The sequence below is a fragment of the Zea mays genome, chromosome 3, assembly GCF_902167145.1.
Source record: "Zea mays cultivar B73 chromosome 3, Zm-B73-REFERENCE-NAM-5.0, whole genome shotgun sequence".
Classification (NCBI taxonomy): Eukaryota; Viridiplantae; Streptophyta; class Magnoliopsida; order Poales; family Poaceae; genus Zea; species Zea mays.
In genome coordinates this window covers 227,286,668-227,357,457 of record NC_050098.1, presented here as the reverse complement: position 1 = coordinate 227,357,457, position 70,790 = coordinate 227,286,668, and the positions used below count along the sequence as shown (strand labels likewise).

Sequence of the window (70,790 nt, the reverse complement as noted above, 5' to 3'; positions counted from 1 at the left end):
ACAACTCGAAGTGATGGCTCGAAGAAGATCCCAAAAGAACAAGAAGACCAAGGAGAACAAGGAGGTAACTCTTGAGATATTACTTTCCGATTGTTCTAATTATGATTCATGGGCTACTAGGGTGCTAAATGCTTTTAGAACTGTAGATCCACGATTAGAACAAATCTTATACAAGAGTATTATACCTCCTAGTTATAATAAGAAAAATACTTCCGAGGAAGATCAAAGATGTATACGCTTAAACTATCTAGCATATGACATCTTAAGTAATTCTCTTAGCAATGAAGATTATCGTGCCTTCATATCGAATTATAATGAATATATTCATGATGCGCATGATATTTGGACTAGAATTAAAATCAAATTTGATGAGTCCAAACATGATAGTTCATTTTGTGCTTCTACTTCCTTTGGTATTTGTGAAACTAACCCTTTGAAGGAAGAAGAAGAAAATGAACGATGGAGACCAAACGATGAATCCACCTCTCCAAAAGGTTTGTCTTCCCATTTCGATTCCCACATATGTTGTGTGGCTTATGAAAATGATAGCTGAAGCACAAATGAGGACGAGGAGGATGAACAAAGCTTCATGCAACTCTACGCTCATCTAAGCCTAGAAGATAAGGTGGTCATGCTCAAACTTCTAAAAAGAGCGAGAGAGCAAAGCGAAGCTCATCAAATGCTAGAATATGTTCTCTCCATGAAAATGCTACGCTTTGACGAGTTGACTAAAGAACATGAGGAGCTAAAGTGCTCTCATGTTGATTTGGTCCAAAGGTATGAAACTATTTCAATTGAGCAAGATAACTCTTTACATTGTACTGCTCAATTAGTAAATAGGAATGCCTTGCTTAAGGACCAAATGGAAAAGCTAAAAAATGAAAATCTAGCTTTTCAAGAAAAATATGATATGCTTCTATATTCTAATGAAATTCTTATGGATGATCATATCATATTAAACATTGCTCATGAGGTTGTAATAGAAAACTTAAAATCCCAACAACCTCACTCATGCACATGTATTCAAATTGAAACTATATTACCATGTGCTAAAGATCTTCCTTTGAGCTAGAATTTGCAGGACAAAAGATGATACATATCAAAAGCTCAAAGAAGAGAATGAGAGGCTAAAGATGAGCTTGACACAACTTAAAGGGAAGTGCATTGCTCAACCTTCTCAAGATAACCGTGATCACATGGTGAAGAAGCTTGAGATGGAGACAACCGTGGCATGCACTAAATCCCTTGAAGAAAATGTCAAGGACTTGAGGATTGCCAAGAGGAGGGAACAAAAGAAGAAAATCAATACCTCTTCTAAAAGCCTCAACCATGCCTCCATACAAGGTAACATCCAAGGTAATGATCAAGCCACACTTCACACTAAGAGAAGTAAAAAGTGTAGTGAATGCTTTGAAAAGGGACACTCGATTAGGTCATGTCCTCATATTAAAAATGGCTTGATTATTAACAAGGATGATAAACTTTGTTTTAAATGCTCAAAGAAGGGACACTTAATTAAGTCTTGTCCCTATTTAAAACAAAAAGGCATAATGTTAGAAAAGAAATTATTAACTAACCATGTAGCAGCAAGAAACAAGGAAAGAAGAAATCTTCAAGACTTGAAGATTGCCTTTGCTACATATGCTGAAAGAAGGGACATCAATGCAAGGATTGTCCCATGGGTAACTATCCCACCTCTAGCTTGTCAATTATTTCTCATGTAACTAGGCAATCCAAAATTGCAACTTGTGCTAGAAAGGTAATGAGTTTACCAAATGCTAACACAAAGGACTCTTGGGTTCCTAGATCTTTGTTGACTAACCTTAATGGACCCATCAAGCGATGGGTACCAAAATATGCTTGACAAGCTTTGCAGGAAAAGGAGATGGTATGAAGCTTTGGGGTGCTTGAGAGAGTTAATTCAATTTTTATTGACTTAAGCTATCAATCTTCAATGATCTATATCCAAGATTGACCCAAAGTTATTTTGAATTGTTATATCTAAAACTCATATCATCTCGGGGAAGATATTGATGTTGTAGGAAATAAAGAATTAATCCTATGCCGAAAAGTCAAGGCCTACAACATGGAGGAAAGCCAAAGGATGATAGCAATTATGCTTTTAAGTGCAAGTATCTTAAATTATCATTTCTTATGTGTCTTGTGTAGTCACATAGAAAAAGAAAGCACTTCAAATGTTTTTAAATTATGTCACCATTCTTTGAAGAAATTCCTCTCATATGGTAGATTGTATATTCATCATTTCTATACCATGGCAATCTACATGCTTTAAATTGTTGTAAGTATCTCATGGCATGCTTTACACTAATCATCCTATTATTACCATGTTCTAGATATAGAGAGATATTCCATGTTCTTAAAAGAATAAAGTGTCACGTAAGGAATTCAATTCCTTAGGACACTTATAAAGGGAATCTCTCTTTATATCTGGAAATCGTGGGACTAATGTTTTTGTCTAAATAACCTAAGTAGTCTCACATGTAGAGAATAAGTTTCTCTTTGGAGATGCGCAATCTAACATGAAAAGAAAAGTCAATCCAATGATTTATGTTGTTTTGCCTCTTGCTTAAGTTGGATATGGTCCTTCTATATTTATCGGTCTCCATGTTATGAATTAGATTTATTCCCATAATCTTAAAGAATTATCTATGCTTGTTTTATAAGCAAAATTAAGCATACATCATGGAAGAACCTAGTTCATATTATAAAGTTTCCATGCTTTAGTAATCTATTTTCCATTCTTTATCAAAATGATTACACAAAGGGAAACTAGTGCTTGTGTTACTAATGAGTAATGACATATCTCTTGAGCTTACTTATGAAAATCTACAAGAGAGTAAGTGCAAGCCGCAAGCCTAAAGGGTTACTCTTCACCCAAAGGAAGAAAGGTAAAAGCAAAGGTATGGGAAATCATCTTCTTAATCAAATATAGTTCCTATCAATGGTTATTTACTCTAAATTCTACCTATGTGAAGAATAGATTCTTTATTAGACTTAAGTCAAGCCAGATGTGCATTCAATTTCATAAAATGCACTTGTTCATTAGAATCTAATTCATGCTTTTGCTATATTTGTTCTTATATTGATATGCTTTTAAGTCATGATAATAAATTCAATATGGAGAAGTAAAATTCCTATGGTTGATCAAGATATTTAAAAGGTGCTTATTCCTCTTTTCTAATAATGTGCACTAATGTTAAGGATTTTACTTCATGTCTGTGTGACTTGTGAATGATGAATTGTTTATATTCCTTATCTAAAAGAAATCATTCTTCATCTTATACTCCCTTGTGCTATTAACATCTCTCTTGAGTATTTTCAATAAGTTTAGAAGGAAAAGGAGTCAACTATAAGGGGAGGACACTCAAATGAAAAAGGAAGACATCAAGAGCAACAACACCTACTTGGATAATGAGATCTTCAAAACATCAATGGTGTGGTTGTGAGCATTCTAAATCTTTTTTATTGTGAGAATACTAGGCATAAATTGCTTATTGCAAATTTTATAAGCATTGATCAAGATAAGTAATGCTTCTCCCTATTTGTCTTTAAAAGTGAGTGCATCTATCCAATTCATTCAATTTCTTGATGCATATCTTTAGGGGGGGCCTATTTCTATATATTGACTATATTGAGACTAACACTTTATCTTAGTAATCTCATATAGTCTCAAGTATGAGAGTAAAGTTTCTCATGAAGTATGCTACTACATATCAATCCATCTTGGTAAAGTAATGTCACCTTTATCAAGGATTGTAGCTTTCATGGTTAAAGTAGCATATTTACTGGATTCTCCTGTTTTAAGCTTGATTGATGATCTAATGCCTATGTTGTTCTTTTGATCGCATCTGTTGTTTGTTTGATCATTGAATAACTTCAGATAACACTTATGTCTCTTAGTGCCTCATATAATTCCAATCAATATCTCTCTTGATATGCACTAAGTTAAAAGGAGAATTCATGATATATTTATGCAATTTGTGATCTACTTGATATATAATAACATGACCTAGAAAAGGATCACTAGTTGTAGAACTCTCTCGTGTGCAAAATATTTCCATACATTGTCTTTATAGGTCTTAAGTAACTAAGACTAAGGTCAAAGCACAATGAAGAGAGCGTCTCTATGTGAAGGTACAAAAGGGTAAAACTACTTCCTCTCATTTATACATGTGCCTAAATCTTCCTTTTCTATATACTTCTTGCATATCTTGTATAAAAGGAAGAGAAAGCATGTCTATGCATATCCCTACTTCATACCTAGTTTAACCTCTCAAAAATTTCATTCTTGCATTAATGCATTTTTGTTAAAACTAGGTGAAGTGATTTTATTGTCAAAGAGCTTAAAACTTAACCTTGTAACGAGGATAAGCTACCTTTGTTTCAAAGGTGGAGGATCCTTAAGTCTCTTTGAAATCCTTAAGGGTAATTGCTTAAAATAATTCCAACATGCTTTCATAAGTGCATAAGTCTGTATGAGCATCACACTTTTTATGACACATTGCACTTCACAGTTTCTATGATGATGATATGTTCTCATTATGTGCACTTGGTATTTAAGGCCAAAATTTGTACTCCTCTCAAGGCACATATTTAGGGGGAGCAATCTACATTATATAGAACTGTTTAAGCTTAATTGAAATATCCTTTTAATCATGTCTCTTTCCTTTGGTACATTTGCATATTTCCAATCTCTATTGTGCCAAGGCTAAGACTAATATGTTTCCATGAGCATCTTGTGTATTAAGTCTTAGATTGAAAGGGAAATGGAGTATTCGGCAAAGACATCGCTTTCACTCTACATCTTCGGCATTATCCTTCCTTGTCGGTACTCCGCCAGCTCTCCAATTTGGTATAATATTCACTCATATATTGTTTGCCAAAGGGGGAGAGAAAGTAATAAGGGCTTATATTTCACTCCCAAGTATCTGTTTTTGGCGATTCATGCCAAAGGGGGAGAAAGTATTAGCCCAAAGCAAAAGGAACGCACCACCACCAATTTCAAAAATGTAGTCTTTCAAATTTGTATTAAAAGAAGATTTTTCAATTGATATCTTATTTTTGATATAATTTCTAATTGGTATAACCTCTTCAAAATTAATATCTAAAACCCTCTTGAAAACTAAGAGGAGAATTTCATTGAGGGGGAGTTTTGTTTAGTCAAAGGAAAAGCATTTGAAACAGGGGGAGAAAATTTCAAATCTTGAAAATGCTTCTTTCAATCTTATTCATTTACCTTTGACTATTTGCAAAAAGACTTTGAAAAGAATTTGCAAAAACAAAACTTGTGGTGCAAGCGTGGTCCAAAATTTTTAAATAAGAAGAAAGCAATTCATGCATATCCTATGAATGTAAATTGGTTTCATTCCAAGCAACCTTTGCACTTGCCTTATGCAAACTAGTTCAATTACGCACTTATATATTTGCTTTGGTTTGTGTTGGCATCAATCACCAAAAAGGGGGAGATTGAAAGGGAAATAGGGTCACACCTTTTCCCAAATGATTTTGGTGGTTGAATTGCCCAACATAAATAATTGTACTAACTAGTTTACTCTAGATCATACATTCTACAGGTGCCAAAGGTTCAACACAAACCAATAAAAAGAACAAGTTAGGCTTCAAAATAAAGGAGCAAAAAGGAAACCGAAGTGTTCCCTGGTCTGGCGCACCGGACTGTCCGGTGTGCCACCGGACAGTGTCCGGTGCACCAGGGTGAATCAACTCCAACTCCGCAGCTTCGGGTTTCCCAGGCGCAGCTCCGCTATAATTCACCGGACTGTCTGGTGTGCCACCGGACTGTCCGGTGCACCAGCGGAGCAACGGCTATCTGCGCGCAACGGTCGACTCTGACGGATGAACAGCGCAGCACAGTGTCACGGTAGAAGTCAGAGCAGCAGGTCAGAGGGGCACCGGACTGTCCGGTGCCACATGAGGATAGAGCCTCCAACGGTCGACCAGCTCCAAGCCCTAACGACAAGATGACGTGGCGGCGCACCGGACACTGTCCGGTGGCGCACTGGACACTGTCCGGTGGTGCACTGGACTGTCTGGTGTGCCCATCGCTAGCAGCCTTCTCCAACGGCTACAATTTGGTTGGTGGCTATAAATACCACCCCAACCGGCCACTTCAAGGTGTGGGAGCCCAAGCAACATTCCAAGTCATATAGTTGACATATCCAAGCCCTCCCAACCACCTCTATTCATTGATCCATCCTATACACAAGATTTAGACCACTATAAACCACACAAGTGCCACAAAAGAGAGAGCAAGCAAAAGAAAGCCTCTTGTGAGAGTTTAGCTCTAGTGCCTTGTGAGATTCATTGAGAGAAAGTGTGTGCTACATCTTGCGTTCATTTGTGCGTAGAGTTTTGACTCCCATTGAACTTCCTCCAAAGTTTTGGAGGCTTGTTGTCGGCGTTTCGAGACCGGGGGGTCCCTAAGCCGACGAGTGAATGTCGCCGCGTGCCCCAGCCCAGATGGGTCGACGCGAGGCCGAGCACGAAGGGGGGAAGTGAGGTGGCCGGAGAGAGGCGTGAGAGAGGTGGAAATCCCGCGGCCTTCGTGTTTGTCCCGCGCCCAGGTTGGGTGCGCTTGCAGTAGGGGGTTACAAGCGTCCACGCGGGAGAGGGAGCGAGCGGCTTCAAGCGAGCGCCTGTCTCGTCCTCGTCCCCGCGCGGCCAACCCTCTCTAAGAGGGCCCTGGTCCTTCCTTTTATAGGCGTAAGGAGAGGATCCAGGTGTACAATGGGGGGTATAGCAGAGTGCTACGTGTCTAGCGGAGGAGAGCTAGCGCCCTAAGTACATGCCGTCGTGGCAGCCGGAGAGATTTTGGCACCCAGCTGGTGTGATGTCGTGGCCGTCGGAGGAGTGCTAGAGCCTGCCGGAGGGACAGCTGTCGGAGCTGTTGAGTCCTTGCTGACGTCCTCTTGCTTCCGTAAGGGGGCTGAGAGCAGCCGTCGTCACAGAGTATGCGGGGCGCCATCATTGCCTATATGGCGGAGCGAGCCAGATGGGACGCCGGTCTTGTTCCCCATGGCCCGAGTCAGTTCGGGGTAGGGTGATGATGGCGCCTCCTGTCGACGTGGCTGGTCTGCGCCCTAGGTTGGGCGATGTGGAAGTTCCTCCGAAGCCGAGGTCGAATCTGTCTTCCGTGGCCGAGGTCGAGTCCGAGCCCCTGGTTCGGGCGAGGCGGAGACCGTCGGCTGAGGCCAGGGCGGAGTCCGAGCCCTGGGGTCGGGCGAAGCGGAGTTCGTCGTCTTCTGGGGCTGAGCCCGAGTCCGAGCCCTGGGTCGGGCGGAGCGGAGTTCGTCGTCTTCCGGGTCTTAGCCCGAGTCCGAGCCCTAGGTCGGGCGGAGCGGAGTTCGTCGTCTTCTGGGGCTGAGCCCGAGTCCGAGCCCTGGGTCGGGCGGAGCGGAGTTCGTCGTCTTCCGGAGCTTAGCCCGAGTCCGAGCCCTGGGTCGGGCGGAGCGGAGTTCGCCGTCTTCCGGGACTTAGCCCGAGTCCGAGCCCTGGGTCGCGCGGAGCGGAGTTCGTCGTCTTCTGGGGCTGAGCCCGAGTCCGAGCCCTGGGTCGGGCGGAGCGGAGTTCGTCGTCTTCCGGGGCTTAGCCCGAGTCCGAGCCCTGGGTCGGGCGGAGCGGAGTTCGCCGTCTTCCGGGGCTTAGCCCGAGTCCAAGCCCTGGGTCGGGCGGAGCGGAGTTCGTCGTCTTCCGGGGCTTAGCCCGAGTCCGAGCCCTGGGTCGGGCGGAGCGGAGTTTCCTATGGTGCCTGCGGCCGGGCCTGACTGCCTGTCAGCCTCACTCTGTCAAGTGGCACCGTAGTCGGAGCGGCGCAGGCGGCGCTGGCTTTCTGTCAGGCCGGTCAGTGGAGCGGCGGAGTGACGGCGGTCACTTCGGCTCTGCCGGCTGGGGGGCGCGCGTTAGGATAAAGGTGTCAGACCACCTTTGCATTAAATGCTCCTGCGATTTGGTCGGTCGGTGCGGCGATTTGGTCAGGGTTGCTTCTTGGCGAAGACAGGGCCTCGGGCGAGCCGGAAATATGTTCGCCGCTGGAGGGGGGCCTCGGGCGAGACGGAAATCCTCCGGGGTCGGCTGCCCTTGTCCGAGGCTAGGCTCGGGCGAGGCGTGATCGAGTCCCTCGAATGGACCGATCCCTGACCTAATCGCACCCATCAGGCCTTTGCAGCTTTATGCTGATGGGGGTTACCAGCTGAGAATTAGGAGCCTTGAGGGTACCCCTAATTATGGTCCCCGACACTTGTAAAGCTAGCAAGATACACCTAAGTGTGTGGTGATCCTTGCGGGGTCTTAAGTGATCCTTGAGAAGAAGAAGAGCTCGCCGATCCTTGGGATCGGTAGAGAGAGGGAAAGGGTTGAAAGAGACCCGTCCTTAGTGGACTCCTCAACGGGGACTAGGCCTTCGAGGACCGAACCTTGGTAAAACAAATCACTCGTGTCTCGTGTGTTTATTGCTTGTGATTTGTTTGTTCTCTCCCTTTCTAAGTTCTCTTGCGCTACTCTTTGCTAACATTATTTTGCGTTGCTTCAAGTTAAATTCTCATTTAGAGAAGCAACTCCTTGCAAGAAAGAACTTGTGTTCATCTTCTTCTTAACTAAGCCCTCTTGCATTATTCTCCACTAACATTTCTAATATTATTGTTATTGATTAAATTCCGCACTCTTTGAAAACAATACTCATTACAAGCAAAGATTTTAGTTTTATACTCCGATAATTGTGAATCTTGTTCTAACCACTAATCAAGGGATCTAGTTTGTATTTAGAGCTATAATTTTCAGGTTTCGCCTATCCACCCCCCCCCCCCCTCTAGGCGACTTTCAGAAAGTCATAATGACTGCAGTCCATGCAGCATTGATAGGCAGTAACCGTACGAGTAATGGTGAGTCATTGCTCTCAATATGGTAACGTGTGAGTAACTGCACGGCCCACGTATCGCGGACTGGGCACGCCGCCTGTCAGTGGAATGGACAGGCGCACGTCCTATCTGTAATGAATGCGAAGGCGCGCGTAGCCCAGAGGCGTCATGCTAGGTTTCGCCCGTTGGCTTATGCCGCGCGCAGTATGCCACGTGGTTGCATCAGGTCTCCGCCTGAGCGGGGAGCAGGAGTGTACGCGGATAGGTCCGGACACGTGTCGGCTCTGGACGCCTACCTGGGCCCTAATTAAGGCCCGGGTGTGTTCTGTCTTGGACCCTTGGGACCCTTTTGTGGGTGGCCTGGACCCCCTACGGGGGGGGTCGGATCCCATTCCAGGTGTCCGGTCCATACACGTGGGGGTCCTGAACCAAACTTGGAGGTCCGGACTGTATATCCAAGGGTCTGGCACTTTCCCATGGGGGTCCAGACTTAGACTAGCTCCAACAAGGAGCTCTAAAGGGTCCTGTACCCTATAATTAGAGGACGAGGACGTCCTCTACTCACTCCAGCAACGTCCTCTAAACGGTCCTCTAAATTTAGAGAACGCTGCTGGTTCCTCTATATGTAGAGTTTTTTTAAACAGTTTTCTGTCTATTTGAATACTTTAAACAACCGATTTAATAAAACTAAAATATGTACAATATATTTGAGAGTATGACAAATACGTATGTACAAAAATTAAAAAATTAAAAATGTCTTTAATATAGGTATTTACATATAGAGAACGTGATTTAAAGGACGTTGTTGGAGAGAAAGCAGATATAGGAGATGAAATCTTTTACAGAAGACTGTAAAGGACGTATATAGAGGATGTATATAGAGGACGTCGCTGGAGACAGTCTTACTGTTGATGTCTTGGTGTATATCACTTTCTCTGGACACGTGACGGCCCTGGACCCGCCTATGTGGTGGGGTCAGGCGTTGTTGCTGGCCAAGAGTAGTCGCCCGAGGTTGGAGCTAGTCATGGCCTGGTCCCACATACAGCTCTTTTACCACGCGACTAAAGATAGTCGCATGGGTACTGCGTCTTTATACAGTAGTAAGGGGTACCCTAGTTTCAGGGTACCGACAGTGGCCCCCGGGCCCACCTCAGTGGAGGATGCGAACCTGCAGGTGGGGCCAAAGCTTGTACTTTGCCTCAACATGGCCTGATTGATGATTGGCGCGCCGTTTCAGCGCGTCTGCTGACGCACCCACCGTCAATCCACCTTCGGTCACGTCAACTGCCATATCTGTCCCCGCGGCTAACTGACCCATGGGCCCCCACGCCTAGTGGTTTCGCCGGGCCATGCGCGGGGCACCTCGTTGCTGCTGCATTGGTTTAAAAATTACCTTTTGTCTTCTGCAGTGGCCCCAAGGAGGCGCACTACAGGCTCACACGGCGGTTCGCTCTTTCCGCACCCAAAGTCCAGCGCACAACCCGTATGACTTGTGGACCCAGGCCCCCGTGTCATAGACTGGGTTTGTCTTTTGCAGCGGCCCCAAGGCAAGGCGATGCGCTATCGCGTGCGGTGGTTCGCTCTTTCCGCACCTGAAATCCAGCGCACAGCCTGTATGACTTGTGGACCCAGGCCCCCGTGTTAGAGACTGGGCTGCTTGGGCGGCGATTCAGAGGTGCGCGGAAGGGTTTCCCTGAACAAGGACTCAGGTTTCCTTGAAAAAGGATTCACCCCGCGTGCAGCAGTTACCCTTTCGCATTCTCTCCCAATCGCTTGCGCCCCTTTGCCTTTTGCTCTTCTGCTCCACGCCCGCGCCGCCGCACACGCCATGGCTTTGCTTGGTAACCCTGACCGCTTTCAGTCTAAGGAAGCGCTTAACCTGGTGTGCGGCCTGCTTGGGTGGAGCGCGTCGGGGCTTGCCGGAAGAATCCATGCTGGTGCTACCCCCCTCGGCGATCTCGCTGTCGGGGAGTTCGTGTTGTTCACCTCCTACATCTCCTGTGGGTTGGTGCTACCGATCTCGCCCTTCTTCTTGCTGCTGCTGGAGGAGTTCGGGCTTCAGGTTCAACACCTCATGCCCCACTCCATCCTCCAGGCAGCCATCTTCGTCCACCTCTGCGAGATGTTTGTAGGTGTCGCTCCTTGTACTTCCCTCTTCCGCTACTTCTTCGTGCTGGTCAAGTCCGGGAAGACTAGGGACCACATCGGTGCCTACTATTTCTAGACGAGGCCAGATCCAGCCGTCGTCTACATCCCACCTTTGGTGGCACGAGGTGGGAAAACTGGCGCAGCGACTGGGTGATTGCCAGCGCCGAGGCCAACGACCGCCTCGTCCTGCCGAGCGATGGGCCAGCGCTCGATCGCAAGCAGTGGAGGTCCAAGCCGTCCCTTTCGCTAGAGTTCCTGCCCGTATTGGACAGGATGAAGGGCTTGGCTATGGGCGGCCTGACGTCGATGCACGTGGTCGGCGACCTCCTGAAGCACCGGATCACGCCGCTGCAGAGGAGACCGCGCCTGTGCTGCTGGTTCACCGGCCCGAACGACATCGGCAGGATCCAGCGTGCGCCGGGCACCAACCTATCCTGGGACGAGCTGGCAGTCCTGGTGGGAAAGATTACTAGGGAAACTTTCGTCCCTGAGTCCCTGATCTTCCCCCAGAACATCTCTGCGCTCTGTGATGACCCAGGCCTGAGGACGGCGATCTTGGCCACGCTGCCGACCCTCGACGAGAGCGGCGTGGCGGTTCGCCAGACCCCCACCGCGGGATCTGGATCTTAGATGCACTGGCTGGAGGTCCCCAGCCCGCCAATGTGGCTCCCAGCGCCAACCCCGCTGTGGCCCCCAGCCCCTTGGACAAGGGTAAAGGGGCTGCGAGCAGTGCCTCCACCCCAGGTGGCTCCAGGGTGTCGAAGGAGGAGAGGCGATGCAGGCTGCGTCGCGCTGACGGGTCACTCGTTTCGGAGCCCCCCAGAAGCGCCAGAGGACTGCAGGCGGGGCCGAGGAGGCCAGCTCCCGGGCCCACGGCGCGCAGAGGCGCGTCAGTCCTCCGGTCCTGCCACCATCACCATCATCTAGGGGTGATCACCCCTAGGGGCACCAGCAGCAGCAACAGCAACAGCAGCCCGCAACAGCAGCAGGATCAGCGATTGCCTCGCTTCCAGGGCCACTGGAAGGTTCAGGGCCCCAAGTAAGTGTAGTCCCTTTTTCTTTGAACCTAATCATCATGCCGAGAGGTCTTAACCCATCATCTGTTTGCCAGGGCTTATTCTCCTCTACTCCCAAGGCCACACCTCCTCCGCCAGATACTAGGCCCACCGACAGGTCTGGCTCTCAGCAGTAGGCATCTGCTGGGAGTGGTGCCAGCGATCCGCCCTTGGCTGCTACCAAAACAGCACCAGCGGCTTCCCATGCTCCAGTCGGGGATCCGGCGGCAGCAGCGCCGGCGTCGGGCGGCGTCGCAGCGGTGGAGGAGGTCCCAGCTGGGGGATCTGCTCCCACTCCCAACACTGGGGGTGACGCAGGGGCGCGTCCAGTTCCATCCCCCCGCCTGCTCCGGAGGAGATGGAGGTGGTGTTTGGGCGGCGCCTTCGGTCAGGTGCCGAGCAAGAAGCGGCGCCAGTCCCCCTCCCTCGCATGTTGTCCCGTGCCCGCCAGGTCCTTAGTGACACTAGGGCAGCAATCTTGTGGGAGTGGGAGACGCTTGAGGCTGAGCTCCAGCGCCTCAGCGACTGGCGCACCCAACTGGAGGAGCGCACCAAGTCGGCGTCCCGACAGTTCCTCTCCGAGCGGTCCCAACTCGAGCGGGACCGCAAGGAGTATAAGGGAGACCTCCAGAAGGTGTGCGCCAGGGAGCTGGAGGCCGCCCGGAGGGAAAAGAAGGTGACCAGGAGGGAGGAGGCCATGTCCCAGCAGGAGGCCCTCACAACAGAGTACCAGGCCAAGCTGAGCGCCCTGGACCAGACTCTGGAAGCCCAGCGGGCCCATCAGGTCAAGGCTGTGGAGAGGCTGCAAAAGTGGCAGCAAGAGCTCGAGGGCAAGGTCAGCGATGCCACCCTCGCCGAGGAGAACCTCAAGGCGAAGGAGCAGTCCTTGGACAGGCGGGAGATGGACCTCGCCAGGAGAGAGACGAATCTCGTCTTCAGGGAAGAAATGCTCACCCGGTGGGGCGAGTTGCTGGCTAAGCATGAGCTCGAGGCAGAGGAGAAAGAGAGGAAGCTGGAGGAGCAGATCTGCCAGTTCAATGCAGCGCAGGCGGCGTCGGGTCCCTAGGCGATGGAGGCCACCAGAAAGGCACTTGAAGATCTCCAAGCGAAGCACTGCGCCGGGGTCCAGCGTATTGCCGCGTGGGCCGTCGAGGCAAGCACGACACTGGTGCCGCTAGGGATGAGCCCCATCCTAGTGTTGGAGCTGCCAGCGTCGATCTTCGATGCGCTCCCGGTGCTGGACTCTGCCGCCGACCGCCTCCGGCACCTGGACCAGATCCTCGAGGCCCGCCTGGAGGCAGAGGGCGGCAAGCTCTGTCGGGCGGTGGTTGAATATGTCTTGACGTGTTTCCGGAGTCATGACCTGGCCATATCCTTGGCGCCGGTGATCACTGGACCGGTAGCCGCCATAGAAGACGCCGCCCGGGAGAGTGTACAAGACGTCGTGGAGCTGGTGGCCGAGCGCTTCTAGCGTGATCCTGCTGACGACCTGTAGAGTCAAAGCGAGGGTTCCGATGGGAAGCGGCTGTAATAACTTTTGATTTTGTAAGATATTCTAAGAACCGCTAATGAGGTAGCATTGGAAGTTAAACTTATTTGTATGTTATTTGTCCTTGCTGTGTGTAGCGTCATCAACTTCCCCTTGGTACTTGGCCCCCTGGGAGGTAGGCTCAACGTGTCGAGGCTGGATACCAGTATACCAAAGATAAAATTGGTGGTCCGACCCCTAGGAGGTAGCCTCTACAGTTTGATACTACCTACTACTGGACGGGGACCTGGACCTGCACACAGCTTCGGCTTTGAAGTGTTAGTAGCACACCAATAGGACCCATCGTCTGGTCTCTGCCATCCTTTGATTCATGCAATAGGACCTGCAGGATTTAGCCTAGGAAGCCAAGCCGTATGCCCGGACCTAGAGGATCACAGTTCCAAATACTAGGGTACCCGTCGCAGAGTGATGAAGTGTGCAGGCTTAGGGTACGGAACCAGGCTAAGCAGCTACACATCTCCGGACCACTCCAGGAGACGAGTGCCCATTCTCTAGAACTGGCCCCGAGGTTGCCAGATCCCCTGTAGCAGTAGAGGGGTCCTGAACTGCAAGCCTAGCTACTCAATTCGGATGTCATCATACCAGCAAGGGTGGGAAACTGTATGGGTGGGTTAGATAAAAAATAATTCTTGTAAATTGAAGTAGAATAAAACCATCACAAAAGCACATCTGGGGGGTAAATCTTTTCCTTATAACTTGATATACATGGGTGTACACCAACAGGTCGGGCTTACGAGGGTGGACCTCACCGGATTGACGTACACATATGCGCAACCTAGTTACAAAGGAAGAAAACTCAACCCTCCTGTTTTGCTTCTATGGGTAGAACTTACGGAGATGCTCTATATTCCAGGGATTGGGAAGAGGCACTCCTTCTGTTGTGGCAAGGCGGACACACTCGGTCGGCATATTTCCGTCACCTTGAAGGGTCCTTCCCAGCTGGGGGAGAGTTTATGGAGCCCTTCTCGGTTCAGTACTCGCCTTAGGACTAGGTCCCCGACCTTGAGCTCCCTACTATGCACAAACCGTTGGTGGTAGCGCCTGAGCGCCTGGTTGTACCGTGCATTTCAGATCGCCGCTTGCCATCTGCGTTCGTCGATGAAGTCCACATCCTCACCCCGTAGCTATTCCTGCATAGACTCATCGAAAGACTGGACTCATGGGGAGCCCATAATGATTTCCGGGGGAAGGCAGGCTTCGGCCCCGTACACCAGGAAGAACGGGGTCTCCCCGGTAGCTCGGCTGGGTGTGGTCCGGTTCCCCCATAGCACGGAAGGAAGCTTGTTGACCCAATTTGCACCGCGCTTCTTTAAGCAGTCATAGGTGCGTGTCTTGAGTCCTCTAAGGAATTCTGCGTTTGCCCTCTCAGCCTGGTCGTTGCTCCTGGGATGAGCCACAGACGCAAAGCAGAGCTGGGTGCCGATGCCCTCGCAATACTCTTGGAAGAGCCGACTTTTGAACTGGGTCCCGTTGTCCGTAATGATACGACTTGGGACCCCAAATCTGCAGACAATCGACTTGAGGAAGGCAACAAAAGCACCTTGGGTGATACTGACCACAGGGGTGGTCTCTGGCCACTTTTTGAATTTGTCGATGGCGACGAAGAGGAAACAGTACCCGCCGACAGCCCTAGGAAATGGTCCTAGGATATCCACCCCCCATACGGCGAATGGCCAGGAGGGTGGAATCATTTGCAGAGCTTGAGTCGGTGTGTGTATCTGCTTTGCATGGAACTGACATGCTTCACAGGACTTTATCAACTCAGCTGCATCCTGGAGAGTAGTTGGCCAGTAGAAGCCATACCGGAAGGCCTTACCAACCAGTGTGCGGGATGATGAATGACTTCCGCACTCTCCTCTATGGATCTTCGCGAGTAGCTCATGGCCCTCCTCCTGGGTGATGCACCGCATGAGAATGTCGTTGGCGCCACGGCGGTATAGATCCCCTTCTACCACCGTGTATCGCTTAGCCAACCGCACTATGCGCTCTGCGGTCACATGGTCTTCAGGAAGGATATTTTCTTTCAGGTAGTCTCAGATCTCAGAGATCCATGCATCAGGACCACTCTGAGCCACTGGCTGTGGCACTTAGAGGTTGGCAGGACCCTCTGTAGCACACATAATCCTTGGTGGGTTCTGCGGATGGAACACCACCGGGACCGCTAGCTTCGAGGTGCTAGTCTCACCCCCTTCACCCAGTTCGGCAGGCTGGGCGGTAGGTCTCAGTAGCCGTCTTTCGAAGAGGCCCTCGGGCACGGTTGCTCAAGTTGATGCCCTCGTGGAGAGTTCATCTGCCGCTGAGTTGTTAGCCCGAGGAACATGTTGCAGTTCCAGGGCAATGAAATCCTTCTCCAGCTTCCTTACATGGAGGAGGTAAGCTACGAGCCTGGGCTCATTGTAGCTACATTCTCCGCGGACCTGCTTGATAATCAGCTGGGAGTCCCCCTTCACGAGGAGCTGGTGGATCCCTAGGGATAGGGCCGCAGACAAGCCGAACATCAGTGCTTCATACTCTGCCATGTTGTTGGTGGCCTTGAATTCAAGGTGCACCATGTACTTCACTTGATCTCCGCTTGGGTCGATGAAGACCAACCAGCGCCGCCACCCTGCTGGCGGGCGGACCCGTCGAAGAAGAGCGTCCAGTGGGGCTCGGTGAAGACCGGAACCCTGGGCTCCGCAGGTGTGGGATCCGAATCGGGACGCGGACCCCTAGGAACGCTCGGGGATGGGGTCCATTCCACGATGAAGTCAGCCAGGACCTGGCTCTTGATTGCGTGGCGAGGCTGTAAGTCCAGTTGGAACTCAGCGAGCTCCGCGGCCCACTTGGCGATGTTGCCTTTGGCGTTAGAGTTGTGGAGGATGGCCCTTAACGGATAGGAGGTCACCACCACGACTCTGTGCGCTTGAAAATAGTGGCGCAATTTCCTGGACGCGACAAATATAGCATAGATAAGCTTGTGCATCTCAAGGTACCTGGCCTTTGCCTCATGGAGGACCTCACTGACGTAGTAGACTGGCTTCTGGATGGTTCGGACCCCTGCGGTTGGTCCTGAGTCCTCAGACTCTTGTCCTTCCGTCAACATCGTGGTGGTTGGACCACCACCTTCTCCTAGGGGAACTTTCTGACTCCCCTGAGGATGTTGTGTCGTCCTTTCGGCGACCAGCACCATGCTCACCACCTCTATAGCCACTGCAATATATAAGTACAACGGCTCCCCTGGCTCCGGAGCTACCAGTATTGGTAGGGACACAAGGTGCTGCTTCAACTCTTGAAAGGCTCATTCTGCCTCTTCGGTCCAAGAAAATGGCCTGGACTTCTGCAATAGCTTGAAGAAGGGTAGCGCCCTCTCAGCCAGTCTTGAGATGAAGCGGCTAAGGGCAGCCAGTGACCCCGTAAGCTTCTGTACGTCCTTGACACGGGCCAGAGGCCTCATTGTCTCAATCGCCTTGATCTTCTCTGGGTTTGCTTCAATGCCCTGGTGTGAAACCAGGAATCCCAGCAACTTCCCTGTAGAGACACCAAAGACGCACTTGTCCGGGTTCAGCTTCGTGTGTGTCGCCCACAGCTTGTCAAAGACCAGGGTTAAGTCTTCCACCAGGGTCGACCCTCTCCTAGTCTTGACCACGATGTCATCAACGTATTCCTCTACCCTGTCCCTAATCAGGTCCCCGAAGTCTTACTCATCGCCCTCACAAATGTTGGCAAGGCATTTTTAGACCGTAAGGCATTACAACATAACAGTAAAGCCCATCCACGATTACAAAAGCGGTATGCTTCCTATCTTGCCTAGACATCTGGATCTAATGGAAACCAGAGTAAGCACCTAGGAAGGACAAGAGGTCGCACCCGGAGGTAGAATCTACGATTTGATCTATTTGTGGGAGTGGATATGGGTCCTTGGGACAAGCCTTATTGAGGCTAGTGTAGTCGATGCACATCTGAAGCTTCCCGTTAGCCTTGGGGATGATGACTGGATTGACCAGCCATACTGGGTGATGGACCTCTTCGATTAAGCCAGCGTCTAGTAGCTACCGGACCTCCTTACGGATGAAGTCCTGCCGCTCAACGGACTGTCTCCGAGGCTTCTGACTCACCGGTTTAGTGTCAGGGTGGATCTTCAGATGGTGCTCGATCACCTCCCTGGGGATCCCAGGCATCTGCGACGGTTCCCATGCAAATACGTCGGCATTTGCCTGGAGGAAGGCGATGAGCGTGATTTCCTATTTTTCCTCCAGATCACCTGCGATGCGAGTGGTCTGGGAGGAATCCGCGCTGAGCCGGATGGTCTTGACAGGGACGCCGTATTCTCCAGCTGGTTGCACCTTAGGCACCTTAGCAGACGTCTTGGTACAGGAAGTTGAGGGGTCCTTCCCCCCGTCATCCGGGTGAGCGGCTTCTGCCGCCAGAGCGTGCAACTTTTTGACAGCTGCAAGCGCAGCGGGACGATTGCCCCACACGATGAGGACCCCTGCAGGGGACGGCATCTTGAGGACCAAATACCCATAATGGGCAATGGCCATGAACTGGTACAGGGCCGGTCTGCCAATGATGGCATTGAAAGGGAGGTTAACCTCCGCCACGTCGAACTGGACGTTCTCAGTGCGGAAGTTTTCCTCGGTACCGAATGTAACCGGGAGTGCGATGCTCCCAAGGGGATACACCGGTTGAGGGCCCACTCCGGAGAACAGACATGAGCGTGCTAGTCGGGATCCTGGGATCTGTAGCTGCTTGAACGCAGCGTGGCTGATGACGTTGAGCCCAGCCCCACCATCAATCAGCACATGATGCAGCTTCATGTTGGCGATGACAGGGGCAGTGATGAGTGGTTTTATACCAGCCCCTGCCATGTTTTCGGGGCAGTCGGATGCCCCGAAGGAGATAGTGGTGCTCCGCCACCGCTAATGTGGGGCTGCCTTCGGGACCCCTGGAGTCGTCGAAAGGACCTCGCGGCGTAGGGACTTCACGTTCCTACGGGAGGTCAGCTCCCAGCTTCCACCATACATAACGTATAGCTTCTTGCGGCGGTCGTTGTCATCACCGGAGTCGGAGTCTCCAGTGAGAATTTCCTTGAGAACTTGCTTAGGGGCCTGATACCTGAGGTCTCGTTCTCCCGTGGTCAGGTCGCCTTCGTCGACCTTCTCCTTGCCAGGCCGACGGCAAGGCGGCGAGCCATCCTTGGAGGCCTGATCACGCCGCTCGCTGATGCGTTTTGCGAGCTTCAGGATCTCCCGGCATTCCGAGGCGCTATGGTGACTGTTGGGGTGGACAGGGCATGACCCACTATCACTTCCCTGTTGTCGTGGGCGCTTACTGCGCTCGTCCCGGTCCCCAGCCGTAGCTGCGGCGACTGGAACACCAGACTGCGGCTTTTCGTAGCCGCGGTTCTTATTCTTCTTCTTGCCACCGCCCTGGGTGGCACCAACTGAGCCACCCATCTGGGTAACCCTGGTCTGCGGTGCCGAGTGCCATGCACGGCCCTCGGCCGCTCTAGCACATTTGTCGGTCAGCATAAAGAGCGTCGTGACGGTTTCCACGTCATGCGTCGCCAATTTATCCAACATCTTATCACGCATCCCCTATCGGAAAGCAGTGATAATGGAGGCATCAGAGATGCGAGGTATAATCCCCCGTACCTTGGTGAAACGGGAGATGGAAGCCTGGAGAGTCTACCCGGGTTCCTGCCTCACTGCATGGAGATGAGCCTCCACGCCATGCTGCTGATAAGCACTAGCGAAGTTTATTGTAAACTGCTGTTGGGGACTTGTTCTCAAATGCTATGAGTTAAGAACAAGGCAACATAGAAAATGTTAATCGTTAAAGTCCTTCGTCCTTCGAAGCATTATTTCCCTTAGGATATAATGGTTTTTTGGACGAAGGTTATGAAGGGCGTACCTTCATAAATTCATTATACAGTGACGAAGGATAAAATGTAGGGAATACAAAAGACAACATAAACAATTATATATTATCATGTATAAACAGAAATATCGTTGAATTATAAATGTACCTTCAACTTGAAAGAGATGACAGTACAAGCGTGACGCAAAAAGCGAATGCCAAGTCAGCCCCCACAGTACGGGGGTACTGTTCATCTATTTATAGGCACGGGACACAACCCATACAAAATTACATTCATGCCCTTTACACTTGATAATAATTCTATAGTAATCTATCGGGGTCTAGATAGCCTTTTCATCTTTAAGTCGGTTTCACTTTTTGCTGCCACGCCGAAGCTTTCCTGCTCACACCTTCGGCGCTGTATCAACCTTCGTATTATTCTGGTCTACTATGATGCCGACTTGAGTCCGAAGATACCTGTTCACACATTATACTCCAGAAATACTGTTAAATCCTGTTTTTGAGGACCTTCGGAAGCCGAAGGTCCCCAACAGTAGCCCCTCGCAATATTAATTTGTTTAAAATAATAAATTTAGATTGCGACATGGACGAAGGTTTTACGCCGAAGGTCCGAAAAAACACCTTCCCTTTGCTAGAATAGCAACATTCCCTGACAAGCGGGGTCTTTCAATTTTCAACGCACTTGGCGTATAAATACGGTCATACCGCAAGCTCATTTGACACGCTCTCTGGCCAACTGCTCCCGCTCACTCAATTTTTAGCTCTTGTGCACTAAGATTTGCTAAGCTTTTAGTTTTGAAGCTTCGGCTTTGAAAATAGTTTTTTAGCGTCTCCGAAGATGTCTGAAGATAAGAAGACTGCTGCTGAGATGAAGCTGAGCCTCGACGAAGAGAAAAACTTGGGGTTTCTTATAGCGATGTCAAAAACCAATACAGAAAAAATCACCAAGGAAATTCTGGAAGGTTTGTCTGAAGATACTGGTGACAGTGACAGTTATGATGTGGACAGTGGTGGTGAAGACTCTGAAGATCGTCCCTGGCGACCAAGCCATTCAGTTTATGGTAAATCAACTATCAAAGAGAATCATCTTGTGAACATGAGAGGAAGGTATTTCCGGGATTTGTCCATTGTGAGGGCCGACGAAGGGGAAAAAACTTGTCCACACCCTGAAGAAAATGAAGTCGTAGTGTACCGAAGCTTTTTGAAAGCTGGACTGCGATTTCCCTTGAGCAGCTTCGTTGTGGAGGTGCTGAAAATCTTCGAAGTCTATCTTCACCAACTTACCCCCGAGGCAATCATAAGGCTGAATATCTTCGTGTGGGCCGTAAGAAGCCAAGGTCTGAAGCCTGATGCAAAAAGCTTCTGCAATATACACGAATTATCATACGAAACAAAACCTTGGGGTAAGGAACAATATCATAATAATTTTGGCTGCTAAAGTTTCGTTTCTCGGTCCGGGTCAAGCTGTCCCGTGCCAACCTTTCGGAAGAGATGGCCCGGAGACTGGATGACAGAATGGTTTTATGTGAAGAATGACCTGTCAGTACGAGAAGATATCAAAGGTGTAATTATGCGCCCTATTTGGCAAAGCTTCGGCCTTCGGAGGCCGAAGGTTGAAATGAATGAAGCTGCCGAAGAATGCCAGAGGGCCTTCGGCGTTATCTGTTCTTTTATTGGAACAAGAGATTTAGTACAAGAGCATATTGCCTTCAGGGTATGGCCGCTCGCGGAGAAATGGGAAATGCCACAAGAAACCATAAAGGAGGCCGACAAAGGTGGACTTATCAGGCTGAAGTACACTTTTAAGTTCGGAGATAAATTCGTTGAGCCAGATGATGACTGGTTAAAAAGTATTGAAAATTTGAGTGATGAACTGCTTGGGGCTTATTCGAAGGCCGAAGATACTGCAATGTCAGCAGCCTTCGGAGGCCGAAAAAAGAAGAGGCTGAATCGGGTATTTGATGCAATTGGGTTCGTCTACCCTGACTATTGCTATCCCATTCGAAGGCAGAAGAGAAAAAACACAACCTCTGCAAAAGAAGAAGCTGCAACTGCTCCTAGCGAGCCAGAACCAAAAAGAAAGAAGATTAAGGTCCTCACACATCGGCCGCGCTATATTGAACCAGCTTCGGTGCCTGAGTTTACCGGAGAAACTTCTTCGGCCACCGAGGCTAAAAAGCCAACCAAACCAACCTTGCTGCCAGAAGTTGCAGAAATGGCCGAAACGCCAAAGAGGATAGAATTGGAAGAACCGAAGATTTCGCTAGTAGAAACCGAAGAAATGGCCGAAGCGCCATCCACAGAAAAAATGGAGAAAGTGAAAGAACCAACTGAAGAAAAAACATCAGAAGTTGTGAGTCCTGCAGCGAATGTTGAGACAGTAAAAAATCAAAAAGTGCCAGTAGTGACTCCGAAAAGAAAGAGAATGGCTAATGTGCTAGATGTACTGGAAACAATCAAATCTTCAAGCACACCTCCGAAGAAGGCTGCTGTCATTCCTGAAACAACAACTAAAATTTCTGATACTAAAACTCCAGAGCAAGAACCTGAAGCCGAAGCTGGGTCCTCAGAGCCCGCAAAGATAAAATCCTTGGAAAGTGAGGCAGAAAAAATAACAAAGCCAACTTTTGTTGAAGAAATCGGTGTCATTGCCCCCGAAGCATCCCCCAAGGTTCGCGATTATATTGTTCGTCATGCTTCGGGGAAAAACTATCAGAAAAAGAAGAGCAAGAGGCCCAGCGCTACGCCCAAAAACTGAAGTATCCAAAGGGGGCGTTAATATTCAATGGCAGCGGAGAAGAAGACTTTTTGTATTGTCTCCCTGACAGCAAAGAAATTTCTGTCTGCCGGGAGATGAGCAAGAGCTTCGGATTCCCAACACTGGAAGACGGGCTCTCAGTGTTATCGAAAAATGATTTGGTCGACAGCCTAGCATATAATAGCTTAAAGGTACAACAAATGGAATCTTTGTAATTTCTTGCTGGGACCAAAATTTTTCCTCTAGTTAAATCTATTGACACACACATATTTCTCTTTGCAGGGCTTGATACTTAGCAATGCCCTCAGGGCACAGAAAGATGCTGAAGACGAAGGGTGTACTATAGCCCTGAGCAACCTTCGTTCCGAAGTAATTGAACTGAGGAACGAAGGTCTCGAAAAAGATAAGATATTACATTCATTGATAAATAAAATAAAAGAAGACGAAGCTGCTTTTAAAAGTCAAGCTGAAGCTCAGAAGCGCGAAATTGAAGATCTTCGGAAACAACTGGCCAGAGCCAAGGAAGAACGCATACTTGAAGAAACAAAGCGAGAACTCAGCGATCAATGGGCAGATCACTTAGAAGGAACTGTTGAAGAGCTTCGGTCGTCCAAGAAGAGATGCTATAACAAATCTATAGAGTGTGTTAAGAAGCTAAAGGCTAGCTTCGCCAGGGTCGGCGCCTTCTCAAGCGAAGAAAACTTTACAAGAGGCAATCCCGAAGGTCCCATCGAATGGATCGACCACGAAGCTGAGGCCTTCGAAGAAATTTTAAATAGCCATGGAGACATATGTGCTTTCTCTGGTGCTAGAGGAATTGCCACCATTTTAGAGAAGAAGGGCTGCGAACATGTAAAAATTTTAGCACAATCCGAAGCTGCTTTGTCCTTTGAAGATGCAAGAGATCCTTCGGTCGAAGCTAGCATGATCGGTGGAAAAATTTTCACCGATATCTGGGATAATGGTGGCCGAGAAATGGCCGGAGAAATTATTCAAAAAAGTGAAAAGGGCATTCACGATGCTAGAGAAGTGGCTGAGGCTGCTGAAAAGAGCGCAGAGCCCGAAGGTCAATTAGGTATTAACTAATAGTTTTTATTGTGTTGTAATTTTAGGTTTTAAAATTCGTTTGCAATTTGTAATAGCAATGTAGCCGTATCCTATCCTACTTCAGATTCTGCTAAAGCGTCTTCGGGCCCTCAGCCGAAAGGAGATGATGAAATAAAAAAGATGGCTAAAGCTATTATGGACGAAGTCGTCAATCGGCTCCTGAACGAGGCTGCAGAAGTCGTTTTGAGAGAGGATTAAGTATTATTGTAAAAACTTCTGAAATGTAATATATTGTAACATTTTGTAACCCTGAATGTAATATACCTGTTTTTATTGCACAATTCTTTACGATGCATGAAACTTTATACGTACCGCTTTTGAGTCTTTGACGAAAAAACACCTTCCCTTCTTTTCATGCTTCGTGAAGAAGAATTTTTCTTTGTCACAACAATGTCCAGTGTTCTGATGAATAATATCCAGGCTTCGTGAAGATATTTCCCGAAGCTACACCTCTGAAGATCAATAATGTATCTCTTTGTGACATTATGATTTTTCCCTTTTTTCAAAACGTTTCCCCTTTCTTCAAAACGTTCTTCTGTAGATTAATATTGTGTCCACCTCTTGTGCCATATGCAACATGATGTATGATGCTTATGCTATGCGAAATGATGCGATGATGTTATGTTATGTGAGGTGATGTTTATTCCGAAGATGTACACGCATCCCTGCAATAAAACACAATCTTTTATAAGCCTCCCTTAGGAGCTTCTTCGCCTTTTACTTCAGCGGAATCAGCGTTTATTTTTCGCTGTAAGCCTCCCTTAGGAGCTTCTTCGCCTTTTACTTTCAGCGGTATTCGCGTTGACTTTTCGCGCTTCGCCTTTTACTTAGGCGGTATCAGCGTTGACTTTTCGTTGTATGCTCTGCATTCCCTTTGGAACGACTTTGGAGCAGAAAACTTACACTGCGCTCCCTTTGGAGCGACTTTTTGTGACTTCGGCAAACTTACTCTGCGTTCCTTAGAACGACTTTTTGTTGCTTCGAAGAATTTTCGATAATCCGAAGGTCCTCTTTGTTATCATAAACCTTTAAACTTCAACAACTTAGGCCTGTGAAGAGAATATATTTTCCTTTTGGCAAACAACGAAACTATATTCATGAAATCTAAACAATGTCCTTTATTACACAGAAAAGAAGACTGAATACGAAAGACTGCTATTTAGGTAGGATATTTGTCAATATATGTGCTTTGACTCTGGCACAGTGCTGTTGACTGTACGAGCTTCGGACTGCTCTCTGAAGTCCCTTTGGTGTGGAGCATACTGACTCCCTTCTGGCTGCTGGCCTTGTTGCAGCGGAGGTGGAGGCGGAGGCTATTGCCAGGAAGCTTGAGGTTGACTCGCCGAAGCAACAGAAACTGCAGGGTGGTTGCCCACATATTCTGGGATGTAAGGTGAATGATACGAAGCAGTATGCATGACCTGCTTCGGTTGAGCTTGCTGTGCTGCGGCTTCGGCTATTTCCTTTTGCTTCTGGATGGTAACATGGCACATCCTGGTGGTATGGCCTTTGTTCTCACCGCAAAACAAGCAAAAAATTCTTCTTAGTTGATCCCCGAATCTTCCGCCGAAGCCCCTGGCGCCTCTGCCTCTTGGGGCTGGTGGTCGGAAGGGCCCTTGCTGTTGCCCCGAAGCCTGTGAGGAACACTGTGGCCTTTGCTGTTGGCTCCCTCGATCATCATTTTGGGCAGAGTTGTGGATTGATCTAACATGCCTCGGATAAAACCTTCCTCCGAAGCCCCTGGTCATCTCAGAAAACCTAAAAGCCTCCTCCCTTCTTTGGCGAAAATCATTATCGGCCCGAATGTACTCGTCCATCTTCTGGAGCAGCTTCTCCAAAGTTTGAGGGGGCTTCCTAGCGAAGTACTGAGCTGACGGTCCTGGCCGAAGCCCCTTGATCATGGCCTCAATGACAATTTCATTGGGCACCGTTGGCGCCTGTGCCCTCAAACGCAAGAACCTCCGGACGTACGCCTGAAGGTATTCTTCGTTATCCTGGGTGCACTGGAAAAGAGCTTGAGCAGTGACCGGCTTCGTCTGAAATCCTTGAAAGCTAGTTAACAGCAAGTCCTTCAGCTTCTGCCATGAAGTGATCGTTCCTGGTCGAAGGGAGGAATACCAGGTTTGAGCAACACTCCTGACAGCCATAACAAAAGATTTGGCCATGACTGCAGCATTGCCACCATACGAAGACACTGTTGCTTCGTAGCTCATCAGAAACTGCTTCGGGTCTGAATGGCCGTCGAATACGGGAAGCTGAGGCGGTTTGTAGGACGAGGGCCAAGGTGTAGCCTGCAGCTCAGCAGACAGAGGAGAAGCATCATCGAAAACAAAATTCCCATGATGGAAATTATCATACCAGTCATCTTCATTGGGGAAACCCTCCTGATGAAGGTCTTGGTGCTGAGGCCTTCGGTGCTGCTCATCCTGAGCAAGATGACGAACTTCTTCAGAGGCTTCGTCTATCTGCCTTTGCAGCTCAGCTAGCCTAGCCATCTTTTCTTTCTTCCTCTGCACTTGTTGATGAAGCATCTCCATGTCTCTGATTTCTTGATCTATCTCGTCCTCTGGCGGTGTCGGGCTGACAGCCTTCCTTTTCTGGCTTCGGGCCTCCCGAAGAGAGACAGTCTCCTGATTGTGGTCCAGCGGTTGAAGGGCTGCAGTGCCAGTTGCTGAAGCTTTCTTCGGCGCCATAACGAAGGTTTATGATCGCCGAAGGAATTCAGAAAACTCAGACTGTGGAAGTGAGTTCACCGGAGGTGGGCGCCAATGTTGGGGACTTGTTCTCAAATGCTATGAGTTAAGAACAAGGCAACATAGAAAATGTTAATCGTTAAAGTCATTCGTCCTTCGAAGCATTATTTCCCTTAGGATATAATGGTTTTTTGGACGAAGGTTATGAAGGGCGTACCTTCATAAATTCATTATACAGTGACGAAGGATAAAATGTAGGGAATACAAAAGACAACATAAACAATTATATATTATCATGTATAAACAGAAATATCGTTGAATTATAAATGTACCTTCAACTTGAAAGAGATGACAGTACAAGCGTGACGCAAAAAGCGAATGCCAAGTCAGCCCCCACAGTACGGGGGTACTGTTCATCTATTTGTAGGCACGGGACACAACCCATACAAAATTACATTCATGCCCTTTACACTTGATAATAATTCTATAGTAATCTATCGGGGTCTAGATAGCCTTTTCATCTTTAAGTCGGTTTCACTTTTTGCTGCCACGCCGAAGCTTTCCTGCTCACACCTTCGGCGCTGTATCAACCTTCGTATTATTCTGGTCTACTATGATGCCGACTTGAGTCCGAAGATACCTGTTCACACATTATACTCCAGAAATACTGTTAAATCCTGTTTTTGAGGACCTTCGGAAGCCGAAGGTCCCCAACAACTGCGCACAGAGCTCTTCCCAGGAGTAGACCAACCCTAGGGTAAGGTTCATGAGCCAGGTCCGGGCCGGTCCGGTCAAGGCTACATGGAAGTAGCTTGCCATTACGGCTGTGTTTCCACCAGTTGTCGTAATGGCGGTGACGTAGACCTGTAAGAATTCCGACGGGTTTGTCGTACCGTCGTACTTCTCCGGCAGGTGTGGCCGGAATTTGGGTGGCCAGGTTTCCGCACGGAGATGATCCGCTAGTGCGGCACAGCCCACACCGACCAACGGGACACCCGCCTAGATTCGAGTGCTCCTTGGGGTGAAGTCTTGGTCGAGGTTGCGACCCTGGAAGTTTTGCTGGCGCTCACGCACTCTCTCCAGAGAGATTCGAGCATCCTCGCCCGCACGCCTGCGGTTGAGTTCTGCCCGCAGATCGTCGGTCTGTGCACCCCTCACTGAGGGTGAGCGCACAGACGCCTACGCCTCGCGTTGACGCCGAAACGATCGTGGCCTAGACCTGGCCGAGCCAGGATGGGTGAAAGGGAAATGTGCCCTTGGGCCATTTCTAAGTATTTTGGTGATTGAGTGTCAACACAAGTGCTTAAATGTGAATCAATGCCCATGGATGAACAAAGTGCAAATCTTCAACAAAGGTATGTTTCTAAGTCTTAGTACATTGGTTTTGTGTACTAATATATTTGTCTAAGTATTAGAAACAGATAGAAGAAGAGAAGAGAAGACTTGGCTGTGTACAGCCAAGGGGCTGTTTCGGTCTGGGGCACCGGACTGTCCGGTGGTGCACCGGACAGTGTCCGGTGCGCCAGGCTCCCTCGGCCGAAGAGCCCGCTCTCGGGAAATTGCTGACGGCGTACGGCTAAAATTCACCGGACTGTCCGGTGTGCACCGAACTGTCCGGTGAGCCAACGGTCGGCCAGGGCCAACGGTCGGCCGCGCGATCAGCGCGGGACACGTGGCCGAGCCAACGGTCGGAAGGGGGCACCGGACTGTCCGGTGTGCACCGGACATGTCCGGTGCGCCAACGGCTCCCGCATCTGCAACGGTCGGCTTCGACAAATAAGGAAAGGAATCGGGCACCGGACACTGTCCGGTGTGCACCGGACTGTCCGGTGCGCCCGACGACAGAAGGCAGAGATGGCCTTCCAGATTTGTTTTAAACGGCTCCTAGCTGCCTTGGGACTATAAAAGGGACCCCTAGGCGCATGGAGGAGAACACCAAGCAACTCTTGAGCATTGTTGATCATCCACACTAAGTTCTTGCGCATTCGTTTGTGTTTCTAAGTGATTCGAGCTCCGTTCTTGTGAGAAACTGTGAGATAGTCTTTGAGCTCGAATCTTGGCCGTGTGTGTGCGCGTTTCGCTGTGGATTTGTGTGTGTTGCTTCCCTCCCTTACTCCGTGCTTCTTTGTGAATCTTAAGTGTAAGGGCGAGAGACTCCAATTTGTGGAGATTCCTCGCAAGTGGGATAAAGATAAGCAAGGCAAAAACACCGTGGTATTCAAGTGGGTCTTTGGACCACTTGAGAGGGGTTGATTGCAACCCTCGTCCATTGGGACGCCACAACGTGGAAGTAGGCAAGTTTTGTACTTGGCCGAACCACGGGATAAATCTCTGTGTCTTCTCTGTGATTGTCATATTGTGCAAGATCTCCTCCTTAGCCACTTGGCAATTATTGTACTAACTCTTAACAAGTTTTTGTGGCTATAAGTTAAGTTTTTACAGGATCACCTATTCACCCCCCCCCCTCTAGGTGCTCTCAATGGGCCATGCCGAGGAGGCGATCGACATCTTCACGCCACTGCCTCAGTGCCCCGGGCGAGGCCATGGAACTTGGTGGGTTACGCAGCAACTCCCTGGCTGCAGACAACGCCCCACCATGTGCAGCCCTCGACGGAGCCCTGGACGTCTGCGTGGGCGTGTGCTGCTGCGCAGCGTGCATAGCATCAGTACCAGGCGCAGGGTGGTGAGAGCCCCGTGGCATGGAAGATGTTGCCCCTTCCTCCATCAGGAAGTCCTCGGGAGACAAGTCACGGTGCTCGATGATCTGAACCATCGTGTCGAACAAGGAAACAAGCAAAAAAACTAAAGCCAAAGCCCCTACCTGGCGCGCCAAATGTCGGAGGGAAAATCCTCCGGACGGGTGGCGGAATGCACCCGCCCTAATCCTAAGATGAGGAGGGGGTCTAAGCGGTTGCCTGTTTGGAGAATTCGGGATGAACACAAGAGGACACGAGGGATTATAGTGGTTCAGGCCGCCGGAGCGTAATACCCTACCTCCACTGTGTGTAAGTTGTATTGAGTATGTGTTTGAGCGTGTGTGAGTCCGTCCCTTATCACGTTGTGTGCCTTCCCTTTTATAGTTTAAGGGAGGCACATACAAGGATGTTGAGCCCCGACATGCGGGCCCAGGAGCATAATGGAAGAAATACATTATGTGAATAACTAATGCTGACAGAGTAATGCATGAGTAATCAGCGGAAGTCATAATGACTACAGTCCATGCAGCATTGATAGGCAGTAACTGTACGAGTAATGGTGAGTCATTGCTCTCGATATGGTAACGTGTGAGTAACTGCACGGCCCACGTATCGTGGACTGGGCACGCCGCCTGTCAGCGGAATGGACAGGCGCACGTCCTATCCGTAATGAATGCGAAGGCGCGCGTAGCCCAGAGACGTCATGCCAGGTTCCGCCCGTTGGCTTATGCCGCGTGCAGTATGCCACGTGGCTACATCGGGTCTCCGCCTGAGCGGGGAACAGGAGTGTATGCGGATAGGTCCGGACACGTGTCGGCTCCAGACCCCTACATGGGCCCTGATTAAGGCCCGGGTGTGTTCTGTCCTGGAATCTTGGGACCCTTCTGTGGGCGCCCTAGACCCTCTACGGGGGAGTCCGGATCCCATTCCAGGGGTCCGGTCCGTACACGTGGGGGTCCTGAACCAAACTTGGAGGTCCGGACTGTATATCCAGGGGTCCAGCACTTTCCCATGGGGTCCGGACTTACTGTTGATGTCTTGGAGTATATCACTTTCTCTGGACACGTGGCGGCCCCGGACCCGCCTATGTGGTGGGGTCAGGCGCTGTTGCTAGCCAAGAGTAGTCGCCCGAGGCTGGAGCGAGTCATGGCCTGGTCCCACATACAGCTCTTTTACCACGCGACTAAAGATAGCCGCGTGGGTACTGCGTCTTTATACAGTAGTAAGGGGTACCCTAGTTTCAGGGTATCGACAGCGCATGTCTGCGGGCCCCTCTGCGTATACAGTTCGGTTGTCCCATCGGACAGTTCATGTTCACTTCAGGTGTGCCACCAGGCGCTAGCTGACTGCCCTTTTTTTGGATTTCTTCGCTGATTCTTTTGGGCTTCTATTCTTCTTGAGTCTTGAACTTCTATGCTTCTTTTTATGTCTTTTCTTTTTGAGGTGTTGCATCCTCATGGCCTTAGTCCAATCCTCTTCGCATCATGTGAACTACAAACATAAACACTAGCACACTCATTAGTCCACAAGCTGTGTTGATCATCAAACACCAAAATCCCTTTAGCCAAATTGCCCGGGGTCCATTTTTCTTACAGATGTATATGAACTTTATGCACCTGAGAAAAGATCAACTAGGCAAACTCATTAGTCTATAAGTTTTGTGATGGTCGTCAAACACCAAAATCGATTATTGGAGATGGTTGAGGTCATTTCACTTTCAATGGTGAAAAATGATAGGGCGATGGGTAGGACAATATGGTTGTGGTTTGCGGAGTTGTTTCTCTAATTTTAAAATATGTTTTGCTATTTTTGTTTTTATTTTTAATTTGCCGAGTGCCTGAAAAAATACTCGGCAAAGAATAATTTGACGATAAAATATTTCCGAATGTTTTTTGTCTGTAACACTCTGCAAATTTTTTGTTGGGTGCAAAATGATCTTTGTCGAGTGTATGGGACACTCGGCTCCATGTTCCATGTGAATGTTAGCAGGCCGACCTATAATCACGAAGGTACACCTCTGAAAATGATCTAGATTTTGAAAGATGGTTCTCTTAAAAGGCTTGTCTTTTTCCATAGACATGAATCTTTTTTTAACCATCTCCATGGTTTAAAGCGTTGTGTTAATTATTTGTGTACCAGTGATAATGGCAAGCCGTGACCAGAAAAAAAAGACTAATGTCACTAAGATATTTTGTTCAAGGCTGAAGGAGTGAAGGCTCCAAGCTAAACTTGAATTTATAAAACAAGAGTTTATATGGTGTACTTAACATACTATTTGCATGTCCGGCAGCTACGTACAGAAGGATAGGGTGCAGACTAACACACATGAGCCACAAACCAGAGACGAACACAAGCACAAAGCAGCAACCCAGCTGTGTGAGCACGCACGCATGACGCATGTACACTGCACAAGAAGAGATCGATGGGGTTCCATCGGTCCCTGGCTCAACTCAGTACCATGGCGAGTCCGGGAGCGCGGTGATGACGCTCTTGACCTGCAGGTACTTGTCCATGGCTGCCAGCCCCTGGTCCCGGCCGAAGCCGCTCATCTTGTACCCGCCGAAGGGCGCGTCCGGGTCGAAGGCGAAGTAGCAGTTCACCCACACGGTGCCGGCGCGCACCGACCGGGACACCCGGTTGGCGACGTCCAGGCTCTTGGTCACGATCCCGGCGGCGAGCCCGTACCTGGTGCAGTTGGCCTTCTCGATCACCTCATCAACCGTCCTGGGGAATGGGGATGCATGGCGGGAGAAGAAATGTGCAAACAACGGCCGTCAGTCATCAGAACCTCAGAATGCAAGAGGCATGAACAATATCAATTTCGATGTTAGTGTATGGTGTACGTACTTGAACTTCATGAGGGACATGACGGGGCCGAAGATCTCTTCCTGCGCGATCTTCATGTCCTCCTGGTCAATCCATCCAGATGATGAGATGAGCATGCGTCAGTGACTCGCCATTGTTTCTAATCGTATGTATTTTTCGTTGTGCTGTGCTTGTCGTTTAACTTACAGTGACATCGACAAAGATGGTGGGCTCAATGTAGTACCCTTTGTCGGCGGCAGGCTTGCCGCCGGTGAGCAGAGTCGCTCCCTCGCTCTTGCCATGCTCAATGTACTTTAGGACCCTCTCAAACTGGTCCTTGTCAACCTAGCACGACCAACAGAGAATTATCCGTTCATTCAGATGCTTCCGCCATGAATGAACTTGACTAGTTTATCCGTCACACACAACAACTCAATGTACTGTACCTGAGGGCCCATGTTGCTGGTGACATCGAACGGGTCTCCAACCTTCCAGCTCCGCGCGGCCTCCACGGCCTTCTTGACGAACTCGTCATAGATCCCTTCCTGCACGTACACGCGCGATCCCGCCACGCAAACCTCTCCCTGGAATATTTGCATGTTCCAGGCATCATCACCGTTTGTACCTGTACAGTGTTGAATGCAATGCCAGCATACCTTGTTGAAGAAGACGGCAAGCCTCGACAGGTTAACGGCCATGTCGACGTCGGCGTCGTCGAAGATGATGAGCGGCGACTTGCCGCCGAGCTCCAGCGAGACCGTCTTGAGGTTGCTCCGCGCGGCCGACTCCATGATGAGGCGACCCACCTCTGTGGAGCCGGTGAAGGCCACCTGACGAAGAACAATGCGATGTGAATTCTTGGTCGATCAGGAACCTAGCTATTGGGCAATTCAGTTCAGCGCGGCGTGCTCACGCTGTCGACGTCCATGTGGGAGGCGAGCGCGGCGCCGGCGGTGGGGCCGAACCCGGGGACGACGTTGATCACTCCGTCGGGGACGCCGGCCATCTTTGCGAGGTGCGCGTAGTAGAGCGCGGAAAGCGGCGTCTGCTCGGCGGGCTTGACGACGACGGTGCAGCCCGCGGCGAGCGCCGGGCTGACCTTGAGGAAGAACATCATGGTGGGGAAGTTCCAGGGGATGATGACGCCCACGACGCCGATAGGCTCCTTGAGCGTGTAGCCCTGGTACCTGCCGGAGACGCGCAGGACGTCGCCGTGGATCTTGTCGGCGGCGCCGGCGTAGTAGCGCAGCATCTGCGTGGCCGCGGGGATGTCGATGATCTTGCCCAGCAGCAGCAGCTTCCCGGCGTCGGCACCGTCCAGCGCCGCCAGCTCCTCCGTGTGCTGCTCCACCAGGTCCGCCAGCTTGCTCATGATCCGCCCGCGCTCCTGTTGCGCGCAACAGCGGCATCGTTATTCTTCGAGTACCACTCCTGGGCGGCGGTCAGTTTGAGCATCGTGGACATGGTGATGGACTTACGTAGCCTGACATGCGGGGCCACTTGCCGTGCTCGAAGGCGTCCCGGGCGGACTTCACCGCCAGGTCCACATCAGCTTTGTCTGCCTCTGCTACGTGGGCCAGCACGTCGCCGGTCCGTGGGTCCCTGGTATCGAATGTCTTGCCTGCGAAATAACAATGTACCTCTTATACATATGATCAATCAGTCCTGCTTGGGACAAAAAAGCAATTATAACATAATACTGGATCAAGCTATTTCAAATTTAACCATTTTTAAAATATATATATATCAACATTTATAATACCAAAATCAGTATGGTTTACAAGATATAGATATCTTATTATACGTACTTGATTAAGTTTTCGAAGGGAAGGAATCACAAAAAACATAGGGAGAATTGTATCATTTTCTCGACACAAGTAAATGCAAACCATGAGTAGTGTGTGTTATGCTGGCTACAGCGCTGCGGCGGCCACCGTTCCATTCTCACTCCCCTACCTTGGAGGAATAGAGGCTATAGGAGGCATTGAGGATTAGTTTGGGAGTCCAAAAACCGGAGATGATTGAAGGAATAAAATTCACTTCTTCTTATTCAAAATTTAATAAGCAGAAGATTTTAGTCCCTACAATCTACTCCAGTTTTATGGATCCCAAACTAGCCCTAAAGGCCGCATCAGTGGCCGCTAATCTTCTCTCTATCATTCTGGGGCCTTCTCTCTGCCGCTGGGAGTAGAGGCACTCTCCGCCCACGTGTTACTTCCTCCGACAAGGCCGCGCACGCCTCCTAGTGACGGCCGCGCGTGTCTCCTTCCTCGGCGACGACCGTGCGTGCCACCTGCTTTCTCGGGGACGGTCGCTGCACCTCCTTCTTCCTCGGCAACAGCCACACGTACCACTTGCTTTCTTGGTGGTGGCCGTCGTGGCTCTTTCGTCGGCGATGCCCGCACACGCCACCTCATTCCTCGGCGACAGTGGTCACGCCTTCTTCTACCTCGGCAACGGCGGTCGCCGCCGCACCTTCATCTTCCTCAGTAGTGGTCGCGCGCGCCACCTGCTTCCTCAGCAATGCCTGCGCAAGCCACCTCATTCCTCGGCGACAGAGGCCACGTCTCCTGCTTACTTGGTCGTCGTCGGTGGCAGCGTTGTTTTTATTTTTCATGTTACTCTGCTATGCAGTTTGCTAGGAGAGGAATGCAGCGATCGAGTGGGGTAGAACAGGGTGGTACAGTTTTCATGTATGAATACTAAGATTTAGTGATAAATGGGGAGAGATGAAGTGTGAACCGTTGCGTGAGAGAGAATATCGGAGGAGAATTTTAGCGGAAACGACTTCGGATAGCCTTAAGGATGATTAAAGTCATTGTCACGGAGGATGTAAGGACGAATAGGGATGGCAATTTAACTGCGGATCTGAAACCCGACAGGTATCCCCGACCCAACAGGTGGGTGCAGGTGCGAGAGAAGATTTTGACCTACGAGTACTCTCACACCCGACCCGAAGTTCTGCAGATATGGGTGCGGATTTTCTATTTGAATCCGCGAGTGGCTAGCATCCGACCCAAAATTTAGTTCATTATATTTTTGTGCAAAAAATGATTAAAGATATAATATTAATTATTTTGAATAAGTAAATTGGCTAATGTTTCATGGAATGTTTTGTTGCTTTTTAACGTGGGAAGTCTTAAAATCGGTAGATATATGACTTAATTATTGTTGGTACTTAATTATTTATAGTTAAATTACTGTTTAAAAGTATACACACCTGCGGGTGGCACGAAACCCACACTGAATCCAATGGGTTCTGCTACGGATTTGGAATTACATCCATAGGTGTGATCACAAACGGATTTAGGTAGACTTCATGTATATGATCCTGAACTGGTTTTTTTGCCCCACCTATTCGAACTCGGCATGCAGAGAATAAAAGGGAAAGTAAAATTCTTGTGGTTTTCAACTCTGTAGCGTGGTATCACAGAAACCAATGACGAAGAGGGAGTGGCTAAAATGCGACAATAGGCCACGACGAACTCATGTTTAGCAAGACGTTGTTATTGATCGATGCGTCGTTGGAGAGCCGAATTAAAGCTGACTAGACAAGAACGCTGAACGCCATATGCGTGTTTGGCTTTGGCACGCGTGTCATCTCATTTCAGGGGAACTTACGGAAATTTTCGTAATGAGTTTATAGAGCTAGCTCTAGGCAAGACCCATTTCGAGATAGCTTTGTTTGAGTGCATGGAATAGGTTTCCGTAATATATTGTATTTTTAGGACTAGTTTAGGGAAATGAAAATCCCTTAAAAATTAAGTTTCCAAACAAGGCTTTATACAAAAAAAAAACTACGGAAAAGTACGGGAATTTGGCATCCTCCCCGGCGAGGACCTCGGCTTTGGACTCATCACTCATGTTCCCTTTCTACAATATATACATATATTTATTTATTTCCGTCGAGGGTAAAAAATATATTTCTTCATCGGTTTGTTCAGTTCAGCTGGATCTCTTGTTCTCTGAGTTTCTTGCTCGTCAATGACAGAAAGTTCTACCGTAATATAGAGATAAAATATAGAAGAATTGTCGAGGGATATTCCAAAGAGGTCACTTGTATCGAAAACGGTTGAAGATGCTCTCTCTCTCTTTTTTATGGTCGGCGATGCAACCAACTTGAATGGACGGGACCGTTCGAGGACGTTCAGATTATGTAATCAACTTATATATCAACTAGATGAGCTACAACCTCTTTGTTTAATTTAGCATTATATAGTTTTTATAATTAATGTTGTTCTATTTAAATAGAGAGTAATAAAAAAATAATAATTAAAGATACAACAAGTTCACAAGTAATTTTGTTGTGCATTGATTACCAACACACCAATTGGTCTATATCCATAATTTTAAAAATTCGGCACCATTATTATTTTTTCATAGAATTGAATTTAAATAAAAAAAATAATGGAGATGCGAGGAGTTGAACCCATGCCTTTTATCATTTAATTATTCATTGATTAACACTCTACCAAATGAGCTACATCCCCTATTTGTCTAAATTAGAACTATAAACTATTTTATAGCTAAACTTTGTTCTATTTGAATAGATAGTAACTAGATGGACGTACACGTTGCTATGGAGTGGACATGTTATGATAAGATATATTGAAATTCAAAAAGATTAGTCAGCTGATGTTTCTTATTTAAAGCTTGCTCGACATGTATAAAGTTTGATAGTACGGCATGTTTGGTGCGCAATGGACGAGACAAGTCTTCAAGCGATATACCACCTTACTTTACTATCTTTATTGAAAATTTGGGACATACATGCACAGAGGACAAACTCAAGGAATTTTATCCAAGTATGATGTGTGGATTCTTCTAATTTGCTTGTGAAGTGGATCTATAGTAATGAAATTGTGAATTGTTGTTCTATATTGTCAGGGCACCTGGATTTCATGTCCTTAAAATACGTAACCGTGGTGGAATGCATGCTTTTTTCAGATTTTACGGTATTACCCACCTATAGCTTCAGGCATGTTCAGTTCCTAAGGAATGGTCACCCATAACCATTCCTAGCCAGATTATTTGTCTAATTTATATAGGGTTTGACCATGCATGGTAGCACAATGTGTGTGACCCGCGTGACGCCCTCGATGTTGACCTAGATCAGGCTACACATCAGCTCCTCGTCCATCTCGTGGAAGTAGCGCGGGTACGGATAAGACAACCCGTCGTGGCACTGGATGGAGTCTTGAGCGCCTCGACGCTGGCCACGAGCCTCTCGAGATCCTTGCTGGAGGCGCGGGCATCGAGGAGGAGGCGAAGGGTAAAGGTGAGTGAGGGGACCAAGGGGGTCTGTCTCGGTGGGACAGGGGGTGGGGAGGCAGGGGCAGGGGCAGGCGTAGGTGGGGACGGAAATAGAGGGAGGCAAGGATGGTGGGTGTTTGGCACGAGTGCGGAGGAGGCAAGAAGCAAGGTATGTGTGGGGCTTGGCCAATGATGACACGAAGGTGGCGTCAGTATAGATGGCCGAATGGGGTCATGTGTAGCGGGCCGGTCTGAGATACGACCAATTATTTTTATTATTATTTAAAAAATCCAGTCTACACATATTTATAACACATATTAATTATTATACACAAACTTGCTTGGACTCAAGTGGCTAGTAGAGCACAACCAATGTCATTTGTTGCCTCTACCATGGCCCACATGTTCAATCCCCCTCCCCATTGCAATAATTTTTGTCTTAATATGTAGTAGAGATTTATAGTTGATCCTCTATGTATCTATCGCATATTCGCATGTAGATAACTCGAACCTAGTGTTAACCAGTTTTTGCGAAGAGCGGTGGAAAAAACGGTGCTAATTGATTCGTCAGGAATTTTAATAATATTTTTTTTTATTAATAAGATATATCGTGGACGGTGGTGTCGCCTTTCCTTTTACCCGTGAAACTCTGGTAGCTTTGTCTCGTCCGGCAGACCCGGTGAGAGCGACGACGACGACTCGGTCGACGTGCGACAAACGGCAACAATGCAAATCGCACATATATGCGTCGTTGGAACAAATTCCCGGTCGGCCCCTAAACAGATGCCATCACGTGTATCCAGCTAGTATATCAGTCTGGTATCTTAACTGACAACGTTGACGAAACCCTACGAATGCGCAGATCCAAGTATCGCGCGTAGCTAGCTAGGAATATAGTCCAAAAGCATATGTACACATGTACAGTCCATATATATGTATGTAAAATGCAAAGCTAATAAGTCTATCTCTACTCTTTAAAAACACAAAGTTCATGCGTCGTACCTCATGCGCATGCGCCAAGAACATAATAGTATATATCTATTTAACTCTCTTATGTCTCTCTTAACAACTATATCGTTATCTCTCAAATAGACAGCGTGAAAACACGCAAGATTAATATGACAGAAAGTCACACGTAGCACAACGTTTCCGGATAGTACTCGCTAGCTACAGGAGGATAAGCGACCGACCGAACGAGCTATAAAAAAAAGCATGTCTCTTTTTTTTAATTCGTATATTTTTCGTCTTTTTGTCTAAGATAAAATACATTATCTGTAGTTTAATATTCAGTATGTAACAGGAGCGGACCCAATAAAAAATTTGAGCGAGGTTGGTCTAATTAGAAAACTATTAACATGTCAGCTATATAACTACAATAAATAAGATAAAATGTTCACTAAATCTAGAAAATTGCTCATTTGGCCTAACGTCGGTTCGTCCCCAGTATGTGGACCATATATTCACTTTAATCTTAAATTTATTGTTTGTTAGAATTTATTTTAGTTTTAAATTTATTTTTTATGAGGATGATCGGGCTTACAACTCATGTGGAGAAACACCGGAGGCATCGAGAGAGTTTAGAGGAGAAAGGGAAAGCTGAAGTAAAAAAAAACGACGCTGACAATGAAATGAAATAAACTTATTCTCAGTGACTGGTCGTCTCGGTCGCGTTCATTCAATTCAGAGCTGGGAATGAGGAAGAAAGAAAGAAAGCAGGGGCGGACTCACCACCCAGACACCGCCGGCGGTGGCCTGGGCTGGCTCGCCGGCTGTAATGGAGGGCAAGGCGCGAGCACAGTGCACGGAAGCAAGCAGCACGTGGCACGAGCACAGACGTGGGGATCACATCGTATTCTCGCCTAGGCTGTCATCAGTTCCTGGGTCCGCTACTGAAAGAAAGAATGGAACGGAACGGAAGGAGCAGAGCAAGGAGCGTGTATGTTTACGTACCGGAGGCGGCGTCGACGAACTCGCCGTTGATGAAGAGCTTGGTGAACTTGATCTCCGGTACCACCACACCCGCCGGAGCCGCCTTGCCGTTGCCGTTGCCGTTGCCGTTGCCGTTGCAGCCGTTGCTCGCCATTGATGTCTGCTTCTGAATTAGATGGTTGCGGGACGGACGGGGAGATGCACAGATCGATCGTTTGGGTACTCTCTGTTTTGTGGCCTCTGCCCCCTCACTCGACTCGTCTCTGATTCTGATGGAGAGGAGTCCTGGAGTTATATCCTATTGACCTCGGACCACTCCCCCTCCCTGTCTCTATCTCCATCTATCTATCTATTTACCTATATATACTCTTTATCACCTAATATAACGAATCAATCCATATATTATCTAGGTAATCAGATCATCTGCAGTACGTCCTGACCACTGCCATGTGGGCGAGAGGCGCGGCCGAGCCCGCAGGCAGTGACTCCGCGGGACGCTACGTTTTCTAGAAGTACAGTAGAGGATCCAACTAAACCAAACAATTAGCCAATTATATTTTAAAATATTCAGTAATATTTAAATATTTATTAATCACATGCAATCTATTTAAGATACTTTAATAATTATTGAAGATATTATCTTTTTCTCAGGCATTCAGTCATTCACTTATTTAAGTCATTCAGTTCACTTATTTAGTCATTCAGTACATATTTTGATGTCACCTATTTTAGTGTCTTTTAAGTCACTCAATATGCTCATCCTTCTCATTTTACATTAAGTCATTCAATTATATTTTAAGACATTCACTAACACTCAAATTAATATTTCTGTTGTGTACCTACGAACAGGGTACCCAAACAAGGCTCCAAGACCTCCAAAAACGGTCTGCCCGCCAAGCAGTTCGGTGGGAAGGCCCAAAAGGCCACCCGAAGACGGCCCACCAAGTTGATCGGCCCATCAAACAAATGTCTGCCGAGCAACCCAACGAGGCGAGGCTGTCGACCAATTTGCTCGTCGAGCAACCCAGCGAGGCGAGGCTACCGACCAACCTGATCACTAAGCAACCCAGCGAGGCGGGATCGCCGACCAACCCAATGAGGTGAGGGCACCGACCAACCCAGCAAGGCTACCGACCAACCAGTCCGCCGAGCAACCCAGCAAGACGACACTCAGTAAGAGTTGACCTAGTACTACCAAACTACGTCGACACGACGAGACATCACTGAACCGTGCCCAGACCATGGAAGTGGCACCGAGGGGTCTCTGTCAAACACAACGACGGATACGTATACCTGTTGACCTGTGGGACCGAACGACCTCGGTCGTAGAAACCTCAGCATCGGGGTACGGTCTCTACAGTGACCCATACACCCGAGAGGACAGGGAAATACACCGTACCAGCCGTGCATCTACCCATGATGAAAGATGACGCTGGGGGATGACAGAAGATGAAGTTGTACTGAAGATATCCCTAAACCACTCCTTGAGTTGACTCAACCAAACCTACCAGGCACCGCCACGTCTAAATCCGAGTAGCTACAGGAAGGCGAACAGGACGCGACGCTATATCAGAGGTACGTCGGTGGACGCACGACTCTACAAGGGCTACGAGGCCCAGAAGCATGACCCAACAGACGAGACCACCATGGCTACGAGGTCCTGAAGTAGGAGGTCAAACTCCACCCCAGTAGAATACTATTACATGTTAATTATACTACCTAAATCTTGGATTTAGGTAGTCAGTCACCAAGTTGAATCTATCATTGCTGATAGTTCCACTTAAACTAGTGACATAATAAATTTTAACGTTTTTAAACCGGTGACATGTGAAATTTTAACATATTTATAAAGTTGAACCATTGGAGGAGATGTTTTTTTTTGTTTCTTATATTATTTGAGGACTTGCTTTTGTTTCTTATATTATTTAAGGACTTGCTAAATCTAAGATTTAGGTAGTATAATTATACATAATTATTGGAGTTGCTCTAACTATTAGCCAATTTGATAAAAAGAGTTAGTAACTGAACTATTAGTGAGAGCACCTAGAGGGGGGTGAATAGGTGATCCTGTAAAATTCAAACACTAATAGCCACAAAACTCAGTTATGAGTGTTAGTATGGCTAAATAACTTGAAGCAAGTTCTTGTGAACACAAATAATCACGGAGAGATCAACACAAGACACGCGTTTTTTATCCCGTGGTTCGGCCAAGTAACACTTGCCTACTTCCATGTTGTGGCGTCCCAATGGACGAGGGTTGCACTCAACCCCTTTCAAGTGATCCGATGATCAACTTGAATACCACGGTTTTTGCTTTAAATGATTATTCCTGTTTGCGAGGAATCTCTACAAGATTGGAGTCTCTCACCCTTACAACAAAGATCACAATGAAAGCATGGAGTAAGGTTGGGATGAGCAACACACAAGACACAAATCGCAGCACACCCACGCACACAAGAGAAGACTTCAGCTCAAATGACAACACACGGAGTCCTTGACTCGAATAGAGCTCAAATCTCTAACACAACGAAACGAATGCGCGAGAACAGAGTCTAGATGCCTTAGGATGCTTAGTGAATGCTTGTGTGTCTCCTCCATGCACCTACGGGTCCCTTTTATAGCCCCAAGGCAGCTAGGAGCCGTTGAAGACAATCTTGGAAGGCTAATCCTACCTTCTGTCATGTGGTGCACCGGACAGTCTGGTGCACCACCGAAGAGTCACAGTAGTTGTCCGGTGCTCGATTGCCTTCTAAATAAGACGCTATCGACCGTTGCAGCTTCGGGCCCTATAGCGCACCGGACAGTCCGGTGCCCCCTGCCGACCGTTGGTGCGGGCCACGCGCCCACGGATTGCGCGGCCGACCGTTGCGCTGACGACCGTTGGCTCACCGGATAGTCCGGTGCACTACCGGACAGTCCGGTGTACCACCGAACAGACACTGTAGTTGTTCGGTGCTCGATTGCCTTCTAAATAAGGCGCAGTCGACCGTTGCAGCTTCTGGCCCTATGGCGCACCGGACAGTCCGGTGCCCCTGCCGACCGTTGGTGCGGGCCACGCGTCTCCCATGGATTGCGCGGCCGACCGTTGCGCTGACGACCGTTGGCTCACCGGACAGTCCGGTGCACCACCAGACAGTCCGGTGCACCACCGAACAGTCACTGTAGCTGTCCGGTGCTCGATTGCCTTCTAAATAAGGCGCAGTCGACCGTTGTAGCTTCGGGCCCTATGGCCCACCGGACAGTCTGGTGCCCCCTGCCGACCGTTGGTGCGGACCACGCGTCTCACGCGGATTGCGCGGCCGACCGTTGCGCTGACGATCGTTGGCTCACCGGACAGTCCGGTGCACCACCAGACAGTCCGGTGCACCACCAGACAGTCCGGTGAATTATAGTCGTACGCCGCTGATTTTTTCCCGAGAGCGGCCTTTTCACCAGAGACAGCCTGGCGCACCGGACAGTCCGGTGTGCCAGACTGAGCTGAGTTTTGGCTGCACCGAGCCAAGTCTTTTCGATTTCTTTTCTTCTTCTTTTCTCATTGTTTCTAGCACTTACATAACTTCATTAGTATTCAAAAACAAATGTACTAAGTCTAGAAACATACCTCATGTCTTGATTTGCACTTTTTCAATCTTTGGCACATTAGGACTTAAAGAATATGTGTTGGGCACTTAATCACCAAAACATTATAGAAATGGCCCAAAGACACATTTCCCTTTCAATTAGTTATACTGTTTGGGTGTCTTCAGTTAATTTTAGCAGCTAACTATTAGTTCTAGTACATTTAAATAGGGCCTTATGAACTAACTATTAGCTAATTTTAGCTGGGTTGCACCAGCTAAAAACTAATGGGTAGCTGAAGGTGTAATTAATAGTTAGTTAGACTATTAGATGAGATGATTGAATGTCTACGACAAAAAATAGTTGAACTATTAGCTTGATTGTTTGGATATCTTAAGTTAATTTTAGCAACTAAGTATTAGTACATCAAACAGGACCTAAATCAAATAACTATATTCAGCAGCGATGACCGTCTCCTATTGAATTTGGATTGAAATATATATATGGACGGTGAGGAGATGAGGACGTTGGAGAGTGATGTGCGGTTAGACGAGCCACCGTTTTTTTTTAAAAAAAAGTGAGAAACACAAAATTTTTCGTTAACTATGAACTACATAAACAAGGCCGTGCTAATCTCTAAACCATTAAAGCTAATTATTAGCCAGCTAATAAGCTTTTTCATTTGTCACGTTTAGTTGAAATATGAATTAGTTAACAACAAATATTCGAGAATATAGGTAATATTATTTTTAGTTTTAGAGGATCGGAGGAGTGGCGCTACGACGTAGCAAAACTTAGGTTTAAACTCATGATAAAAAGTGTGGGGGCGAGAGGCGGCAAGAGAAAATTAAAAGTGAGATATCCGATGCATCACCGCCACGGGGATTTCAACCTCTTGCCGTCTTGCGGTTGGTTATGCCGACGTGGTGCATGCATGTGTACATATATAAATAATGAATGAATATATAGGCGGAGGTCAACTCTGTATCTGCTCAGCTCAGCTCAGCTCAGCATACATGCGCACACGCGTGCTGCGTGTCCAGGACATTTCATCCGCGCTTCCAAGCTTTTTTTACACGCGGCGCGGCGGCTTTGCAGGGCGGCCACGTTCTCATGTTCCTCTATTGCTGCTGCTGCCGCCGGCCGGCCTAGCTGATTCATTCATGAGTATTGTATTCCTCTGAATCTGTTTCCGTTGTTATGTGACGCCGGAAACACGCAGCGCATAGCACCGTTCTTCTAGACAGGCCCTGAACATACATGTCACGCTAACAATGAAGAGCCAGGCGACCGTTTCCATGCCTCGGGCGGGCACAAGATCGATCAGCACAGCTCTTGTGCATTCAGCTGCAACCAAACAAACAAGGTACTCTCTCTCTTGATCGGGTTCAACCCAAAACACATCCTGCAATGCAGTTTTCAGGTCAAGAGAGAGTAGCAGTAGGACGAACACGAAACGATAAAAAGTGTTCTCGAACCGAAATGTTACCCCGTACCCCCGTTGAAAATTAAGCACCCGCTCGTGAGTTTCTGTTGGTTCATTTGCACAGCAGAGATCCAGGCTGGGGGTGGCTGCACCTCACGCCTCCACAACCTCCACAAGTATCACGCGCGCTACAACCACAACATATGATGAACGACGGGGCTCCCGTTCTGGGACTTTAATACCGATTCATTTACAACCGATATCGAATAACAGTTTTAATTGCCGTGTCATCAACATATGATGAACTAATTAATATCGGTTCGAGACACTAACCAGTAACCAATATATGATGAATGCATTCAGCTGTAGCAGGAATTTCAATCCATATCTGTAGAGCATTGTGATTGGGAAGCTAACTAGGTGTGGAGCATAAACTAGATAGGGTAGGATTGGTTTCGAAACACACATGTACTCGAGTCGGTGAACTGGCTAGAATTAAAGTTGGCCTTCTTCAAATTGAGTCATAGCATGTTTAGAGACAACCTATACATTAGGTTATACAATATACTGAACCAACAAAAACCGGCCCAAAGTTCATAAGTTCACAGTACAATTGTAAGATACAATGAAACACTTCCTCTTGTACAACTATAAGATGCAACGAACCATTTCTTCTTGGTTCCCTCACAAAATTAAGTCGCGAATCACTTCACCACAGTGGCTGCAAATTGGCGGCAGCATTTCTGCATTTTACACCAGGCCTCTGAAAAAAAGAGAGAGATCTCCATTACCTATCCATTATCAGCTGGCAGTCAACTTGAACTATCATTGTACTTAGGGGTGGTAATGGACTATAAACTTTACACTGCAAATTTTAAGGATCAAATCGAATTAGGATCGGGCCCTATTCTTATTTATTTTTGAATTAATATTTTTTAAGGGCTTTAACTTTTTGTGAAGAGGCATTTGGATCGTGATCCATTACCACCCATAATTGTACTCCGTATTCGATTGAATAATATTGTTCGCCTGATTTTAATATTGATGAATATAAGTCTTGTGAACAGTCCAAAGAATATCATTCCCAAATCTTGCATAAGCTCACATGCAACTACTTTAGCCTCATTGGGAGCTAGTTGCGACCTTGAGTAAAGAAGATCAGGCACTCCATTATGGAGCGTACTCTGCCGCGTAATGAGATGTTGAATTTGGGAGTGTAATGGGATGTTGACTTTTGGAGCAACCGGAGCCCGGGAGGTCGCTATGGAGCCTAGCCACACGTACGACAGTGAGTTTATCAGCAATTGTATACTGCTGAGCGGTAGAAACAGCAGTGAATTATATATGATATACGTCTATGGTCAAATTCGTTTATGCTTGAACCAATCAGAGAGATTTGACTTTGTTGATTTGCGTATTCTAAATTCTATATAATGGCCAAACAATTTAATCTCGGGTGGAACATGACTATTTACGAGCCGTTAATTTATAGTAGTGTAAATTATCCAAGACTCTGCGGACACGTGGTTGATATTGTTGGAAAATTAACATGACGTAAGGTTAATTTATAATGCAGCATAAAAAGTAAAATTAGATCTACTGAAAGATAGTATCCATGACATTAGAACAGAACATATATGAACTAACTCAATAAGATTAACACATAATAGAAGAATCACCAACGGATCTAACCATAAAATCGTCATCGCAATAAACTGAAAATATAGATTTATTTATAGTGATTTCCACGAGTGTTGGTGAGGAACTCGATCAGATCGTGCGCGAAGCACATAACGTGCACAGGGTTAAGTGGTTCGACTCTAATTATTTAAGTGCTAGTTGGGAATGTGTAATAGTCTTATAAGGATGGAGGATGCTAATCCAACCAGTTTTATCTCGCTAGCACATCATTTCATTTCATCCTTGTAGGTTTTCCCCTTTCTCTAATCTATTATTAAAATCTTTAGATAATTTAGACACTGCAGAAATCATTAAATCTATATAATCTAAATCTGTAGCCAATTAATCTTGTGTCAATGGAGTCCCTTACCTCCTAGGTTTATGGTGGCTCATTTTTTGTGAGTTGTTTGCTTATTTTTTTATTGCTCTTTCCATTTCGGTGTTCGATTTCACTTGTTTTTGGTGTTTTGGTGCTCCAGTTTGCATGGGTATTTTGGGCCAATTTCTTGGACTTCTTTACGTGCTATGAGTACTTGGGATCACATTTGCAAGGTGGTTTAAGAAGATCTCACACAAGCATGAAGTTTTCCTTTTTGTCGGTTGTGGAGAAGACCCCGATCTAGAGAGTGGTTTGATCAATTCACACCGACTCGATGGATGGGACGGGTTAAAATTCTCCACGTATCTTTCTAACCTCCTTGTGAAGCTACATGTCAAGTTTCATTTCAATCCAATTTAAAACGGAGGATTTGGAGATTTTTTTTAGGGATTTTTTCAAGTCTAGTTGTGCCAAAACCAAGATGAGATGCCCTTGCATCTAGACCAGACCAACTTTACAGCCCAGCTAAGCCGACTTTAGTATAACAACTCGGTAGTTCGCCTTTACATATGTCCTAATCAACTTAGGAATTTTTCAAGTCATCAAATCACCGGTCGGTTTGTTTGAGTGATTTGAGTTGTTTTTTACTGTTTTGAGTGTTGCATTGTATTCATTGGTCAACAGAAAAAAAATATATCTAGCCATTGTTTGGCTGGTGAGCTAGTTATTTGTTTTAAATACTTACATGAAGTTTTGGTAAATAAGCCAAGAGATTATATATAGCAGGAATTTTTATTGGCTCTTATTTAACCATCTCTAGTCGTCCGATTCATCGTTATGGTCATCTACATTTAAATAATAAACATGTTAAAATTATACATAAATGGGAATTTGAACAATGGTCACCGGCTCTATTCACACCCACCTAGCCAATAGAACACACAAATTTTTGTATTTTATATTTTATACTTAAACATAAATATAAATCGTAATAATGTACAAACACCTTGTTAGTTTGGTTTATAAGACTTCTATGCTCTCTAGCAGCGACATCACAAAGGATCATCTCCGATGGGAGATCCTGATTTATTTATTAGGAAGAGTTGCCAATTTGCAAGAATTATTTCAACAGAACGTGACTTGCACCTTTATGATGCCGGAAGTTATTCATAAAGCTAAGCAACATGATCCTTACAGTACAGTTTACAAACAGGAATGCACAGGAAGTCAATGGTTGTGAGTTAAATAGCCAGATATACCGTCTTCCTGAGCAGAGCAGACAGAGACAGCAGCGTAGACAAGATGCAGCCCCACAACGACGGCGGTCTCCATCTGCTTATATATACCTCTTTGAAGAAATTCGCCCGTGCATCTCTGCCATATTGGATATGATATGCCAAGCATTATATTGCCATAAGTTCCTATCGCGAAAATAGGCACCAAAAAATGTTCACAAGAAACCAACGCGGTTGTCGGTGAAAAGAAATAGTAATACTGAAACATGCTCTTCAACCGATCAGACACCAGCAGTCCGAAACATGTCTTTATTGTTCTGAATGCTACATTGCACTGCATCATCAATCCATGCAGGTGTAAGAGTACAGGTACAGGCAACCGATCCTTTGGAGGAGTATCTTACAAGACATGTTTCTTCTTGTTTGTGATGTTGAACTGTTCATCGGACAGGATGAGGTCGGTCAGAGCCATGGAGTGTTGTACAGCGGAGTGACGACGGTCTTGGTCTGCAGGTACTTGTCGAGCGCGTCCATGCCCATGTCCTTGCCGAACCCGCTCATCTTGTACCCGCCGAACGGCGCGTCCGGGTCGAACGCGAAGTAGCAGTTGATCCAGATGGCGCCGGCGCGGATGGACCGCGACACGGTGTTGGCGACGTCGATGTTCTTGGTCACGATGCCGGCGGCCAGGCCGTACCGGGTGTTGTTCGCTTTCTGGATCACCTCCTCCACGGTCCTGCAGCGCGTTTGCAGTTGGAGTTGGTTTCATCAGACTCTCTCAGCTCGAGGTGTCAGTCAGACTGAAAGGAAAGAAAAAAAAAGGATGTTGCTTGAGGGAAGGCACGCATGTATATATACACGTACTTGAATTTCATGAGAGCCATCACCGGCCCAAAGATTTCATCCTGTGCGATCGTCATGTCGTCCTGCATATAGTTAAAAATGTTTGGGTTAGTGTTTTGTTTGGAAAAAAATTTGTTGCAGCCGGGCTGCAAACCAGGCCGTTTGCAGCCCCTCACAAAAATGAGGATAGGCCCCATGCATGTCCATTGAAAAAAAAGAAGAATCTGCGAAGCATTTGACCTTGACGTCCGTGAAGATGGTGGGCTCGATGTAGTAGCCCTTGTCGCCGCAGGGCTTCCCTCCGGTGACCAGCGTGGCGCCTTCGCGCTTCCCGATGTCAATGTACCTGAGGACCTTCTCGTACTGGTCCTTGTCAACCTGGTGCATTGCGATTTCACAGCAGTGTTCAGTTGGTCGCCGCACCTTGCAGGGTCCCTGACGTTGCTCATGTCATAGTCATATACCTGGGGGCCTTGGCTGACACTCGGGTTGAACGGGTCTCCGACCACGGACTTGCTGGCGAGCTCGGCGGCCTTCTTCACGAACTCGTCGTAGATCCCTTCCTGCACGTAGATGCGCGTGCCGGCCACACAGATCTCGCCCTGTATGAAAAGAGGCGATAATGAGAAGCTAGCTCGATCTGCTCGGTGCTCGCACTGACTAGATGGTATGTAAGTATACCTTGTTGGTGTAGGTGGCGAAGTTGACGAGGTTAACGGCCATGTCGAGGTCGGCGTCGTCGAAGACGATGACGGGAGACTTGCCGCCCAGCTCGAGCGACACGGGCTTGAGGTTGCTCTCGGCCGCGGCCCTCATGACGAGGCGGCCGACCTCCGTGGACCCGGTGAAGCTGACCTTGTCGACGTCCATGTGGGCGGCGACGGCGGCCCCGGCCGTGGGCCCGAATCCCGGCACGACGTTGAGCACGCCGGCGGGGACGCCGGCCTCCCTGGCGAGGTGCGCGTAGAAGAGCGCGGACAGCGGCGTCTGCTCGGCGGGCTTGACGACGACGGCGCAGCCTGCGGCGAGCGCGGGCCCTACCTTGAAGAAGAACATGGTGGTGGGGTAGTTCCAGGGCACGATGTGGCCCACCACGCCCACGGGCTCCTTGAGCGTGTACCCGTGCATCCGCTGCGCCATCTTGAGCGTCGCGCCGTGCACCTTGTCGGCGGCGCCGGCGTAGTAGCGCAGCAGGTGCGCGGCGCCCGGGATGTCCCGCGCCTTGCCCACGGCGAACAGCTTGCCGGCGTCCACCGTGTCCAGCGCCGCCAGCTCCTCCACGTGCTCGTCGATCAGGTCCGCGAACCTGTGGAGGATCCGACCACGCTCCTGCGGGAAACAAGCGTGTTGAGCATTTGAATAAAACCGAGATGGATGGGGCCGGCTACAAGGCCCTTACGTATCCCGTCATCCTGGGCCAGGGCCCGTTGTCGAAGGCCTCCCGGGCGGCCTTGACGGCGAGGTCGACGTCGGCCTTGCCTCCCTCCGCGATGCTGGCGATCACCTCGCCGGTGCGAGGGTCCCGGGTCTCGAACGTCTTGCCTGCCCGAATCAATCAATGACGATAACCAAATCATGCAATAATCAACTCATCCAATCACAAGCACGCGGATGCAGACAACAAGCTAAGTGATGGACAGTGCGTGGCGCCAAGTTGACAGCCCACGACTGTCGCTTCCTGCGTCGGCGTCTAGACAGACTTGTGCTGTTAATTAATTAGTGCGCAGTTAGTGGTGGCGCACTTTGCAACTCATTGAGCGAGGAGACTCCTGGCCCTGGGAGGGGAATGGCACCGAGAGCCACTCATCAGGTGATCGAGGCTGTTGGCCGATCGGGATATGCAACTGCAGTCTGCACAAGCATGGCGGCTTCTACACATACATACGTCTGGGTGGCTGAGGACGACGGACGCAGACATCCATCCATCCATTAGCTACTAAACTAATTACCACTGACATAAAATGGGACGGAAACAAGTTTGACTCTGTTGGACTGAAATGTTCAACAGAAATAGGTTGGCAGGTCCCGGTGCGGGTAACAACCTTCTTGAGGCAGCCATGTCATCGTCCGCGTGTGTGGTCGTCGATAGTTTGCGCGGAATACCAAACGCTCAGCTTTTCAGCCAGCTTCTATAAAATTCGTTGGGACAAAAACCATCCAAAATCAACATAAACACATAATTGGTTGAGTCGTTGTAATAGTAGGAATCCATCACTTTCTAGATCCTGAGCCCTATGAACAACTTTATCTTCCTCCGCACGTAATCGTAATGATACTCAGATTCTCTCCACAGCCAGATTCTCTCCACAGCCAGATTTTCAGAAAAGCTGGTCAGAAAAAGCTGAACCAAACAGGCCCCATATACTCCCTCCGTTTCGTTTTAGTTGTTGCTGGATAGTGTAAAATTGAACTATCCAGCGACAACTAAAAATAAACGGGGAAATACTAGCCAGCTAGATTAAAGACCGGCCCGCGACGAGCGAGGCCACAGTACAGGACACTGATGCTTTGCTAGCACAATCTGCTTGCTTGTGCCGTTTGGATTTCGACGGCCTCTCGATCGGTGGTCTGCTTGCCCGATCGATTGAATCGAGGAGAAGGACGACGGGTGGTCACTGTCGAGTGTCGTCGTCGTCGGATGTTCATGGGATGATACAAGGTTCCAGCTAGCTAGCTTGCGGTCTTAATTCTATAAGAAACCACTGTAAGTCTTTAATCTAATCTAAATCTAGGCAAAAGAAATAAACATAAGATCTAGTAGGACGAAGGTAGCTAGTAGTAGCCCGTGAAGCTACTGTCCCCGCGAGCAGACGAAAACACGAGTACGCAAAGCTGATGGGTGTCAGCTAGCTCTGTGTACTACTAGTACTTGGTTACTGATTTACCACAACACACACGCGGTCCCAACAGCGAAGCCACATGCGAAGCTAGCTAGCGAGCGATCGAGGCAACTTGTCTTGTCCTTCATGCGCTCCATCGGAGCAGCCAAGATTGGAGCCATCGGATTCTGCACCAGTGAACCTAGCCGTACATATATGGCCGCGGCAGGCCGTGAGCCCGGCCGCCCGCCCGTGACGTGATTCACTAGCAAGAGTGCTGCATGCCGCCGGAGCTAGCTAGCTAGGGAGGCGGGCGTGTGTACGTACCGGAGACGGCGTCGACGAACTTGCCGTCGATGAAGAGCTTGGTGAACCTGACCTCCACCTTGGGCACCTCGAACGGCCCCTTGCTGCTCCCGTTCGCAGTCGCCATGCTGCCGCCACACGCAGGCGGAGAAAGCGCTCGGGAGTCGTGGGAAGGAGGAGGAGGTGGTGGTGATGGATAGATGGATGGCAAGGCCGGCTGGCCGGGGCCGTATTTAAAGGATGAGAGAAGGGCAGGCGCGCGGTGTGCCACGCCGAGACCGGCTAGCCAGACGCCGGCATCGGAGTATCGTATCGGACGACCCAGGAGGATTCGTCTCGCGCGCGCCCGCACTCTTCCAAATTTCCTTATTTATTCGTGATGTATTGTTCCTATTTTTTCCCCCTAAGGGCCCGTTTATTTCGTTGGAATTGAATTCCATTTTAATAATTATAATTTAGACAAAACTAATTAAGTTTATATATTTATATATGTGATATATTTGTATATTATCCTAAACCATATGAGAGAGATATTTATACACTACATTTATGTTATAGAGGCGTAAGTAGAAGAATGTGTTATAAGTTGTACATCGGAAAAATAACATGTAAATCTATAGAATCAATTTCCATATCTCACCCTATGAATTTGAGCTTATATAATAACTTTGGAAAGTGGTGGAATGTCATATTCTAAAAAAATAGCTTATCCCATTAGTAAGATTCCAATTCCTCGAAATGAAAGGAAACAAACGGGGCCTAATTGTAAATCAAGCCAACGGTTCGTGCATATCGTGGTCCACATGTGTACTCTCTGCGCAACTGCACCTAAACAAACATAATAGTAATCTGGAGAGGACTGCCAAGAGGCAAGATAGCTAATTTATTCCGTCGACATGCATCTAGATTAATTAACACGATTTTCCTCGTCGACGGTTGATGAAAATTAATCAATTCTCGTTATCTTTTTTTTCTGGCCAACAACAATTATCTAATTTCGCTCGATTGTCGGTGGCCGATTTGGGCCCGGCCCGCCAGTCACGGTTAGAAAACCGGGCCAGGCCGTCTAAGCCCGCGGGCTCGATTTTCTGTCCGAGTCCGGCCCGTAGCGGGCCTAAACGGGCCGGGCCATGCCGTTTAGCACGAAAAAAGCGGGCCGAAAAGCGGGCTAAGCGGGCCAGTAACATATTTTAGTGAAAAAAGCGGGTTTAACAGGATTAGAGGTAAACGGGTCGGGCTAGCCCGTCGTGCCTAGTTTCCTGTCCGAGTCTGGCCCGCTTATTCGTGTCGGGCCGGCCCGGACCCGCATAGAACCGGGTCGTGCCGGACTCGGACCGGGCCCAAACAACGGGCTTCGTGCTGAGCTCGCGAGCCTCGTGCTTATTGGCCATCTATAGGTCGATGATAGTGGAACGAAACTTTATCCTCCAGTGTTTTGTCGGATAAGACTGGTGACAGGTCTCTAAACTATAATTAAAAGATTGTTTGTTTCTAGGGACTAATTTTTAGCCCCTTTATTTTTATTTTATTTTATTCTCTAAATGGTCAAATGTCAAATAAAATAGAGTGACTAAAAATTATTTATAGAAACCAAACACCCTCTAAAGTAGGTCTCTCAAATAGAAATTTTATCCAAGTCAAGAATGGGATAGAGGTGGGTTTCTATGACTTAGTCCATTTTATTGTACTCTAATCATGTCTATCTAAGTCATATGAAGGTGTTCAAAGTTGGCCAAAGTGAATGGAAGAAGAATCCAAGAAAAAGGAGAAAGGTTGCTACTCTCTGGCGCACAAGATCGATCTGGTGGTGCACCGAACCGCGGGCGCAGAGAGAACACAGAAGGTCTAGGTGGCCTGGCACATCGAACATTGGGTCCTTGTGCACCGGACCGTCTACATGGAAAAGGAAACTATCGGCTATTGGGTTAAAAATCATTGGACCCTAGGTCCAGTGCACCGAACCACCAGGGCCTAACGGCTACCCGAAGGGCTAACAGCTAGCTGGCGTAGACCTCGGTCTGAGGGTGCACCGGATCGGTCCGGTGCCGGCCAGAGAAAGAAGGATCTACTTAGGGAGACAAAGGTGGCTGTTGGAGGTTCGGTGCTCGAGAAACAGCAGCTTCGACATATTTTCAACCATGGCTATTTTGGCACTTGGAGCTATAAATAGACATCATTTCGACCCCAATCAGTACACAACTAAAGTAAGCAAGTAGTATACAAGTGTATTATCATATTATATCCCTCTCTTGTGCATTCTTTGATAGATTAAGTGATTAGAGTGTGTTCTAGTCATAGAGCGAGGTGTGTGTGCTCTAATGTTGCAGAAAGAGCAAGTGTGTGATATTTAGCAAGGAATTCGAGTTGCAATTCTGTCGGAGGGTTACCAAAGCTGTTGTTAGCCTCGGTTCCGGTGTAACTCATATCGATATATAGTGGAAGTATCAGTTTATCACCTTGGTGATAAATTTGAGCAAACGGAGGAAGGAGTTGAAATAGACTCCAAGACAGGTTAGCTAACTCCAACGTGAATATAGGCTAGCATTTGAGGCTTGGCCGAACCGCGGGGAAAAATCGATGTGTCTTGTCTCTTGCACTATTTCTGTTTGCACTTCTATTCTTATATTTGGTATAAGTTTTCTGTGAAGCACAAGTATCTTTTGAGATAAGGACATCATTAGACTCTACAAGTAAATTAAGAAAGTTCAAACAGAGTTTAAGTTTTTTTGTTTGTTAACACCTATTCACCACCACTCTAGGCGACATCCATGTCCTTAGTAACCTCAAAAGGTACTTTTATGTTAACCTCCTCGTGCTCCGTCCTGATATCTTTTTGGAAGATGTTTAAGGTTCTACATGGCCGGAGGAGAAAAAAAACCAGGCTCAATATTGGCATTACCTAACCTCTCGATTGGGGGGTTTTTCCTCTCGATCTGATGTGTTCTTGGTTGTGATGAAAAGTTGTTTGTGGTGATGAATACATGCTGACTTTTACTGGTGTTCAATCTGACGTCTATTTCGATGTGTTAACAGTGTGCATCTCGACGTCAGAGATGGCCCGTTGAACTTAAGCGGGTCGGATGCGCCGCTTTCAACTCGTCGCAACCGCCTTGCGATCGGCGACAGGACATATATACGTGCATACGGCGCGTACGTGACGATGGCACAGACTATGGGCCGGGGAGGAGGAAGGGCAATAATGGAGACGGAGCAGAGAAGATGGGAATGTTAGGGCTTTTGATCTGGGATTATTTCTATTTGCATATATATAATAATAAATAATAAATAATAATAGTCTTATTTACTGGCTGACGATGTCGTTTGTTGAAAAAAAGCTAATTAAAGGTAGCCTGAAACAGCCGGTGTTCAAGGGTTTCAGACGGAATGGGACGTGGTGGAGCTCTGAAACCTTGCGTAACAAGTTCCTGGTTCTCCCTCTTTTTACACGCTCTATAGTCAGTCTCTAGCACAGCGATTGAGTCTTGAGAGGCCATGCATGTCTACTACCTCCACCTCCACGTGTGCGCGCAAGGTCTGCAGTGCTGACGGCGGGCCATTTGGTTCTGCTGGCCGTAATTAAAGTAAGGTCAGCAGCGCGCCAGCGTCACCTGCCGACGCGAGGCGAGGTCCGTCCGTCCGTGTGATCGCGCCGCGCCGGTCGCCGGACGGTGCCTGTGGCGCGTCGCCACCGGCAACAGGGGAAGCAAAGCGACGCCCGCATGACGTGACGTGTCCCTCTCGTGGCCAGGGAACACGAGCAAAGGGCAGGGAACAGCGGAACATATGTGGCTCTGTCGTCACCAGAAGCAGAACACACGAGCTCTCTGAAAGAGAGTAGGGCAGCGCAGCGTCTGCATCAGGACTGTTGCAGGAAAAGTCCATGAACCGGACAACCGGACCTGACCGCCTGCGCCTGGTCCCGGACACGGGCACGGGCACGGCACAGAGAGCTGGAAGCTGGAGCTCTCGTCTAGCGAGACAGACAACAAGCCAATAGCCACTAGCAAGCAGACCCATCCGATGGGGAAATCACTGGAAATAAATAAATAAATAGACAGATGGGGGATGCGGACATGTCAGCCTTTTCCAGGTTCCATCCGTCAACAACGCAATGGACGGAGCTGGAATGCAGGAAACGAACAAGGTCGCCAGCACATGGCCGGCCCACGCTATTCAACGGCACGGCACAGCCGCGCGGACGTTTCAGCTTCAGAGATGGACTTCGGGACGCAGCGCATTGAGAGAGTACTAGTAGTAACGTGATTCTACAAGGATTCGCAGCGACATCCCAACTAACCAATGTAGTAGTACAGGCGTGGCAATGCACACTGCTAGACAAGTAATCTTTTACATGGGGCGGCCTTTTCGGGACGCACTGGAAGAATGTCTTGTCGCAGCGGCTGGCTGTTTGTGTTGGATACCTTGTGGCCGCCAAGACGACAGCAGGCCCCCCACGCCCACGGGACGGCCTGACCGGAAGCACAAGCACCACGAGCTTTTACACGACAACCGCCCGTGGAGACAAGTGACGACGAACCACGCAACAGCGACGCGGGCCATGGCGGTGTGGCACGGCTCGTCTCCTCTCCTCTCCTCTCCTCATGTGTCCATGTCAGGACGAAACAGCACGAGTGAGGGATCCATGAGGTACGATAAGATTCGGTGCCAACATGCAATCGCGGTGCACATGAGCTTCAGAAACATCCCTTACCTAGTATGAAGATACTGTACTTTCTAGCCTATGCGCACTCTCTTTCCACAAGTTGTACTCCATCAACAACAACACTTCACCAGCTACACACAAGTCTCAACAACAGGACACGGCATTTCATGCCCATTCTTCACACCACCCATGCAGTCGGAATGCAACAAATCCCAAACTCGTGACATCACGATACTTGCATCCAACAGACTATTGCAGCTACGGGAGCACAGCTGCGCAGGGATCCCTTCATGCTTGATTTTCAACATCTGCAATTGGATTATGGAACCAGGGCATTGGGACGCAGCTCATAGCGCGTCCCGGTTAACAACATACAGGCACTAAACTCCCTAGGTAAAAAAAAAATGCTAGTGTACATTACATTGGGTGACCAAAGCCATCAGCTTTATCACCACCGCAAGAAGCCTTACTGACAGGCTTACACAAACTCTCTGGTAAAAGAGGAGCAAGATACCCATCAGCTTTGCAATGGACGGCTCTGCCTGCTTCCTCGATACCTTCTTGAAGCAGAGAGTTACACGAGTCAAGCCTGTCCAACAAGTCATGTCGGGTTCCTGAAGAATGGATGCTCCAGAGCTTCTTGCGCTGTCAGACGTTCTGATGGCTCGAACCGGAGGATACTGTATAGCAAGTCTGCCAGCTCTGCCTTCGAATGGCCAGCGTTCCTCGATACCAAGTCCTGAAGTTGTGGTTCGAAATAAGTTCAATCGTCCCGTTTTCACAGCTTCCTTACTCGTTTTGAGTTACACTTCACATCATGTATTAGTTTAAAATTTGACATTCATATTATTTATTAAGAAATTTTGAGGCTAGCACTAGCGATCCACTGAATGAAACAGAGAAACTGAACTCTTATGTTTTCCTATTTGCAACCGACAAGCCAAAGTTATTTTTATGTCTGAGTTAGTTGTAGATTGTTGTTCTCTTCAGGCCTGTTTTACAATGTGTTATTAGGCAAATTGGTGTCTCCCAAAATAAAGTTTGGCATCTTCTAATGGTTTCATAAAGGATAGTGTTTTCTCCATGCACAATTATATTTTAAGTCAATTTTGTTCTTTAGCTACTAATGTTATTATTACATTAATGTAAAAAAAATACTAGCAGGTATAACAAACAATACAGCTAATCACTACAACTAATCACAAGCGTAAGCCCCAACTTCTAACCTTGATCCCTAGCTACCCTTGAAATCCAGGAAACAATATAATCAGACCAAAGACAAGAAAATATTAAAATGTCTTAAGTCAAAGTGTGGTAAGTTGATGGATAAGCACGGCCAAAGCAGCAGAAATGAGGGAACTAAAACCTTTAGTCGATCCAGTTTCTTCACAGCTCTGATGCTTTCTCTTGAAACAGCACCTTCAGGCCAATTTAAACGTGTTGCCCTCCTGAAATATTTCTGAGCAGAAGAACTACATATTCCAGGTGACACATGTAAGCACAATAAAAGAATATTAGAAAATAAATGGAAGAAACAAAAATATATTACAAGAGTTCCCAAGAAATTTCAATGTCGCTGGTTAAATATAACAAGCAGGCAATACACATAGAAGAGATACACACGCAAAACTATCAAAATCAAGGTACAAGAAACAAAAAAAGGGGGAGCAAGCTAGTATTGATAGTGGCCATAAAAAGGCGGTTATTAACCTTGAAAATCAAAGTAGAAAAGCAGCCATTAGCTTTGAAAATTCAAGTGGCAATAAACAAAATAGAATAAAACATATGAGAGTTAAGTACACTGATACTCTGCTAATCATGAAATATAATGAAGGTGTACCAGATTAGAAACATTCAATAAATAAAGAAAATGTCAGTTTCTCAAAATGATTACAAAAATGTAACTCTGATACTCTACTGCAGGCAGAATCGAATGCATCATTTTCTAAAAATGTTTAACAAATAAATGCATAGTAAAACCCAAAATCCCAGCCCCACCAAAAAAAAGAACAAACATCAAGCAAATAAAGATATGCTTATCACAAGCTGATTTGAACACAAATACATTTCGTTCAAAAGATAAAATGATCTACTAAGTTAAGGTTGCAAATAACACACCTTGATTTCCGTATCATATGCTCTGGTAGAGGTCCCAAAACTCTCTCCATCATTGCTAGGTGTTCCAGATTCTCATGTGTCTGAAACAATGCTTCCCCCTAAAAAAAGTGTGATGTTAGAAAAATAATTACCAGACTGGTACTAGGAAAAAAAAGTGAGAAAACTGAGCAGAGATCTAACAGAGCATAGTTCAACAAGAATACAGCCAACACTCCAAATATCACATGGAAAACTCCAGCCTAAACCTGCAATAGAAATATCCAACGTCAGAACTAATGACTTAGAGAATTGAAGAGAAACCTTTAGCAACTATCATGATAGCTGGCATGACCACTAAATAGTATAAAGGGTCTAACTCTTATTACATAAGCATAGAGCTCAGTCAATCAATTTCATCAATATAGTGACAATATAATGCTCACCCATCAACTATAAAACTAAATATGTGCAGAAAGCACCAAACCATCAAAGGGGAAGAAGCACCAACTTTTTCTTTCAGATTTGATTCGGACACATCATTTAGGAGTAAATAAGAGTATGAACTAGGATGCGCCAAGATTTTAGATTATGTGTGTTTTACTCTATCGAGCATATTTAAGAACACAGAAATCTTCACTCTGAATGATCATAGTTCATATCTCACACAAGAAAACTAAATCAAACCTTCAAGAATAACCAAATTACCTAAGATTATTTCAGGTGCCCTGTAATGCCTCGTAGAAACAATCGAGTTATGGTCCTGATTATCAAAGGCGGTACTACCAAAATCTATCAGCTTTATGGCACTGGACTGTGGCAAGCACTTGAAATGCATCTCATCTTGTGAATTCTTCTGTACAACCCCAAGCAATCATTCAAGAAAACTGCAAATACTCTATGCCTAGTAAAGATTTAGCAGATAATCACTAAAAATGGGTAAGAATAGGTACCTTTGTACTTGGAACTTTTATATACTCAGAAGACACAAGTAGTATGTTTTCTGGCTTCAGATCAGTGTGGATAAGCCTCAAGTCATGCATATCTGTTACAAAAAGAAAGGAAGATGGTCAACACTGGCCTTTTGGAGCAATAATAGTGAAGCTGCAGCTACCAAATTAGCTAATAATTGATATGCAGAATCAAGCAATAACTAACACACATGCTACAGATTCCAACAGTTGCCGTCCAAACTCCCGCACAAGTTCCACAGGGAAAGGTCGGTATCTATTTCTCTTTAGAAAATCATACAAGCTTGGCCCAAGCTTCTCAAAAACCTGACAAAATCATCGATATCCATTGAATAAAGTATATTTTAAATTTGGGACCATATGAGGGAACCTTCATGAGTGAAGAACAAAATGATTTTACTGTCAAGCCAATCTAACTACAGGAGAGTTGTGATAGTTTTTATAGATGAGTCTCTCATTCCATACAAGGCGTATTGGGAGGGCCAGTAAGATAAATAATATAAACAACAACACATCCGCAAATCCACAAAAATGAAATGCATTCTCAGAATTGGTAACTGACTTCTAGAAACTAGTATAATTGACCAAAAGCTAGTACTTACAATGCATATATGATTACGATAGTCAAACCATCTCTGTATTTGAACACAGCTGGTAATTGAAGAGGAACTGACGAGTCAGAAACAGAATAGGGTTATACTTTACATAATCAGGTTTCTGAGATACTCACAGAGATCTGTATTTCTCATTTTCTGCAAGGCGATTGAGCACATCTATCTCAATCATTGCAGCATCACGGTACTTGCGGATACTGCGAACAACTTTTATGGCAACATATTCACGTGTTTCACGGTCCCAGCATTCCAAAACACGCCCAAATGTACCTACGAAAACCCAACTCGTAGCCCTCTTCATTAGAATAATAACGAGGATACCCACCAGAAGAGGAGACGACAGATTGCAGAAAACCCGAACCTTCTCCCATTTTGCTCAAGATTTTATCTGCACAACCAAAAAGCAGTGTGTCAATAAACATAACCATATATCAAACTCAATCTAAGTCCAAAAGGATACTGGGAACAACGTGAGCCACATGCATTCATAAAGTTTATTACTATTAAAATCACAAAAACAAAAGATCGGAATGGGAACCCTGCTTCACACATAATAAATAATTAAAAAACAATTTTATACACGAAATCTAACGGACTACTTTATATGGGAGAAGAAATTATCACACCTCGATGACAAAGGAAAACCTAAAAGTATACTAACTGCCAGTTTGCATATGGGGTCATAACAATTAAAAAAACAGATAACAAAAAGATGTTGCCTCTAATTACAAATCATTAGACACAACTAAACGCTATCCATACACCAGGGCTCGAGGAACGGAAGGAGAGAGTCAAAGAGTGGGGCGCTCACATCGGCGGGTCAAGTTCTCGCCGAGATCGAAGACGTAGTGTCCGTCGCGGTCATCCTCCCTCCATGGAGGCGACGCGCCACCCCTCGCTACCTGCGTGCACAGAGTGGCAAAATATGCATCAGCACAACCCCAAACCACACAAATTTGTGAGTACTCACGACCAAAGCGGGCCCTACCACTTCTCGCTCTGGTGGCAGCGCGGCGGCGCAGTCATACGCTTGGCGCGTCCGCTTCCGAGACTGCGATGACTCCATGCGAAGCTCCGGTCCGATGGGGTGGAAATGGAGAGAGAAACCCTAGATGGAGAAAGGCGAGGTCGGAGCAGGCGGGACTGGGAACGGGGATTCGTGGCGGGCTGGGGCCCGCATGGAAGTGAGCAGAATGGGTCGCCGGTGGAGGGGCTGGGATCGGGCGATTCTGTGAGGGCCATCTGGGCTCAACTTGGCTTTGGGGATTTGGGCTCAGGCCATTTTCTTTTTTTTCTTTAACTCAACCATTTTCTGTTACCGCTACACAAGGGGAGAAAACGTCGACGACGTGAGTAAGGGGAAGGGCGTAGCGACGACGTGAGTAAGGGGAAGGGGCGGTAGGGACGAGGAGGAGGGGGAGGCCGGAGGCGGCAGGGTAGCAGGAGAGAGGAGGGTTGAGAGATGATCCAAATAATATTGTTCATTGGATTTGATTCGGTAAGGGAGGGGACTGTCCAACGATCTAAACTGTTAGTTTTGATGGTGTGTTAAGTATGTGTGCAATTTGTTCGGTGGATTTAGTTGAGGTTATAAGTGTGGAGTGATTTGGTTAGGTGAGTTTTATGAAGTGATAATCGCCTAGAGGGGTGAATAGTCGCCTAGCCGGGGTCGTCACTGCCTTCCACCGTAGGAGAGTGTTGTCGTTGGTGGAGCGGCGCCTGCGGCTGGATGAGATGGCGTGTCGAGGCCTCCGTGAAGAGTTCCCGGATGGCCTCGGCTGCCCTCTCCACCGACGAGCTCCTCCGGCGGGTTAAGGGGACGGTGAGAAAGGCAGACTACATTGTCCCTGTCCCGATGCGCCCTAAGCAGGGTTATGTGTCCCTGGTAAGTTCTGAACTTTACTTATACCTTCACCCTTTCTTCTTCATCTCAACCCGTTCTTTTGTTCATCTGTAGGGGCTACGGGGGGCACCGAACCGCCCTGCCCCCGGTCCCAAAGGACGCGGCTGGACGGACGGCGCGCGAGTTGGCCGCAGAGGAGAAGAAGAAGAACGAGGCGAAGAGGCGGGCCCGAGAGAAGAGGGTGACCCACAATGCTATTGAGAAGTGCCGACGTGCACATGAGAGGGAGGGGTTGCCGCTGGAGGCATCCCCCAGCACGGACGACGACGCCAAGGAGGAGGAGGGGAGGAGGTCTGGCTGGGCTTCAGCCCCGAGGTCAGGCTCTAGTAGGAGCCGGTCTCGGCGGGCTCGTCCATGAGTGCGGACGTGCCCGTGCCTGAGTTTGAGGTGTCTGCGCTTCTGCCCGAGACGCGGGCGTTTGCTAAGCCGGGGCATGTCCTCGCAGTCGAGGAGGAGGAGGCGGCGATGGAGAGGACCGTCGAACTCGGGGGCAAAGGGCCCGGGTGATAGTCGCCTAGAGGGGGGTGAATAGGGCGAAACTGAAATTTACAAATATAAACACAACTACAAGCCGGGTTAGCGTTAGAAATAAGGACGAGTCCGAGAGAGGGCGTGAAAACAAATCGCAAGCGAATAATAAAGTGAGACACGTGGATTTGTTTTACCGAGGTTCGGTTCTCTCAAACCTACTCCCCGTTGAGGAGGCCACAAAGGCCGGGTCTCTTTCAACCCTTCCCTCTCTCAAACGGTCCCTCGGACCGAGTGAGCTTCTCTTCTCAAATCACTTGGGAATCAAACTTCCCGCAAGGACCACCACACAATTGGTGTCTCTTGCCTCAATTACAAGTGAGTGTTTGATCACAAGAAAGAATGCGAAAGAAAAGAAGTGATCCAAGCGCAAGAGCTCAAATGAACACTACAAATCACTCTCTCTAGTCACTAAGGCTTTATGTGGAGTTGGGAGATGATTTGATCTCTTTTGGTGTGCTTTGCAATGAATGCTAGCTCTTGTATAGTGGTTGGAAGTTAGAAAACTTGGATGCAATGAATGGTGGGGTGGTTGGGGTATTTATAGCCCCAACCACCAAACTAGCCGTTTGGTGGAGGCTGTCTGTCGTATGGTGCACCGGACATGTCCGGTGCGCCTGCCACTTCACCAATGTCGTTGGGATTCGACTGTTGGAGCTCTGACTTCTGGGCCCGCCTGGATGTCTGGTGCACACCGGACATGTACTGTTCAATGTCCGGTGCGCCAGTATGGGCGTGTCTGACTTCTGCGCGCTTCTGGCGCGCATTGAATGCGCCTGCAGGTGACCGTTGGCGCGAAGTAGCCGTTGCTCCGGAGTTGCACCGGACAGTCCGGTGTACACCGGACATGTCCGGTGAATTATAGCGGAGCAGTCGTTCTGATTTCCCGAGGCTGCCAAGTTCCAGAGCCGCGTTCCTTTGGAGCACCGGACACTGTCCGGTGTACACCGGACAGTCCGGTGAATTATAGCGCGCCGGCTCTGAAAATTCCCGAAGCTGAGGAGTTCAGCGCGGAGTCCCCTGGTGCACCGGACATGTACTGTAGAATGTCCGGTGGTGCACCGGACATGTCCGGTGCGCCAGACCAGGGCACACTTCGGTATGTTTTTAGCTCTTCATTTTGAACCCAACTTTGGTCTTTTAATTGGCTTGTTGTGAACCTTTGACACCTGTATAACTTATACACTAGAGCAAACTAGTTAGTCCAATTGTTTGTGTTGGGCAATTCAACCACCAAAATTATTTAGGGACTAGGTGTAAGCCTAATTCCCTTTCAATCTCCCCCTTTTTGGTGATTGATGCCAACACAAACCAAAGCAAATATAGAAGTGCATAATTGAACTAGTTTGCATAATGTAAGTGCAAAGGTTGCTTGGAATTGAGCCAATATAAATACTTACAAGATATGCATGGATCGTTTCTTCGTTTTTTAACATTTTGGACCATGCTTGCACCACATGTTTTGTTTTTGCAAACTCTTTTGTAAATCCTTTTCAAAGTTCTTTTGCAAATAGTCAAAGGCAAATGAATAAGATTTTGCAAAGCATTTACAAGATTTGAAATTTTCTCCCCCTGTTTCAAATGTTTTTCCTTTGACTAAACAAAACTCCACCTAAATGAGATCCACCTCTTAGTGTTCAAGAGGGTTTTGATATACCATTTTTGAAATACTGCGTTCTCCCCCTTTTGAACACAATAAGATACCAATGGAAAATACTCTTTGAAAAACCAAGTTTTTGAAATTGGTGGTGGTGCGGTCCTTTTGCTTTGGGCTCATACTTTCTCCCCCTTTAGCATGAATCGCCAAAAACGGAATCATTAGAGCCCTTTAAGTGCTTTCTTCCCCTTTGGTCATAAATAAATGAGTTAAGATTATACCAAAGACGAAGTCCTTTTGCTTTCTCCCCCAAAGATGGAGAGCGACTCGGAGCGACGACGAAGGGTGAGTTACGGAGTGGAAGCCTTTGTCTTCGCTGAAGACTCCAATTCCCTTTCAATACACCTATGACTTGGTTTGAAATAGACTTTAAAAGCACATTAGTCATAGCATATGAAAGAGACATGATCAAAGGTATATAGATGAGCTATATGTGCAAGTCAACAAAAGAAGTTCCTAGAATCAAGAATATTTAGCTCATGCCTAAGTTTGTTAAAAGTTTGTTCATCAAGAGGCTTGGTAAAGATATCGGCTAATTGGTCTTTAGTATTAATGTAAGAAATCTCGATATCTCCCTTTTGTTGGTGATCCCTAAGAAAATGATACCGAATGGCTATGTGTTTAGTGCGGCTATGCTCGACGGGATTATCCGCCATCTTGATTGCACTCTCATTATCACATAGCAAAGGGACTTTGGTTAATTTGTAACCATAGTCCCGCAGGGTTTGCCTCATCCAAAGCAATTGCGCGCAACAATGGCTTGCGACAATGTACTCAACTTCGGCGGTGGAAAGAGAGACCGAATTTTGCTTCTTTGAAGCCCAAGACACCAAAGATCTTCCCAAGAACTGGCAAGTCCCCGATGTGCTCTTCCTATTGATTTTACACCCCGCCCAATCGGCATCCGAATATCCAATCAAATCAAATGTGGATCCCCTAGGATACCAAAGCCCAAACTTAGGAGTATAAGCCAAATATCTCAAGATTCGTTTTACGGCCGTAAGGTGAGCTTCCTTAGGGTCGGCTTGGAATCTTGCACACATGCATACGGAAAGCATAATATCCGGTCGTGATGCACATAAATAGAGTAAAGAACCTATCATCGACCGGTATACCTTTTGATCCACGGACTTACCTTCCGTGTCGAGGTCGAGATGCCCATTAGTTCCCATGGGTGTCTTGATGGGCTTGGCATCCTTCATCCCAAACTTGTTTAGAATGTCTTGAGTATACTTCGTTTGGCTAATGAAGGTGCCCTCTTGGAGTTGCTTCACTTGAAATCCCAAGAAGTACTTTAGCTCCCCCATCATAGACATCTCAAACTTTTGTGTCATGATCCTACTAAATTCTTCACATGTAGACTCGTTAGTAGACCCAAATATAATATCATCAACATAAATTTGGCATACGAACAAGTCGTTTTCAAGAGTTTTAGTAAATAAGGTAGGATCGGCTTTTCCGACTTTGAAGCCATTAGCGATAAGGAAATCTCTAAGGCATTCATACCATGCTCTTGGGGCTTGCTTGAGCCCATAAAGCGCCTTAGAGAGTTTATAAACATGGTTAGGGTACTCACTATCTTCAAAGCCGGGAGGTTGCTCAACATAGACCTCTTCCTTGATTGGTCCATTGAGGAAGGCACTTTTTACGTCCATTTGATAAAGCTTAAAGCCATGGTAAGTAGCATAGGCCAATAATATGCGAATTGACTCAAGCCTAGCTACGGGTGCATAGGTTTCACCGAAATCCAAACCTTCGACTTGGGAGTATCCCTTGGCCACAAGTCGAGCTTTGTTCCTTGTCACCACACCATGCTCATCTTGCTTGTTGCGGAAGACCCATTTGGTTCCTACAACATTTTGGTTAAGACGTGGAACTAAATGCCATACCTCATTCCTAGTGAAGTTGTTGAGCTCCTCTTGCATCGCCACCACCCAATCCGAATCTTGGAGTGCTTCCTCCACCCTGTGTGGCTCAATAGAGGAAACAAAGGAGTAATGCTCACAAAAATGTGCAACACGAGATCTAGTAGTTACCCCCTTATGAATGTCGCCGAGGATGGTGTCGACGGGGTGATCTCGTTGGATTGCTTGGTGGACTCTTGGGTGTGGCGGCCTTTGTTGCTCATCTTCCTTGTCTTCCTCATTTGCATCTCCCCCTTGATCATTGCCATCATCTTGAGGTGGCTCATTTGCTTGATCTTCTACTTCATCAACTTGAGCTTCATCCTCATTTTGAGTCGGTGGAGATGCTTGCGTGGAGGAGGACGATTGATCTTGTGCATTTGGAGGCTCTTCGGATTCCTTAGGACACACATCCCCAATCGACATGTTCCTTAGCGCGATGCACGGAGCCTCTTCATCACCTATCTTATCAAGATCAACTTGCTCTACTTGAGAGCCGTTAGTCTCATCAAACACAACGTCACAAGAAACTTCAACTTGTCCAGTGGACTTGTTAAAGACTCTATATGCCCTTGTGTTTGAATCATATCCTAGTAAAAAGCCTTCTACAGTTTTAGGAGCAAATTTGGATTTTCTACCTCTTTTAACAAGAATAAAGCATTTGCTACCAAAAACTCTAAAATATGAAATGTTGGGCTTTTTACCGGTTAGGAGTTCATAGGATGTCTTCTTGAGGATTCGGTGTAGATATAACCGGTTGATGGCGTAGCAAGCGGTGTTGACCGCCTCCGCCCAAAACCGATCCGAGGTCTTGTACTCATCAAGCATGGTTCTAGCCATGTCCAATAGAGTTCGATTCTTCCTCTCCACTACACCATTTTGTTGTGGCGTGTAGGGAGAAGAGAACTCATGCTTGATGCCCTCCTCCTCAAGGAAGTCTTCGATTTGAGAGTTCTTGAACTCCGTCCCGTTGTCGCTTCTAATCTTCTTGATCCTTAAGCCGAACTCATTTTGAGCTCGTCTCAAGAATCCCTTTAAGGTCTCTTGGGTTTGAGATTTTTCCTGTAAAAAGAATACCCAAGTGAAGCGAGAATAATCATCCACTATTACAAGACAATACTTACTCCCGCCGATGCTTATGTAAGCAATCGGGTCGAATAGATCCATGTGGAGTAGCTCAAGTGGCCTGTCGGTCGTCATGATGTTCTTGTGTGGATGATGGGCACCAACTTGCTTTCCTGCTTGACATGCGCTACAAACCCTGTCTTTCTCAAAATGAACATTTGTTAGTCCTAAAATGTGTTCTCCCTTTAGAAGCTTGTGAAGATTCTTCATCCCAACATGTGCTAGTCGGCGATGCCAGAGCCAGCCCATGTTCGTCTTAGCAATTAAGCAAGTGTCGAGTTCAGCTCTATCAAAATCTACCAAGTATAGCTGACCCTCTAACACTCCCTTAAATGCTATTGAATCATCACTTCTTCTAAAGACAGTGACACCTATATCAGTGAAAAGACAGTTGTAGCCCATTTTACATAATTGAGATACAGAAAGCAAATTGTAATCTAAAGAATCTACAAGAAAAACATTGGAAATAGAATGGTCAGGTGATATAGCAATTTTACCCAATCCTTTGACCAAACCTTGATTTCCATCCCCGAATGTGATAGCTCGTTGAGGATCTTGGTTTTTCTCGTAGGAGGAGAACATCTTCTTCTCCCCTGTCATGTGGTTTGTGCACCCGCTGTCGATGATCCAACTTGAGCCCCCGGATGCATAAACCTACAAAACAAGTTTAGTTCTTGACTTTAGGTACCCAAATGGTTTTGGGTCCTTTGGCATTAGATACAAGAACTTTGGGTACCCAAACACAAGTCTTTGACCCCTTGTACTTGCCCCCAACATATTTGGCAACTACTTTGCCGGATTTGTTAGTCAACACATAAGATGCATCAAAAGTTTTAAATGAAAGACTATGCTCATTTGATGCACTAGGAGTTTTCTTCTTAGGCAACTTAGCACGGGTTGGTTGCCTAGAGCTAGATGTCTCACCCTTATACATAAAAGCATGGTTAGGGCCAGAGTGAGACTTCCTAGAATGAATTCTCCTAATTTTGTCCTCGGGATAACCGGCAGGGTATAAAATGTAACCCTCGTTATCCTGTGGCATGGGAGCCTTGCCCTTTACAAAATTTGACAATCTTTTAGGAGGGGCATTAAGTTTGACATTGTCTCTCCTTTGGAAGCCAATGCCATCCTTGATGCGAGGGCGTCTCCCATTATAAAGCATGCTACGAGCAAATTTAAATTTTTCATTCTCTAAGTTATGCTCGGCAATTTTAGCATCTAATTTAGCTATATGATCATTTTGTTGTTTAATTAAAGCCATGTGATCATGTATATATAGCATCAATGTTAACATCTCTACATCTAGTACAAATAGAAGTGTGCTCAACGGTAGATGTAGAGGGTTTGCAAGATTTTAGTTCTACAACCTTAGCATGCAATATTTCATTTTTACTTCTAAGGTCAGAAATAGTAGCATTGCAAACATCAAAATCTTTAGCCTTAGCAAGCAATTTTTCATTTTCATTTCTAAGGCTAGCAAGAGAAATGTTCAATTCTTCAAACCTAGCAAGCAAATCATCATTAACATCTCTAGGATTGGAAGTTGAAACATTACAAACATGAGAATCAACCTTATCTAACAAATTAGCATTTTCATTTCTAAGGTTGTCTATTGTCTCATGGCAAGTACTTAGCTCACTAGATAATTTTTCACATTTTTCTACTTCTAGAGCATAAGCATTTTTAACCTTAACATGCTTCTTATTTTCTTTAATAAGGAAGTCCTCTTGGGTGTCCAAGACATCATCCTTTTCATGAATGGCACTAATCAATTCATTAAGTTTCTCTTTTTGTTGCATGTTGAGGTTGGCAAAAAGAGATCGTAAGTTATCTTCCTCATCACTAACATTTTCATCACTAGAGGATTCATATCTAGTGGAGGATTTGGATTTAACCTTCTTCTTTTTGCCGTCCTTTGCCATGAGGCACTTGTGGCCGACGTTTGGGAAGAGGAGTCCCTTGGTGACGGCGATGTTGGCGGCGTCCTCGTCGTCGGAGGAGTCGGTGGAGCTCTCGTCGGAGTCCCATTCGCGGCACACGTGGGAATCGCCGCCCCTCTTCTTGTGGTACCTCTTCTTTTCTCTTCTCTTGCCCTTCTTGTCGTTATCCCTGTCACTGTCACTTGATAATGGACATTTGGCAATAAAGTGACCGGGCTTACCACACTTGTAGCAAACCTTCTTGGAGCGGGACTTGTAGTCTTTCCCCCTCCTTTGTTTGAGGATTTGGCGGAAGCTCTTGATGACGAGCGCCATTTCCTCATTGTCGAGCTTGGAGGCGTCGATTGGTTGTCTACTTGGTGTAGACTCCTCCTTCTTTTCTTCCGTCGCCTTGAATGCGACGGGTTGAGCTTCGGATGTGGAGGGATCATCAAGCTCGTTGATCTTCCTCGAGCCTTCGATCATGCACTCAAAACTCACAAAATTCCCGATTACTTCCTCGGGGGTCATTAGTGTGTATCTTGGGTTGCCACGAATTAATTGTACTTGAGTAGGGTTAAGAAAAATAAGAGATCTTAAAATAACCTTAACCATTTCGTGGTCATCCCATTTCTTGCTCCCGAGGTTGCGCACTTGATTCACCAAGGTCTTGAGCCGGTTGTACATGTTTTGTGGCTCCTCCCCTTTGCGAAGCCGGAACCGACCGAGCTCCCCCTTGATCGTCTCCCTCTTGGTGATTTTTGTGAGCTCATCTCCTTCGTGTGCGGTTTTGAGCACATCCCAAACCTCCTTGGCGCTCTTCAACCCTTGCACTTTGTTATACTCCTCTCTACTTAGAGAGGCGAGGAGTATTGTTGTTGCTTGAGAGTTGAAGTGCTCGATTTGGACCACCTCATCCTCATCATAGTCTTCATCCCCTACGGATGGTACCTGTGCACCAAACTCAACAACATCCCATATACTTTTGTGGAGTGAGGTTAGATGAAATTGCATTAAATCACTCCATCTAGCATAATCTTCACCATCAAATGTTGGTGGTTTGCCTAATGGGACGGAAAATAAAGGTGTATGTTTGGAAATGCGAGGGTAGCGTAGGGGAATCTTACTATACTTCTTACGCTCTTGGCGCTTAGAAGTGACGGACGCCACGTCGGAGCCGGAGGTGGATGCCGATGACGAATCGGTCTCGTAGTAGACCACCTTCTTCATCCTCTTTTTCTTGTCCCCACTCCGTTGCGGCTTGTGGGAGGAAGACTTCTCCTTCTTCTCTTTGTGTGAAGAAGATTTCTTCTCCTTCCCTTTGGGGGAATCCTTCTTCTTCTCCTTCCCTTTGGAGGAGTCTTTCTTCTCCTTCCTCTTGGTGCGGGACTCTTCCGATGAAGTGCTCCCGTGGCTTGTAGTGGGCTTTTCGCCGGTCTCCATCTCCTTCTTGGCGTGATCTCCCGACATCACTTCGAGCGGTTAGGCTCTAATGAAGCACCGAGCTCTGATACCAATTGATAGTCGCCTAGAGGGGGGGTGAATAGGGCGAAACTGAAATTTACAAATATAAACACAACTACAAGCTGGGTTAGCGTTAGAAATAAGGAGAGTCCGAGAGAGGGCGTGAAAACAAATCGCAAGCGAATAATGAAGTGAGATACGTGGATTTGTTTTACCGAGGTTCGGTTCTCTCAAACCTACTCCCCGTTGAGGAGGCCACAAAGGTCGGGTGTCTTTCAACCCTTCCCTCTCTCAAACGGTCCCTCGGACCGAGTGAGCTTCTCTTCTCAAATCACTTGGGAATCAAACTTCCCGCAAGGACCACCACACAATTGGTGTCTCTTGCCTCAATTACAAGTGAGTGTTTGATCACAAGAAAGAATGCGAAAGAAAAGAAGCGATCCAAGCGCAAGAGCTCAAATGAACACTACAAATCACTCTCTCTAGTCACTAAGGCTTTGTGTGGAGTTGGGGGAGGATTTGATCTCTTTTGGTGTGCTTTGCAATGAATGCTAGCTCTTGTATAGTGGTTGGAAGTTAGAAAACTTGGATGCAATGAATGGTGGGGTGGTTGGGGTATTTATAGCCCCAACCACCAAACTAGCCGTTTGGTGGAGGCTGTCTGTCGTATGGTGCACCGGACAGTCTGGTGTACACCGGACAGTCCGGTGCACACCGGACATGTCCGGTGCGCCTGCCACTTCACCAATGCCGTTGGGATTCGACCGTTGGAGCTCTAACTTCTGGGCCCGCCTGGATGTCCGGTGCACACCGGACATGTACTGTTCAAAGTCCGGTGCGCCAGTATGGGCGTGCCTGACTTCTGCGCGCTTCTGGCGCGCATTGAATGCGCCTGCAGGTGACCGTTGGCGCGAAGTAGCCGTTGCTCCGGAGTTGTACCGGACAGTCCGGTGTACACCGGACATGTCCGTTGAATTATAGCGGAGCAGCCGTTCTGATTTCCCGAGGCTGCCAAGTTC

The 70,790-nt window shown here is 47.4% G+C and overlaps 3 protein-coding genes across 4 annotated transcripts; all 3 read right to left on the bottom strand.

The window, feature by feature from the left end:
- Positions 1 to 30,966: 30,966 nt before the first annotated feature.
- On the bottom strand, positions 30,967 to 39,056 carry LOC541914 (aldehyde dehydrogenase 5). The gene is made up of 8 exons (NM_001111577.2): positions 38,765 to 39,056; positions 33,040 to 33,182; positions 32,475 to 32,948; positions 32,218 to 32,391; positions 32,008 to 32,145; positions 31,769 to 31,906; positions 31,604 to 31,665; positions 30,967 to 31,480 (listed from the first exon to the last, which is right to left on the bottom strand). The coding sequence occupies exons 1-8, from the start codon at positions 38,895 to 38,897 to the stop codon at positions 31,207 to 31,209; spliced, it is 1,536 nt and encodes a 511-aa protein (NP_001105047.1). The 5' UTR covers positions 38,898 to 39,056; the 3' UTR covers positions 30,967 to 31,206.
- An 8,058-nt stretch (positions 39,057 to 47,114) lies between these two features.
- Positions 47,115 to 51,109, bottom strand: LOC541913 (cytosolic aldehyde dehydrogenase RF2C). The gene is made up of 7 exons (NM_001111576.2): positions 50,951 to 51,109; positions 49,204 to 49,346; positions 48,486 to 49,133; positions 48,269 to 48,406; positions 48,045 to 48,182; positions 47,826 to 47,887; positions 47,115 to 47,697 (listed from the first exon to the last, which is right to left on the bottom strand). The coding sequence occupies exons 1-7, from the start codon at positions 51,054 to 51,056 to the stop codon at positions 47,424 to 47,426; spliced, it is 1,509 nt and encodes a 502-aa protein (NP_001105046.2). The 5' UTR covers positions 51,057 to 51,109; the 3' UTR covers positions 47,115 to 47,423.
- Positions 51,110 to 55,883: 4,774 nt separating this feature from the next.
- Positions 55,884 to 60,531, bottom strand: LOC100194024 (putative protein kinase superfamily protein). 2 transcript variants are annotated; one of them, XR_563433.4, is made up of 12 exons: positions 60,260 to 60,531; positions 60,083 to 60,173; positions 59,633 to 59,659; positions 59,388 to 59,541; positions 59,260 to 59,308; positions 58,849 to 58,963; positions 58,640 to 58,731; positions 58,395 to 58,542; positions 57,891 to 57,955; positions 57,711 to 57,808; positions 56,959 to 57,051; positions 55,884 to 56,331 (listed from the first exon to the last, which is right to left on the bottom strand). XR_563433.4 is itself a non-coding variant. In NM_001359376.1 (12 exons), the coding sequence occupies exons 1-12, from the start codon at positions 60,335 to 60,337 to the stop codon at positions 56,194 to 56,196; spliced, it is 1,161 nt and encodes a 386-aa protein (NP_001346305.1). In that variant the 5' UTR covers positions 60,338 to 60,475; the 3' UTR covers positions 55,889 to 56,193. The 2 variants fall into 2 exon arrangements, 1 of the variants encoding a protein (NP_001346305.1); NM_001359376.1 differs by having other exon boundaries at positions 55,889 to 56,331; positions 56,959 to 57,064; positions 60,260 to 60,475.
- Positions 60,532 to 70,790: the final 10,259 nt, after the last annotated feature.

Bases quoted from the DNA above. Each gene is read 5' to 3' on its own strand.
- LOC541914 (NM_001111577.2), bottom strand. From the start codon at position 38,897: ATGGCGAGCAACGGCTGCAACGGCAACGGCAACGGCAACGGCAACGGC. The intron at 32,392-32,474 runs GTGAGCACGCCG...GTTCTTCGTCAG, and splicing joins CCCACATGGACGTCGACAGC to GTGGCCTTCACCGGCTCCAC. The intron at 32,146-32,217 runs GTATGCTGGCAT...CAAATATTCCAG, and splicing joins TTGCCGTCTTCTTCAACAAG to GGAGAGGTTTGCGTGGCGGG.
- LOC541913 (NM_001111576.2), bottom strand. From the start codon at position 51,056: ATGGCGACTGCGAACGGGAGCAGCAAGGGGCCGTTCGAGGTGCCCAAG. The intron at 49,347-50,950 runs GTACGTACACAC...TGATTCGGGCAG, and splicing joins GTTCGTCGACGCCGTCTCCG to GCAAGACGTTCGAGACCCGG. The intron at 49,134-49,203 runs GTAAGGGCCTTG...TGTTTCCCGCAG, and splicing joins GGCCCAGGATGACGGGATAC to GAGCGTGGTCGGATCCTCCA.
- LOC100194024 (NM_001359376.1), bottom strand. From the start codon at position 60,337: ATGGAGTCATCGCAGTCTCGGAAGCGGACGCGCCAAGCGTATGACTGC. The intron at 58,732-58,848 runs GTGTGTTAGTTA...TTTTTGTAACAG, and splicing joins ACTGTTGGAATCTGTAGCAT to ATATGCATGACTTGAGGCTT. The intron at 57,809-57,890 runs GTTAGATCTCTG...CACTTTTTTTAG, and splicing joins TTCTTGTTGAACTATGCTCT to GGGGAAGCATTGTTTCAGAC.